The sequence below is a fragment of the Silene latifolia genome, chromosome 11, assembly GCF_048544455.1.
Source record: "Silene latifolia isolate original U9 population chromosome 11, ASM4854445v1, whole genome shotgun sequence".
In the NCBI taxonomy this organism is placed as follows: Eukaryota; Viridiplantae; Streptophyta; class Magnoliopsida; order Caryophyllales; family Caryophyllaceae; genus Silene; species Silene latifolia.
The window spans coordinates 101,988,055-102,060,143 of NC_133536.1; the positions used below are offsets into that span (position 1 = coordinate 101,988,055).

General features: G+C 35.7%; 1 protein-coding gene and 1 pseudogene across 1 annotated transcript; one reads left to right on the forward strand and one right to left on the reverse strand.

The window, feature by feature from the left end:
- Window positions 1-5,540: 5,540 nt before the first annotated feature.
- On the forward strand, window positions 5,541-6,807 carry LOC141613733 (calcium sensing receptor, chloroplastic-like; annotated as a pseudogene).
- Window positions 6,808-28,113: 21,306 nt separating this feature from the next.
- Window positions 28,114-30,649, reverse strand: LOC141611833 (transcription factor MYB30-like). Its single transcript, XM_074430471.1, has 3 exons — window positions 30,298-30,649; window positions 29,722-29,851; window positions 28,114-29,175 (listed from the first exon to the last, which is right to left on the reverse strand). Exons 1-3 carry the CDS (start codon window positions 30,428-30,430, stop codon window positions 28,386-28,388), a joined length of 1,053 nt encoding a protein of 350 aa, XP_074286572.1. The 5' UTR covers window positions 30,431-30,649; the 3' UTR covers window positions 28,114-28,385.
- Window positions 30,650-72,089: the final 41,440 nt, after the last annotated feature.

Sequence of the window (72,089 nt, forward strand, 5' to 3'; positions counted from 1 at the left end):
GAAATGTGCGGCTTGCTCCGGCGAGGTTTCCGTCGGCAACGGGTTGGGAATTATGGGATGGGTGTAGGTTGCGAGAGGTTAAGAAGACATTAGGGATATATGGGTGGGAGGATTGAGAGTGATTGGGGGTTTTAATAGGGACCATTGATCATTTTAATTTGAAGGTTATTACTGAGTTCATAAGTTCGCACGAGATCCTATATATATATATATATATATATATATATATATATATATATATATATATATATATATATATATATATATATATATTCTCACCACACATTTTTTGAGTGTAACTCTACTGCATTATGAGTGTAACTTTATTCATTTAATGACTTTTGAGTGTAACTTCAACCTTTTCAAGCCATTTTATTCACAAAAAATTTAATTTATGTTTTAAAAATGTAATTTTAAATAAATAAATTTTAATTTATGTAATTTTAGGAGTGTAACTCTACTGCCCTACAGGTGTAACTTTAGTCATTTTAGGTGTAACTTTAGTCATATGATGGTTTAATACTTTTAATAGTGTAACTTTACCCTTTTCAAGTGTAACTTTAGTCGTTGGAGTCGTAACTTTAGTTGTATAGTGGTTTGTATGTAAAAATTTGAATTAATATACTTTACTATTGTAACTTTAGTCCTTTAAGTGTAACTTTTGTCCTTCAAGAGTGTAACTTTAGTCTGGAGGTGGTAAGTTTGGTCAATAGAGATGTAACTTTATTGTATTACGAGTGTAATTCTAGTCCTTGAATATGTAACTTTAATACTCGAAAGTGTAACTTTATACTAATAAAGTTTCTTTCATCAACCGCCACCACCATCCTACCACCTCCTACCCCAATCACCACAACAACACCACCCCAGTCCCACCACCACCTCCAAACCGCAACAACCAACAACCAACAACAACACCAACCAATTTAATCTCAGATCTGAAAAAAAAAAAAGAGGAAGAGAGGGAGGCGGCAAAACACCACCACGCATCATGCACCACAAACACCACCAACACCATCCCCCATACCCATTCTCCACCGCGGCACCACCGTACAAAAAAAATAAAAAACAGAAAAAAAAACAAACAAAAAGACACACCAATTCACCCATCAACAACCAACAACCACCACCACTTTTTTTTCAGATCTGAAAAAAAAAAGATAGGAGATGAGGAGGAGGCGGCGTCTGCGTGGTGGAGGGGAGGGGTTGGTGAGTGGCGTCGGCGTTGGCGTGGTGGAGGCGAGCGATTGGTGAGGCGGCATGTGGTGTGTGATAGACGGAGAAGGAGAAAGACGGAGAAGGAGAGAAAAGGGTGGTGGTGGTGTGTGGTTGGTGAGGCGGCAACAGCGAGTGAAGGGCAGAGGCGTTAGGGAAGGGGTGTCGTGGCACGGGGCGGTGGGGTCGTGGCAGGCAGGAGGCGGTGGGGGTCATGGCAAGCAAGAGGAGGCTGTGGAGGTTGTTGGGGGAGGAGATATTTAGGGTTTGTAGAGAGGTGAGGGTTTAGAGGGAGATCATGGGTGAGAAAGAGGGAGGCAGAAAATGAGAAAAAAAAATAGGGTTTTTTCTTTTTATAGGGTGATTCAAGTCCACATATTTTATTATAATCTGAGCCATTTATTCACTTTCTTAGATCTAATCTCAGTCCTTCATCTTTCTCATCCAAAGGCTTAGATTAGGACTTATGGACTCAACCAAAAAAGGTGGACTTACATGATCCTTTCTCTCTCTCTCTCTCTCTCTCTCTCTCTCTCTCTCTCTCTCTCTCTCTTTATATATATATATATATATATATATATATATATATATATATATATATATATATATATAGAAAAAGGATCCTATAAGTCCACCTTATTTTGGTGAGTCCTTGAGTCCTTATCTAAGCCCTTAGATCTATATGATGAATGGCTAGGATTAGAGCAAAATAGAGAGCTAGGGTATAAATACAACAAAACCCTAATCTCTCACATTCCTCCCATTTCACTGCCTCCCTTCTCACTTCTCTCTCTTCCTCTCATCTTCACTCTCCCTCTCATCTCTCTAAACATCACCACCGACACACATGTCGTCACTGCCCTCCACCACGCCAACGCCGCCTCTCCAACCACGCACAACCTCCCCTTTCCGCCACACCATACCGCCGTCTTTTTTATCTTTTTTTTCAGATCTAAAGTTGTTGTTGGCCGCACCACCATGCACCTCCATTTATCACAACCGCCATCTCTTTTTCTCCGTTCTGTCGCGATCTGTTCCCGTCTCTTTTCTCTTTTTTTTTTTTTCAGATCTAATAAGTCGGTGTTGTTGTTGGTGGTTTTTTAGGTTTGGAGGCGGTGGAGGGTGGCGGTCATGGTTGTTTTTTTGTTTTGTTTCGTTTTTTTTTAATTTTCTGTTTTTTTAGTGGCGGCGAGGGTGGTGGACTGGTGGTCGTGGTTGTGTTTTCCAACCTATAATAAAAATTACATTTTTTTTTCGTTTCATTTTTTTTATTTTATGTTTTTTTTCTGGTGGCGGCCAGGGTGGTGGACTGGTGGTCTTGTTTGTTTTTTTCGATTCATTTTTTTTTTTAATTCTCTGTTTTAATTTAATTTAATTTGTTGTGGTTGGTGGTCAGAATGCGGCGAGGGTTGTGGCGGTGGTGGTAATGTTTGTGCACAAGGTGGTTATACTAAAATTACACTCATTTCAGACTAAAGTTACACTCCTTACGGACTAAAGTTACACTCATTTCGGACTGAAGTGACACCTATATTGGACTAAAGTTACACACGTATAGTACTAGAGCTACACCTTTATTGAACTAAAGTTACACTCATAAATGACTGCAATTACAGAAATGTTAAAATATTATAAATTCAACCTATAATAAAAATTACATAAATTTAAATTTTAACATAAAAAATGACTCTTAAAATAGTAAAGTTACACTCTTAAAATACTAAAGTTACACTTGTAAAACAATGAAGTTACACTCATAAAGTGTTGAAATTACATAAATCGTTAAAATTACATAATTTCAAATTTATATATTCAAAATAATAAAAAAATAGTCATGAATTCAAATTTTTGTAAAAAAAAATAGCCATAAATTCAATTTTTATATAAAAAAATAGAACTAAATGATTAAAGTTACACTCGTAAAGTAATAAAGTTACACTCTTAGACTGAAGTTACACTCATAAAGTACTGAAGTTACATTCAAAAAATGAATGGCTAAGATTAGGACTTAGGGACTCAACCAAAATTGTGGACTTATAAGAACTCCTCTCTCTCTCTCTCTCTCTCTCTCTCTCTCTCTCTCTCTCTCTCTCTCTCTCTCTCTATATATATATATATATATATATATATATATATATATATATATATATATATATATATATATATATATATATATATATTTGGGATCCAGTGAGAACCACCTACATAATGAGAACCGTGAGAACTCCACCTTACGAATATTTTTTCGAAAAAATAATGACATATTTGGATTCGGCATAGAATTTTATGGCTAGATAACATATTTCTTGGTCCAAAAAGTATAAATTATTGACGGAAATCGAGACGAGAAACATTTTATTAATTTTCAGGCACCTACTACTCATTTTCATTTATCTAACAATTTTCATGCACCTAGAACTCGTTTTCGTGCACCTAGAGCCTGATATTTTTATGCACCTAGTAATCATTTTTATGCATGTAACAATTTTCATGCACCTAGTATTCGTTTTCGGGCATCTATAGCTATTTTAGTATACGTAGTTGTACTTTCGTACACTAAGTTTATATTTTGTTAATAAAATAAAAAAAATTTGTTTACCTATGCTAAAAATGTGTTTGAATAAACTGAACAAAAGGTAAATGATCCATCAAAACTTTCAGAACAAGATTTGACGATGATTTAGTAAGGGTTCTCACGGTTCTCATTATGTTAGTGGTTCTCACCGGATCCTGATATATATATATATATATATATATATATATATATATATATATATATATATATATATATATATATATATATATAAAAATAAATTGAATCATATATGTGAGGCACCCTTCTTAGGGTGAGGCAGCTGTACCAATCTTAAACCGTCAGATTAAAAAATTACAGATGCACTAGATGATGCCACGTGTCCCCATACAAAACTCCATTAAACACACATTTCCTCCTTTCAATTTCACTCATTTACTCGACACACAATCACTCGCACAGTCGCATTCTCTCTCTTTACTCTCCTTCTTCAACTCGTGTTCTTCAACTCGGTTCTTCAGCTCGTCTTCGTCGTTCACTCGCATTTCGATCTCCATTTTACCAGTTAGATTTTGATCGTCATTATCATCCTAATTTCTTTTTTAGGATCTTGGTAATTTTGATCCCCTAATTTTCATTCGATTTCATTCCGCTTCCATCACACTTCGATCAACTTATTTAATTTTTTCAATCCTCTATCAACTCATTTAATTACTGATTCTCGCTACTGTTTATGCAGGTTTTGATCGATGATTCTCGCTATTGTTTATGCAGGTTTATGTTCCTTTCCCTTTCTTTACTAGATTTCGATTTTTGTTGCTTAATCTGTTAAATTTTGGTTAGAATCTGATTTAATTAGTTTAATTAGTGAGTTTTGCTCTTGTTTTACTATTTTCGTTCACTTGACTTCATCGATTTCTTTGCGTTTCTACTCTGCTCGATTATGCTCGCAGTTTAAGTTTCATTGTTATTGTTCACGGTTAGTTATGATCGGTTTTATGTAACCTAGGTTTTTGACGAAACACTCATTATGAAATGTTGATCATAATACCTACGTTTGTGAGCATATACCTCTTACTCTGACTTTTGTTGTTGCCGTTTCATAGTTAATTTTCGTTGTTTCGGCCCTATTTTGTGAGTTTTTGGACGCTTGAGTGTGATTACCTTGTCGTTCAAAGAACGTATTTCATATTCAGAGGTTTGATGAAATTTCAGTAGCTATTTCGTCTTTTTAAACGTGTTGTTGCTTGAGTGGTCAATCGACTGTTGCCGAAAAGAGTTTATTAGTTTGTGTTGAATCAATTTGTTGTCTTCTAGGTTAATCTACTTGGTTTGTTAGTCATTTTAGAGGTTACTTCCGTGATTGTAGCTTTGTTTCTGATGTTTATTACATTAATATGTGAATGTTGGAACTAATATTGTGAATGTTGGAGCGAATATTGTGAACCTTGGAGCTAGTTTTATGAACTTTGTATTGATTATGTGAAACCGTCCGTAACATTGCTCATTTATCTTTGATTTAGTATAAAATTGTTTTCATATCAATCCAAAATGCAAAATCTGCATACGAGATGGCATTAGAACAATCAATGGCTATTGTCAAGTTCCACTTTTTATATTTTTTGGCAGGGACCTGTATCAAAACTAGAGCCATTCAATTCCCATCAAAATAATAAGCTTTTTTTGAAACCATAATCAAACTTATCACTGAAACATTCTACAACAGTCAGTCAGTCCACTACATCTCTTGCCATTCTCTTCTGATTTCAAAATCAGAGATGGCAATAGAGATATGACTGTTAGAGCTGCTTCCACCATTAAACATTCACTTCCTCCATCTCCTCCTAATAAAGCTCTTCTCTCTTGCTCCAACTCCAAAATTCAGCTAAAACCTGCCAAACTTCTCTTTTTTTCGACATCAACATCACTGTTTCTATTAACCGTTTTCTCTAATCCGCTTAATGCGAAAGCTGTAACTCTCCCTAACTATCAGATAGTCTCCTCACTCCTTCAAGTATATTACGCTGTCAAAACTTATGATAATTAAGGTTTCAGCTAACATGCAATTGAGAAGATTGTGATGTTTTGTTGGAATGTGCAGGTGGAGCAGACAATTGATCAAGTGCAGCAAGTTGGTTCGGATGTTCTGGAGAAATCACAACGGGTTTTCCAGGTTGTAACAAAAGCTTTAAACCTTGGCATTGATCCTGCTACACCTTTTGTGCAGCAGGCTGGACATAAGACATTGAATGCTGCTTCTCCTATCATTTTTGAAGCCGCTAAGAAAGCTCAGGGAGCTATATATGCAGGACTCTGGTATTACTACTGAATCTGTCACTAATGCTGCTAAGGTATTCAAAGTTCTTCATTCCACGCTATACGCCTTACTGTGGCCTAGGTGACAAATCCAAAATAAAGAATATGTATTTGTGGTAACAGACTGTAACAAGAGATCAGTGGGGTAATAGAAGATGTCAGACCTATAGCATCATCAATAGTCGAAACCATTATAAATTCAGACTCTGCTCTTATTTTTGAAATTGCATCCGGATTGTTCCTTGCATACCTCCTGCTTCCGTCACTATGGTCTTTCACCACATTCAACTTTCGTTGATATAAAGGCAAGTAGCATAACTACAATTATTCAATTTACTGCTGAACCATTTGTAATTTGGTACATTCATAGGCATACTAGCTTATACAGAACTTTCTGATCCCTCTTGCATGATTTCGGATGACTGATGACTATAAATTTCGTCAATATTCTAGTTTTGCTTATTTTGGGTTGCTGAGAAAGTTGCACTGTCTTCGTCATAGACTTCCAATTTTCCTTCTATTGTTTATGTCTATCTATTTTCTGATGAAGGTAATACTATGATATGTAAATACTAATGCATACTTTGCACTATTCAGGTGAACTTACACCTGCACAAACCTTGCACATGTTGTGCACACATAACTATTATTTGATTGATATTTGGTCAGAGAAAGACAAGAACAAGGCGGACATCCCTTAGCTTCCCCCAAGTGTCAAAAGCCGAATAATTGCAATACCGTAAGGAAAATTTTACCTATTTTTTTGTGTGTGTTTTTTTTAAAGATTAAAACATACAGAAGTATGAAACAGTCATTTATAGTCCACTAACAAACCTGCAAAAGTGTCAAGTATAGGGAATAAAAGCGCTCTCATATCGGCTTATGCTGAAGTTTGAAGTGATCTCATCTTGCAAAGAACTGGTCTGATACTCTGATCACAGTTTATCTTTGCTGATTATTTACGGGCTTAAAGAATTACCAAGTAAGTTAAAAAACCAAGTGAAAGGTACAGTTTATCTTGAACATGCGCAGAACGTGATTAATAGATTTTACTTCATTTCATCATTTGTTTTTGAAAATTCATTTTTATGTATTTCAGCATTTGGTTTTTATGTGTTTACTTTCGTTTGTTGAGTGAATTTTCGTTATTGACTGATCTCTTGCTTTGTATTTTCATATTAGTCGACACAACATTGTGATTCACAAAATCATGTCCTAAATACACAACATAAAGACCCAGTTTCACAAAATTGGGTCCTAGATTCACAAAATTAAGTCCAGAATTCACAAGATAATCCCCAAGTCACAAAATCAAGTCCAAGATTCGCAAGATTAGGTCCAGGGTTCACAAAATTAGGTTCAGGATTCACAAGATTAGCTCCAAGATTCACAAGATTAGGTCAAAGATTCACAAAATTGGGTTCAGAGTTCACAAGATCAGGCCTGAGATTCACAAGATTAGGTCCAAGGTTCACAAAATAAGGTTCAAACATAGACCTGATTTTGTGAAACTTGGACTTGATTTTGTGAAGCTTGGAGTATATTATGTGAACCCTATACCTGATTCTATGAAACCTGATTTTGGCAAACATAGACCTGATTTTGTGAAACCTGGACTTGATTTTGTGAAGCTTGGACTAGACTATGTGAACCCTAGACCTGATTTTGTGAAACTTGATTTTGTCAAACTTAGGCTTGATTTTGTGAAATCTAGACTTGATTTCGTGAAGCTTGGACCCGGTTATGTGAACTTAGGACTTAAATTAGTTAATTTCCTAGTAAAAAATAAATATATGAGGTTGATGTATCATGTTTCATGTGTTTGTTATTTATTGATGCACAATTTACTGTTTGTACTTATCATCTATTAGCTTAAAAGGTAGAGCATTGTGCTATTACACAAGGTGTGGGTTCGAGTCCCACATAGATGAACATATATAAATATACGATTATATTATATTTATCAATGCTAATATATGTCTAATGTCACTTCTTTATGTATTAGATTCACAAAATCGGGTCTAGGATCCACGAAATTAAGTCCAGGGTTCACAAAACCATGAAGTAATTTGGTGAGGCCGGCCGCCTCGCCATAATTAACGGCCTCACCGGATCCGGCCTCTTTCTCTCTCTCTCTCTCTCTCTCTCTCTCTATATATATATATATATATATATATATATATATATATATATATATATATATATATATAATTAGGATCACATGAGTCCACCCTATCTTTTTGAGTCCGTGAGTCCAGCGAAACAATATCACAAGTTATACTAAACAATATCACGCGTCATATTAAACAATATCACTCTTACTGAACCAGATTCGCCCTCTGTTATTAACTTCTTTTCTCATACTTTTTCTTACACCCATCAGTCCTACGGTCAGAGCTCCGACAAATACCATCATCCTCGCGCACTTTCCCGCCGGTGAGTCGATTTTGGCGGCGTGTTCGTCAGAGTTATTGCATATTACTTCTTTTATATTTTTTTCCTCTCTTGTTCTCTTCTTTATATTCGCCTATTTCCTTCATCGCCGGCGATGAGACCCTTAATTTAACAGCGGCGGCGTTGTTCTTAGATGGAGGTTAATGGAAGAAGGATCGCTGATTGTATGTTAGTGAGGGGTGGTCGCGATGGTCGTTAGACGGACTTGTGCGCCGTGGTGGTGGTTGTTGTGGAGCTGAACGTGTGGTTGTGGGCCATGGGTGGTGGTTGTTGTGGAGGTGAAGGGGTGGTGGTGGGCCGTGGGTGGTTGCCGTCGATGATTAGTGTCACTGACTATAGGTTTAAGCCTTCTTTTTACTGTTTTCGTTGTATATTTTGCGTGATATTGTTCAGTATAAGCAGTGATATTGTTTCGTGTAGTGTTTGATATTCTTGTGTATAGGCCGTGATACATAAGTGGACTCACGGGACTCAAATATTTAGGTGGACTCACCGGATCTTGCCTCATATATATATATATATATAATTAGGATTACATGAGTCCACCCTATCTTTTTGAGTCCCGTGAGTCCACTTATGTATCACATGTTGTACACAAAAATATCACGTTTTTAAAAAAAAAAAAAAAATTGGTAAAAAAATCTAAGCTGTGATATTGTTTAGTATAACCTGTGATATTGTATCTGAGTCTGTGAGTCCAGTTAAAGAGTATCACAAGTTATACAAAATAATATCACACCTTACGATAAATAATATCACTGGTTGTACTAAACAATATCACGAGTTATATTATACAATATCACACAACTGAACCTAATTCCGCCTTTCACTCCACCTTTCACCATCTTTATTGTCAGTCACAATACCTTCTTTATGACGTCCCCAATGGTGACAAGATCGCTGGCGTTCGCTATTCCGCCTCGGTATCCTTCAATAAACTCATTGGATCTTGTTACCTTGAACAAACTCACATTTCACAAAATAAATAAATAAATAAATTGGAGGAAAGGATAACCTTCGTTGTAGTACTTTCATCGAGAAGATTTAGGTAAATGGCTTGACCGAAAGTAATCATGTAATTAAACCATTGGTCTTCAAGTTTATCAACTAATCTCTCCTTAATCTTTTTCTTAATTGTAACAATTGCCCTCACTTGCAATGAAGAACCCAACAAAGACACATCATTTTTAGTGTCATTATTCTTAACCTCATTTTTATTGTACACATTTGAAGGAGATATTTCCCTAGTAATTATCCATAGTAGTTTATATGTTTGTGGGTTTACTTAAAGGATGTCTTTTTTTTTTTTACTAATTGTCCAAAGTGAAAACAACATCTTCGGACACGCTTTTGTGTACTTGTAGACATTTGAAGTACATATAACCTTTTGATGCATTTTATATTTGTAAAATATTAACCTTTTTGCTATTACACTATGTTCTGTTTTCACTGGTGGTATTTAAATATTGGGTAGATGTCGTGAGTATCCCAGGGTTTCTATTTTTTTTTTACTTGGCTAAACCCGAAGCATAGTCTATCGTCCTTTACTGCATTGCCTTTACTATGCTGTCTGAAATCAGTACCTATCTTCTCAGTGTTATTGTCCATAATGCAGCTTCTTCCAGTATGTTAGTTGTGTTTCTTCTCCGAGGACATATTTTTCTCCTCTCAATTTTAAGTGATATCGTGGAAGACGAGCAGACAAATGCATGCACTCACTAGTTTAAAGCAGGACATTCTGAGATATAGAACATGCAAGATTTCGAAAAAAGTGATATTTTTGTTCAGACCGTGTGATACATAAGTGGACTCATGAGACTCAAAAATATAGGTGGACTCACCGGATCTTGCCTATATATATATATATATATATATATATATATATATATATAGGAATGAGATCATGTGAGGATACACTATCTTTTTGAGGATTGAGGATTGCGTTACAATATCAGAGGTTCTTCAATACAATATCACAGGTTATTCGATAAAATATCACACAAAAAAACACCTGTGCAAAAAAAAAAAAAAAAAATTCAAAATTTTTTTTTTTTTTTTGACAAAGGTCTGATTTTTCGTGATATTTTATTGAAGAACCTGTGATATTGTATTCACTAATCCTCAATCCTCAAATATTTAGGAGTTCTCACCGGATCTTGACTCTATATATATATATATATATATATATATATATATATATATATATATATATATATATATAGTGATAAGTTCTTCTAAGTCCCTTTTTTTTTTGAGTCCATAAGTCCCTCCCACAACCCTTGGATCATGCATGGTGGAAGGTTGAGATTGAAAGCAAAAAACACACTTAACACTAATTAATTCACTTCTCTCTCTAGTTTTAATAATACATTCACGAATTCATTATCATACACAATTAACACCATATTTTGTCTTATACTTCAAAGTTTATGAAAGTTTTGTCAACATTTTTCCTGTTTCGGTTTTTTTTTTCGTTTTTTTTTTTTTTCGAGACAAGTTTTATTTGTTTTGTTTTTTTTTCGTTTTTTTTTTTTCGAGACAAGTTTTCGACATTTTAGGATTTTACAAGTGTAATTCCAACAGCAAAAAGTGTAATTTTAAGAAATATTTTCGAGAATTTAGCGTTTTACAAGTTTAACTTCAATTTTTTTCGAGTGATTTTAACGAATAATATTTTGAATTTTTGTCATTTTATCACAAGTTATTGAAATTTAGCATTTTACGAGTGTTATTTTAATGATAAAAAGTGTTATTTTAGTCCAGGTAAGTGTAATTTCAGTCCAATGAGATTGTTATTTTTAGTCAAGGAGAATGTAATTTTAGTCCAGAAAAGTGTAATTTTAGTCCAGAAAAGTATAATTTCAGTCCACTGAGAGAATGTAATTTTAGTCCATTGAGAGTGTAACATTAGTCCAATGAGAATATGAGAATATGACCAAGTCCATTGAGAGTGTAACATTAGTCCAATAGAGGTAAGTGTAATTCTAACAGAAAAAAGTGTAATTCTAACAACAAAAAGTGTAATTCTAACAACAAAAAGTTTAATTTTAGCCGAAAAAAGAGTTATTCTAGCAAAAAAAAGTATAATTTTAATAGAAAAAGGTGAAATTTTAATGAAGAAAAGTGTAATTTTAACAGAAAAAAGTGTAATTCTAACAACAAAAAGTGTAATTTTAGCCGAAAAAAGTGTTATTCTAGCAAAAAAAAGTATAATTTTAATAGAAAAAAGTGTAATTTTAATGAAGAAAAGTGTAATTTTAACAGAAAAAAAGTGTTATTCTAGCAAAAAAAAGTATAATTTTAACAGAAAAAAGTGTAATTTTAATGAAGAAAGTGTAAATTTAATGAAGAAAAGTGTAATTCTAACAGAAAAAAGTGTAATTCTAACAACAAAAAGTGTAATTTTAGCCAAAAAAAGTGTTATTCTAGCAAAAAAAGGTATAATTTTAACAGAAAAAAGTGTAATGCTAAAATGATATGTAACAAGACACCCAAAATCAAAACTAATGTCATACTAACACCCAAAATAAAAAAAATCCATGTAAAAAGACAAAAAAATAAACAAAAATTACAATTTGTTTTCAAAACATAGATCTAAAATTTTAAAAATATATTCAATGTCATAGTAACACACTAAAAAAAAATTCAAGTAACAAGACAAAGAAAATACAAATAAGATCTTATTAAAAAAAATGAAAAAGAAATAAAAACAAAATCTGGAAAAAGGAGATCTAGAACTCGAAATCTGAAAAAAAAAAAAAAAAAAAAAAAAAAAAAAAAAGAAAGCAATAATAAACGAAAATCCCGCAAATCTGGGATGCACTCATAACAAAATTTGTCAGATAAAGAAAAAGAAAATAATATAACAAAATTTGAAAAAAAGAAGAAAAAAGTGGATCTTAAAGATCCGAGACTACAGACCAACCAAGAGCGTGGTTGTTGTGTGGGTGGTTGCGGGAAGGGTGTTGTGGTGTGGGCAGATTTACTGGGCTGGTGGAGGCGGCATCGTAGGGGTGGCGTGCGGGAGATATGGTGGTGGTGTCGGGTTGTGGGAGGTCTGGTGGCGTTGTGGTCGGCGGTAGAGCGGCCGATGGAGGGAGTTGTAGTGGTCGGTGGTTTTTGCGATGGAGGGAGTTGTAGTGGTTGTCGGCAGGGGGAGGTGTGTGTGGTGGTTTCGGTGTGAGGGTGTCGTGCGTGGTGGGGTTGTGGTGATGGTGTGGGGGTGGGGGTGGGTGGTGGTCGTGTGGGTATGGGAAGGTGGGCTGTGGGCTGGTGGCGGGGTAGGAGGCGTTGTGGGGTTATGGAGGGAATTTTTTTTTTTTAGATTTTGAATTATTTGGGTTTGTTAGGATGAGAGGATTATTTGGGTTTGGAATTAATTTGGGTTTTAGAGAGAGAGTAGAGAAGTGAATTGTGTGAATGCGAGAGAAGTTGGTGGAAAAATAAAGGTTATATAGTGGATTAATATTTGATTAGTATGGATTAGTAAAGTAGAGAGGGGAAGTGTTTTATTAGGCATTAATCATCCTTTTTTTGCTTCCAATCTCAACCCTCCATCTTCCTCATCCAATGGCTATAAGGAGGACTTATGGACTCAAATGTAAGAGGTGGACTTAGATGATCTTATTACTATATATATATATATATATATATATATATATATATATATATATATATATATATATATATATATATATATATATATAGTGTAAAGATCAAGTGAGTCCATGTCTTACATTTGAGTCCATAAGTTCTCCTTAGAGCCCTTGGATGAGGGAAAAGGATGGCTGAGATTTACACAAGAAAAAAGGAGATTAAAGCTAATTAAACCACTCTCTCACTACCTATATTAATTAATTACTAACTCATCCTAATTAACTACTAATCTAATATATATACTTTTCCAAACATTCATTTCTCTCTCATCTCCCATAATTTTACTCATTTCATCTCTCAAAACTTCTCCTCTCTCAAAAACCAAAAAATTTCAAAACCTAAAAAAATAAAAATGCTCCCTCTTCCTCACCAAAACACCCCCACGGCCACCACCCACCCCCACCCTCACGGCCACCACCATCCACCCCCACCACTCCACTACCCCGACCACCCAACCACCACCACCACCCGATCTACTCTTCACTCCCGTTGTCACCGCCACTCGACCACCCAACCACCACTGCCCCTCGACCACCCAACCACCACTCCAGCCGCCACCTACAACAACCACCTACAAAAAAAAATGCTCCCTCTTCCTCTAACGCCCACCACTGCCAACCCCCACCATCCATGCCTACCACTGCCGCTCCTCCTCTTCTCTTCCTTTTTTTTTCTGTTTTCTTTCTCGTCAGATCTGTTTTTTTTTTTTTTTTTTTTTTTTTTTTTTTTTTTCGAGGTCTAGTTGGTTATGTATTTTTGTGTGTTTATATTTGATTTAAATCGTTTTTTGTTCATATTTGATTTAAATCGTTTTGTGTTCATATTTGGTTTATATTTTGAGATCTAGTTTTGTATTTGGTTTCGTTTTTTTTTTTTTTATTTATTTATTTCGTGTTTCCTGTTTTTTTTTTTTTTCCTTCTGATTTCCGATTTTTTTTGTTTTTATTTGTTTTTTTTTTTTTACAAATTTTAGATCTACATAAATATGTAGTAGATTTTTGATTTCTTAAGTATAATTTGTTGTTCTCGTTTTCTTTTAATGTTTAAGATCTCGTTTTTTTTTTTTGTTTATTTGTTCTCGTTTTTTTTTCTCGGATCTTATTTGTATTTTTTTGGGTGTTTAGTGGTGGGGGTGACCTCGGAATGAGGGATCTGTTTTTTTTTTTTTTTTTTTTTTCGAATCCGAAGGTTAATGGTTGTTGTGGGGGTGTTTTCGTATTTGATTGGTAATGGCTCGGGTTTTCGTATTTGATTGGTTGTGTTTTTTTCATGATTTTTTAAATTTTAGATTACACTTTTCTCCATTAAAATCACACTTTTTTCTGTTAAAATTACACTTTTCTCCATTAAAATTACACTTTTTTCTGTTAAAATTATACTTTTTCCTGCTAGAATAACACTCTTTTCGACTAAAATTACACTTTTTCTGCTAAAATTACACTTTTTGTTTTTGTTAGAATTACACCTTTTTCTGTTAAAATCACACTTTCCTCCATTAAAATTACACTTTTTTCTGTTAAAATTATACTTTTTTTTGCTAGAATAACACTTTTTTCGGCTAAAATTACACTTTTAGTTGTTAGAATTACACTTTTTTCTGTTAAAATTACACTTTTTTTTGCTAGAATAACATTGTTTTCGGCTAAAATTACACTTTTTGTTGTTAGAATTACACTTTTTTCTGTTAAAATTGTACTTTTTTTTTGCTAGAATAACACTTTTTTCGGCTAAAATTACACTTTTTGTTGTTAGAATTACACTTTTTGTTGTTAGAATTACATTATTTTCTGTTAGAATTACACTTAGCTCTATTGGACTAATGTTACACTCTCATTGGACTTGGTCATATTCTCATATTCTCATTGGACTAATGTTACATTCTCAATGGACTAAAATTACATTCTCGGGGTGAAATTATACTTTTCTCGGACTAAAATTACACTTTTCTGGACTAAAATTACATTCTCCTGGACTAAAAATAACAATCTCATTGGACTGAAATTACACTTACCTGGACTAAAATAACACTTTTTGTCATTAGAATAACACTCGTAAAATGCTAAATTACAATAACTTGTGATAAAATGACAAAATTCAAAATATTATTCGTTAAAATCACTCGAAAAAAATTGAAGTTAAACTTGTAAAACGCTAAATTCTCGAAAATATTTCTTAAAATTACACTTTTTGCTGTTAGAATTACACTCGTAAAATCCTAAAATGTCGAAAACTTATCTCGAAAAAAAAAAAAAAAACGAAACAAATAAAAACTTGTCTCGAAAAAAAAAAAAAAAAAAAAATACCGAAACAGGAAAAATGTTAACAAAATTTTCATAAACTTTGAAGTATAAGACAAAATATGGTGTTAATTGTGTATGATAATGAATTCGTGAATGTATTATTAAAACTAGAGAGATAAGTGAATTAATTAATGTTAAGTGTGTTTTTTGCTTTCAATCTCAACCTTCCACCATGCATGATCCAAGGGTTGTGGGAGGGACTTATGGACTCAAAAAAAAAGGGACTTAGGAGAACTTTGCTATATATATATATATATATATATATATATAGAGAGAGAGAGAGAGAGAGGCCGGATCCGGTGAGGCACCTCATTATGGCGAGGCGGCCGGTCTCATCTCACCAAATTCATTCATTAAACTTGGGGCGGACTGAATGTGGACTGATCTTAAACGGGCTAATTCAATGTGGGCTGTCAATTCATCTTTTCCTAATTTGTCAGTTCATCTTTTCTAAACATCTAAACAAATTTTCTTCATCAACGATTAATATGTGATTGTAGCGATTGTTCATAGATTCCAAACCCAAACTCCATAAACTAATCAACGATTCATCAATTGCAGCGATTGTTCATTCCAATTGATGAATTCCGTGAGGGTTGTGAACCGATTAATATCGTGATTCCAATTGCAGCGATTTGCCGATCAACAAGCTACAAAGAATAATATCGTGATTTCAGCAATTTTAAGACTTTATTCGATTAATTTGAAGGTAATTTCATCAAAATAACATACAACAACGTGATTTCAGCAATTTCAGAAGAAGATTTCGAATAATTTCGAGGTAATTTCATAATTTTGATCAAAATTGAGCTCGATTAATTTGTGTTTCAGTTTTAGTTTGTAAAATATTGTGATTGTAGTGGAATCGAAGGCTCGATTTTGTGTAATATGAGGAAAGTGTGGTGGGAATAGGTGATTAATTATCATGTGAGTATTTGGTTGATTACTTGATTGTGCGAATTTTAGTGGGTAATCGAACAAACAACAACAGCTTTACAAACGTCAACTTATTATATAAAATTTGGCGCAAAAATGTAATCTGTTTGATCTGGTCCTTTATATGTAAGCATTGGTTTATCTCTGATTCTCTTAAACGGAAACAGTTTAGCTGAATTTGGTACTTTAAGCTTGTATTATGCAGTTTAGGTGACATGGTTTTAATGCAATTTTGCTGGTGTCTGAGCAAGTGAGCAGCGATTAATCTTTGGTGTAGAGGAAGTAAGGGAGGTGCTCCATGACCATGATGGTGTTATTGGAGTGCGGAATTTACGAATACAATTGTCCCGGCTATGGGGATTGAGGCTTTGAAATACATTAGTTATCCTGCTCAGGTATTGGTTTCGGTCTCTTTTAAGTCTGTTGCCATTTCTGTGTCAGCTTGCTTACAATTTTGCAAAATGATTTAATGGAGAATAAGTTATGCTTTGCGTATAGCTCAACAGATGTTTAGTTTTGCCTTTTAAGGAGCTGGTTCATGGTTGTGTTTATGATGTATGGTCTAGAGGGTCATTAGTGTGATCACAGTGCGAAGGCTGCTATGTCTTAGCTGGTATGCTCTCAAATGTTAATTAGGATTGTAGCCTTGCTCATGTTAGCTACGTACTTCGTCAGTGAGGTTGTGTATTATATTTAATCAGTTGCCAAATTATTGGTCTTTCTAAGACACTGGTTTTCTGCAGGTCCGTCTGGTGAGTGGAATCAAATGGGCTCTGTTGTTTCTCCTGCCTTCTTATTGTGTTTAGAGGGTTTAATGTTTTTAATTGATTTATTTCCGATTTTCGGCATAATTTCAGTTGTGCAATCATTTCTTTTTCTCATAATAGGAGAAATATATCATTAAATAAAGAAATTGGTCGTTAGTTTGAATAAGATCGTTAATCGACAGGCTTCGAGATAATATCAAGAGCTGCGTCATTCTTTGGAACCCAAAGAACATGCTCTTGAGACACTGCAACAATCGCTCTTGGAGAAGGACCAGGTATTTGGTTGACCTCTTTTATAAGTGCTAATCTTTGAGTCACCGTATTTGTTATCGATAACTTGTCGCTTTGGACTTCTAGTTCTGATTCGTAGTATGATGTTTGCTCGTGTTAAATGTCCCCGTTTACTTGCTTGAAAATTGTGGCGTATGAGTTCGAGGATAAGTAGGCTGATATTGCCATAAGCTTAAGATTCCAAATGCATCTTACAGGTTAGTTGTTGAACTTCTGGTAGTCTTTTCCACATCCAAAGATATTTAACTGATACTATCGTTTCAATTCAATCTGCACTTCCACATTGTTTTCATTGTTAGATCACTGTGGTAGAGGACTGGTGCAATTTCTTGATCCCTAATGGATGTTGTACTTGATAAGCAAATCGCCTTGCTTTGTCCATTTCCAAAACAAAGCAGACTAAAAACACACACAATAATTGAGAGCTGCAGTGCTTACACCGATCATCCCTTTTTAATCTCTGCAAATATATCATTCGAGAGTACCTCTTTGTTTCAAGTATACAAAATTGCTTAGTACAAAGTCATTGATCAAGTGAAATTTCTGAAATTAGTGCATTCCTTTCTTCATTCGCTCCCTATCTAACTTGTACCGAATCCTTTATATGCTCCCTATCACTTTTATATTTTTCCCATTTGACTCTGGTGGTCAAACAATGCTGAGTTTGACCGTTTTCACTATATAGTACTTGCAAACCTATTTTGTTCTTTGCCTTATTTTGTGAATCTCAGTCCTTATGTTGTGAATCCTAGAACTTGTTTTGTGAACTTGTAAGATAATTTTCTAGAACTTGGTCAACATAAGTGTTAGGAATCACCTATTTTGCTCTTTGCCTCATTTTTGTGAATCTCAGTCCTTGTGTTGTGAATCCTAGAGCTTGTTTTGTGAACTTGTAAGATAATTTTCTAGAACTTGGTCACCATAAGTGTTGGGAATCTTAGTCCTTGTGTTGTGAATCACATAGAATGAGGGCATTCTATGTTTGATGTTTTACAGCTTAGTTTCTATTTCAGGAACTTTATAGTAGAATTTTTTGCTGTTACTTTTTAGCTTTTTTCCTTATTTGGTGAATCTCAGACCTTATTTTGTGAATCCCAGACCTTGTTCAGTGAATCTGAGAGCTTGTTTTGTGAAACTTGGTCATCATAAGTGGTTAAAATCACCTTTTTTTGTAGTTTTCCTTATTTGGTGAATCTCAGACCTTATTTTGTGAATCTCATGCTTTATTCAGTGAATCTTAGGGCTTGTTTTGTGAAACTTGATCATCATAAGTGGTTAAAATCACCTATTTTGCTCTTTTCTTTATTCGGTGAATCTCAGATTTTGTTTTGTGAATCTCAGACCTTGTTCAGTGAATCTTAGAGCTTGTTTTGTGAAACTTGGTCATAAAATCACCTTTTATGCTCTTTTCCTTATTTGGTGAATCTCATACCTTATTTTGTGAATCTCATACCTTATTCAGATTTTAAATGCATATAATGTGCCTTATACGGTCATCGACGGAACTAGTTTGTCTTCAGATCAATAGAATTGGTTTTTCGCGCTTTATAGTCCGTAACTATAACTATGTTATCATAATAGGATATTGTGTTATAATACCTGGCTTTTGTGTCACAGAATATTATTTGGCTCTATGGAATAACGTAACAAGTTAATAGAATAACACGGTTACTCTATGTGATAACATGACAAGTTCTTTGGAATAACACTACACGCTCTTTGGAATAACATGAGAAACATATGACTCGAATACTCGGGTGAAGTGGTGACTTATAAACTTATATTGTGGCCATTACATCAATCGTAGTGTGTTGGTGGAATATTCGGTTTCTACTAAACTAGCTCATTAGCTCAATTGGTAGAGCATTTGTGCAATTGCACAAAGGATGTAGGTTCAATTCCTACATGAGCTTCTATTATCAATATATGTAACATAAGTGTTACTTTATCAAATAAAAAGTGTTATTATTATATATACGAAACAATGTTACATTATCAAATAACTAGTGTTATTCTTAGCTAGCATCACTTTGTTCGATAATTATTGTTACCACATAGAACAACTAATGTTACTACAAAGTGTAACTAGTGCTTTATATATGTTCGTCTATGTGGGGCTCGAACCCACACCATGTGCAATAACACATTGCTCTACCTTTTGAGCTAATAGACGACAATGGCCAAATCCGATATGAAAGTAGACAAATAACAACTTATACTCGTAGATAAGAATTTTTCAACCCAAACTAGCACTAACAAGGCTCAGTGAGTCAGTGCATGTGTAACCCTTTTCAGGTATAGTAGAAAACCTCTACTGCATTCGGGTTAGTCCAATGTTAAATTACATATGTAAATGCCTTAAAAACCATTGTAGACAACTAGCTTTTGACGAACTCTCATTGTTAGTAAAAACTCACTAGCTCAGATGGGTTTTCTTTATTTTCCTCAAAACCATATTCTACGCTCATTTTACACTCTACTGCGCAGTTATTCACTGGACAGATCAAGTAATTCTCATACATGGAGTGCATAATAAGAAACCCTCTTATTTTAGGAGTAAAAAAATATATCAGAACACCTTTCCAACAGCTTAGTCCACTTACAGGTGTACCCTTGACTCCTGTAAATAAAAACTGAGACGTATCACCTTCATCATCTAAAACAGGAGCAAGACTGATAGTTTATGCTACCTGAGAAGGGATACCGAATTCCAGATCAGATTCATTTGGCATACGTTGAATTCGTAAGCCTATTAAGCCAAGCTCTTGCATAACCTGCAGCATTAGAGGTTGATCAATACCTCGATAAAAGCTGAAAGAGAGAAGATTTCAACTGAGCAGGTTTAAATAAAAACAACTCACAGGGTGAACACAAGAAGGAATTAGTCCAAGATCTTCACCACATGCAAGCATATCTGATGAATCAAGGAGGACTGGCAAAGTCTTCAGAGCATTCTGGCGCCAAAGGTTTTCTTGGCGATGGAAATAGTAATCATAATATAATCTTCTTAATACATTTTTCTTTGTAAGAAAAAGAAAAAGAAAAAAGTTATGAATGGTCATCACTCATCATCATGGTGTTGAACATCACGATTAAAACTATCCAACCACGCTCAAGAAATGCAACATTGATTTCTTCTCTAATTCACGACAGTGCAACACTACATACTACGATAATTTTTAAGACTTATCAATCCAGATAACACAATTGTTTATGTCTCTTCCTATCTCTCACTCAAAAAAGTCTTCCTGATTTTTGTCATCCCTTTTTTTTACGCTTCTCAGTTTTTCAGCTACCGTGCTTCAATTTTTCAGCTACCGTGCTTCAATTGAATCGAAAGTGATAGTTTGGTGTGGTGACTGATAGTTTATGCTACCTGTGTGGAAGTTTAGATGAGACTCGCTAACTGTTCTTTGATTGTCACTTTAGTAGACAGTGTATGAGACAGTAGGTCTGATTGGAGCAATGGCAGCAGAATGTGATTGATTGTATACTGAACTGGAGGTGTCGAGAAAGCAAGTAGTGTATCATACCAAATCTGCTCCATAAACTCATGTAAGGGCACATTCTCGTTCGGAGTACACAAATTATCTTCAAAAGACATTGGCATTAAGGCACAATGTATATGACAAAGCTAACACATTTAGGCTTCAGAAATTTATGTGAATTCTACTTTTGCAGCTAAAGCACAGTCACAAACTTGGTAGTTAGAAGCGAAGGGAGGTCAAAGTAAGATCTATTATATCAAACATGAAGTACAAAAAAAACATCCTTGCAAGTACAGATGAATTGAAATGATAACTAACAGTAGCAACATATACAATCTCTCTCTCTCTCTCTCTATATATATATATATATAGAGAGAGAGATAATTCTAAAGAATCCTTGTCTTGTTTTCCATATCCTTATTTTTTTACCATAAAATTACACGATTTATCTTGCCAGTCCATGTCTTGTTTTTTGCCATTTTTTTTTTAACTTAGTGCATTTCGTTTAAAAACCCAAGTGATCCTTGACTATCTATATATACATCTGCTCATAGATTAGATCTGTATTATCTTTAAAAAATTTAAATTTAAGATTAAGAAGGAGGGTTTTCAATGCGAGATCTAAAAACATATCTTTCCGTCTCTATATATATATATATATATATAGAGAGAGAGAGAGAGAGAGAGAGAGAGAGATTGAATCATGTGAGGCACCCTTCTTAGGGTGAGGTGGCTGGACACCTTCTAAACCATTGGATTAAACAACTACAAGTGCCTCAGATGTTGACACGTGTCCCTTTATATAACCCAACAAACTGTTGATTTCCCCTTATTCATTTACTCGATCGCGTTTACTCCGTTCAATTTCCCTCTCTTCAGCCCAGATTTCGCCGCCATTTCTCACCGAGTTTCCGTCCACCATGACCACTGAGCTTTTCGATCTCCATTATCATCCGAAAGTTAGGTAATTTCGATCCACTAATGTTCAGATGTAAGCATTCTTTGTCCGGCGTTGTATTTTCTTACACCTGTCTAATGCGATCATGATGCGATCATGATTCTGGTATTAGATTGATATTAGGTATTTTATGGGAGATATCAATAATGGTGAATGAAGTGAAAGGAATAGGTGCAAACTGGGGTACACAAGCAAGCCATCCTTTAGATGCAAACATAGTTGTTAAAATGTTAGCTGATAATGGTATTCAAAAAGTAAAGCTTTTTGATGCTGATTATGATACTTTAAGGGCTATTGGTAAGACTCGTATTGAGGTTATGGTTGGTATTCCTAATGACATGCTTTATACTCTTGCTACTAGCACCAAGGCTGCTAAACAATGGGTTTCCGATAACGTTACCGAACATCTTAACAACAACCATGTCAATATCAGGTTATCCCTCCCTCCCTTCCTTCCTTCTTTCCTTCCTTCCTTGTATCTATGAAATATCAATACCGATGTACAACTTGTAGACTGTATAGCCAAATTACTACCTTGTAGCAGTTGATCCACTTGACCCTCTTGTTGTCATACTAATCTGTAGCTTGATTTTTAAGCGTACAACCACGTAGCAACCAACCAAGTTTGAGCAATAAGTCTCGCCAGGAGTCTTTTCAAAAACACCTCTCACAACCCCTTCCCCACTTGCTCTCTCACTTGCAGCTTGTGAGAGGTCTTTTTGAAGTGACGAAAAGTATCCGTCAAAATGAGAATTTGTGCCAAGTCTATGCTTAATGTTTCAAAACTGCTATTCTCATATCATCATTGTAAAATAGCTGTAGATAGTTTAAATTGTGAGCAAATATCGGTTAAAGTCGACATCATTAAGTGGGGAAACTATAGATGGGATGGATTATGTTTTTTCTGATAAACTATAGTCAAGTCTTAAATTCAAACACTTAGATACTTGTAGATGCGTCCGATCAACATAGGTCACATTATACACGCCTCTTGGAACTTTCTAACCAAAATTTTGACTTACAATTAAACCATTCTGCTTGATTTTGCTCTTGAATTGTTGATTGATTTTTCTTTCTTTTGTCTTGGTGTGTACTTCTTTGCTTTCCCCTCCTTGAGAACTCGCAAAAAATAGTCGCTTGAAAAATTACTTTGTTTCTTTAACCATCGTCTTGCCATATAGTCACAGATTATTCTTTGATTGTTTGATGTGGAATCTCAAACAAATTTGAATCCATATTTCTTTACACTTAGAAGATGTATTTAAGTCTTTGGTTTAGGCTTGTTTATTTACCTTATTTTTAGTGAATGGTGGCACAAGGGTAGGGGTTTTCGTACTACGGACTTACCATCACAAACCCCACGTCTCTATCATCGGGCTAAAACCAGTTAACCAAAGATTGGTGGTGTACGTTTGTTTCTTAAAAAGGATCTTGCATCTATGTGTCCGATTCTTGCTATGCTATATACGAGATATGTTGCGATTGGTAATGAGCCTTACTTGGCAACTTATAATGGAAGTTTCCTGAGAACTACTTTCCCTGCCCTTCGGAACATTCGAATGCTCGATAAAGCAGGCCACAAAGAACATCTTGTCACGATTCATGTTCAGCTCAAATCAATGCGATGTGTACTTGAGTGTTAGTGGCAAGCCTTCGGACGGTGATTTCCGAGCTGAAATCCATGTCTAGAGTTGGGGAACATGTACCTGAAATGATCCAAGAGCACCTCACTGTCCAAACCCAAATTGACTCGTACCTGAAATGATCCAAGAGCACCTCACTGGAAATGACTCGAACATGTGATAACCCGATTGGAATGTTTCGTTTGCCAGTTCTGGTCTTCTGGATATGCTGCGATTTCGTTATCTCTAAACAGTGATCATTTTGATTGAATCTTCTCCCTTGCCCTTGGTTGGTTCACTGTTGCAATTAATCATAGTGGTGCAAACCGATTGTGATGAAAGCTCCAGGGAATTTCTCAGTGTAGTTTGAGTTCCGTTAAACTGGAGTTTCTGGTGTATCAGTACCGTCTTAACAATCTTGTTTATTGAACGAGGCGATTAGGCACATATATGTCTCCCTTGATACTGCTGATGAGTTGGCCTGAGCTCATTTTGCTGACAATTTTGGGACACTCAACCTCACTATGGAGGCACAAGAGGTAATCCTTGGTTTGATCTTCACCTAGTCCTTACATTTCGATGATGGTGAAAAATGAGTGTGGTTGATGTGGCTATTCTTTAACACTGATTTGAATGAGATTCACAAAATCATATCCTAAATTCACAAAATAAAGACCCAGTTTCATAAAGTTAGGTCTTAGATTCACAAAATCAAGTCCAGCATTCACAAGATTAGCCCCAAGTCACAAAATCAAGTCCAAGATTCACAAGATTATGTCCACGGTTCACAAAATTAGGTCCAGGATTCACAAGATTAGCTCCAAGATTCACAATATTAGCTCCAAGATTCACAAAATAAGGTTCAAACATAAACCTAATTTTGTGAAACCTCGACTTGATTTTGTGAAGCTTGGAGTATATTTTGTGAACCCTAAACCTGGTTCCCCTTATTTAATCTTTGTTATGTACTCGTATATCTTAAAGGCTATTAGCTCAAATGGGAGAGCAATGTGCAAATCTTGCACAAAGGTATGAGTTCGAATCTCATATAGCCTAGTTAATTTAAGAATTTAGTGTATTAAACTTAAATACAATAACATTGAGGATGAGTTAGCCAAATCCGTACTTAGATGTGCAAAATTGAGGATGAGTAGAAGAAGCTCAAACTTAGATGCGCACATACGGCGTGCATAAGCCAAAACGTCGTCAGAGCCACTAAAGGAGCAAAGGATTACAATTTTGAGTCCTTTGTAAAGTCAATGTTAGAAATTATCTAAATTGGGTGCAATTGGACATGACAGAAAATGCCAAAACCCAAAAGTCCACTAGAGAAATACCAATTAGGCTTTGAAGTAACAAAAGAGTAGTCAATAACCAACATGGGAATTGAACCCACACCTTGTGCATTGCACAACGCTCTGCCATTTGAGCTAATTGGTTTTAAAATAATTAAATCATTCCACTAGTTTTCATCATGTGAGTTGTTCCGTTATCTCTACTCCCCCTGCCATTAGAGGAACGACTGAAGAAATTGATTCTCGAGGTGTGCTCTAGTCCTTACCACTTATGATGACCAAGTTTCACAAGACAAGCTCTAAGATTCACTAAACAAGGTCTGGGATTCACAAAACAAAGTCTGAGATTCACCTAATAAAGAAAAGAGCAAAATAGGTTATTTTAACCACTTATGATGATCAAGTTTCACAAAACAAGCCTTAAGATTCACTGAATAAGGTATGAGATTCACAAAATAAGGTCTGAGATTCACCAAATAAGGAAAAGAGCAAAAAACGTGATTTTAACCACTTATGATGACCAAGTTTCACAAAATAAGCTCTAAGATTCACTGAACAAGGTCTGAGATTCACAAAACAAAGTCTGAGATTCACCTAATAAAGAAAAGAGCAAAATAGGTTATTTTAACCACTTATGATGATCAAGTTTCACAAAATAAGCCTTAAGATTCACTGAATAAGGTATGAGATTCACAAAATAAGGTATGGGATTCACCAAATAAGGAAAAGAGCAAAAAACGTGATTTTAACCACTTATGATGACCAAGTTTCACAAAACAACCTCTAAGATTCACTGAACAAGGTCTGAGATTCACAAAACAAAGTCTGAGATTCACCTAATAAAGAAAAGAGCAAAATAGGTGATTTTAACCACTTATGATGATCAAGTTTCACAAAACAAGCCTTAAGATTCACTGAATAAGGTATGAGATTCACAAAATAAGAACTGAGATTCACAAAATAAGGCAAAGAACAAAATAAACAAAAAGAACTGCGCCAACCATGAACAACTCCCTTGTATTGAACTTCATGATTGGGATAAAACCCAATGACATAAATGTGTTTTGAAATCGAGTAAGAAGCTTAAATCCTCAGTACTTGATAGTTGATACTTATATCTCATCAAATTAGCAAACAAAAACAAGCTACCCAGACAAGCTTAACACTAAAATCTTCTCATTAACATATCCACAATCGCTAAATGATCCTCGTAATCATCACAGTCCATCTTAAATAGCAACAAAATGGTTCTCAAAAATTCAATTATTCACAAAAGAAGCTCTGTGATTCACAAAATAGACTTCGAGATTCACAGCATCAAAACAAAGACCTGAAGTTCGATTATCATCAAAATTTCACAAATTAAAACTGAAATAGAAAACAATAATTAGAGCTTCAATAAAAGAAATTCGAACCAAATCTTCTGAAATTATCACACAATATCATCATAACTGCAATTGTCGATCAATTTGCTCAAATACCTGTTTCCTTGTTGTAGCTTGTTGATCAAAACACGATATTGTTGTAGCTGTGTTGATCGGCAAATCGCTGCAATTGGAATTTACGAACAATCGCTGCTATTGATTAGGTTATGGAGGAGATTTGGGAAAGATGGCTGCAAGTATAAGAAGAACTGTAGCTTGATGATGAAGAAACTTTGAGTACCGTGTTTTTTAATATTTGGGATATAATAAAATCAGTGGGCTAAATTTTGAGCCCAAATTTGAAGCGCGCAACATTCACAGTCCGCCCCAACATGAATGAATTTGATGAGACCGGCCGCCTCGCCGTAATGAGGTGCCTCACCGGATCCGGCCTCTATATATATATATATATATATATATATATCTCACATTTCACCAAAAAACAAAAAAAAAAATCTTGAATAGTTTTCAATGTGGGTTTTGCACCAATAATATGACTCATTTGTGAACTCCCAAAGTTTTAATTCTTTCTCAAAACCAGGTTCTCCAATGTTAATTTCAGCTGCCTGAGCACATCTTGGCAATAAAAGAGACTCATTCATGCCTTAGTAGGGTTCTTAACTACATAGTTTTCCGAGCTTTTGATGGAGAGGCAACTTTTTCGACAGTATGTGTATCATGTGTATGATCAATTACAGTATCTACTTTATCAGTATCAGTATGCGTAACATGTACAGCTATGAGCTCCATAACAGGAGAACTATCCGGAATTGGGGGGAACAATCACATTAGAATTATTGACATCAGAATTATTAGGGCTTGAGACAGAAACAGAGTTAACCACTTTAGAAGCATAAATCGGACTATTAGCACGAAGAGAAGTAGAATTTATACCAGCATGAGAAGATCGAGCTGTAACAATGGCGGAATTAAGCAAATCATTCATTGTCGCCGAAGCTCGAGGCGGTTGATCATGCTCAAGAATTTCCTCACCATTACAACCATTAGAGGAGACCTGAGCTGCCACAGAGGCTGTAGTCAGGGGCGGACGCAGGAATTTATCGAAAGGGGGGCACAAAATTTTTTCCGATACATTATTTTTTATTTTAAACCTCATTTTTTTATTACTGATTTTTTTCCTCCCAAAAAATAGAAAAATAACTAATTTTAATAATTTTTCAGTTTAAAAATTAGTATTTTATTTTGAACTTTCTTCTGAAATATTTAAATTTGAAATAAATATAATTTGTAATTAATAATAAACAATATCTCCTATAATAAGATATATGATATTCTAATACTCCTATATATATGAACACTAAGCACAAGTGGTTCAATGGTAGAGAAGATGGTATCTAACCTCAAGGTCAAGGGTTCAAACCTTGGGAGAAACAGGAATCGAACTTGGAACCTTTCAAAGAACAACTAAAGAGCTTACCAACTGAACCTATTGATAATTTCTGTTACTTATAAAAAATTTATCCCTAAAAATTCATGGTGGGCACGTGTCCACCCGGGCTCCCCCTTAGATCCGCCCATGGCTGTAGTAGTCCTTGATTTCACAAGACGACTTCTAGTTTTTGCCATAGGAGTCAAAAATTGGAAAGAAATCACATATAAATTAACCCCCGGTTTCGAGGATAAAATGAGTAGATGACTTTAACCCACAAAAATATAAATCGATAGTAGGTAATTTTATTATCAAAACAACTAAGCAAGTAACAATAAAAAAAAGGTTTAGCCCTTTTTTTTCGTTTAGTATGAAAATGAAGAATATTGTGTAAAGAGTAGTAAATTCATTAAAAAAAAACTACAGTGAAAATACAAGCATACGAGTACAAAACAAAGCCTTAATGTATAGTTATAGGAACAATATGCGTAAAATAACAATGAAATAAGACTGTAGGAGTTTGTTTATTTTCCTTAGCTACATGAATGTCAATAGCAAAAACAACAAAATAAGAGCATCTGATCTTGCTAGTAACAATAATGGTTTGAAACACATAAGGCCTGGACTAACTTCTAATCAACATCAGAAAAAAGGTCCATTGAATATGAAAATGGGAATTTCTCTATATTTTCATATTCCTTAAACCCTTTCATAAAAATAAATACTGCTAAATAATCATATTACAGGAAATCTGCATGTTCTTGCAAAGGCATGTCAGTGAGATCTTCATCTCGTCCATTCGAGCCACACTGTTGAATTGAACAATCCTCAAACAACCATTTCTCGATAATTGACAATGTGGTGCCACGTCCTACGTTGCTCGGCTTGCTTTCTTGCTCAAACAAGCTTGCCTCAGGAGACATTGTGCCCTGTGAAAAATCAGAATATGGAGACTCCGTAGACTCAATTGTCCCAAACAGTGATCGAAAAACTCGATCATTGTTCTCAGTAAGGAGATCTGTATTGAAAATAGGCTTTTGTTCCCTCGAGTTTGCATGATCATTCTCCAATGTGCTCCCAAGAGAGTAATAATCTGTTGAAATCGAGCTAGATGACTCTTTTTTAGGGACCTTGCTAGTCCATCCTTGGAGTAATCGAGCGATATTCTCTGTACTAGAAGCATAGATTGATGATGCTTGTGTTTGATTGTTACATGGGTTTGATCCGGATAGTGATGAGTCATGGATGTTGGAGGAGGGTTTCTGGTTAATAGATGAGAGAGCATCGGTTAACGCTTGTTTAGCGGTATGGATATCCGTTTGGAGTCGTCTTTCCCATTGGCCTCTACTACTCGAGTTACGATTTTCAGGAGATGATGGTGAAGATAATGAGGATTGAGATCTCTGATTTTGTGGGTTAGGGTGACTATTTGACTCATTCTTTCTCAGCTTCTTCTTGAGATGAGTGTTCCAATAATTCTTAATGTCATTATCGGTCCTTTGTGGAAGATATGATGCAATTGCAGCCCATCTACACAATTAAAATCATTACGTCATTTTCAATCTAATTAAACAATACTTAATTAATCACCGAATAATTAAATTAAATCAAATTTATCACATAGGTGAAATAAATGAGCGATATAAACTTATTGGTACTCAAATTGACTACCACTCTCATCATATTAATTGTACAACCCTACAAATAAATTGAAGTTATTTATTTACAAATACATGTAAATCACTTCACTTGTATACAACTTGAGTCTCACTATCTTATCCACCTTTACCCTAAATCAAGATCTAGGCCGGAAAATTCTTGTGAGTTGTGAAATTTAAATGTTGCTCAACAATATATTTACGCTTAATTAATGAGTCAAAAGTTATATTTCAGGTATTCAATGAGTTTGAAACAAAAATGCTACCGACATGATACAATACAATTTTATTATTAATATAATATTACAAGTATATTTTTATATTCACAATTTCTCGTTTAAGACCCTATTATAATATGGCAAAAGAAGTCTGTACAATACGGAAAAACAAAAAATGAGAAGTTTGAAAAGTGACCTACCTATTCCCAAGAAGAGCTTGAAGATGAATTATCATCTTCTCTTCTTGCTCAGTAAAATTGCCTCTCTTTATTCCAGGCCTTAGATAATTTGTCCATCTTAGTCTACAACTTTTGCTACACCTAAGTAGCCCTGCAAATTCACAAATCAATAACAAGAGTATATTATTACCTTGTTGATTTTTTAGATCTACTGCCGAGTACCTTAAAATTAAAAATAAACGAAGAACACCGAATTTTTTAAATCGTTGCACCGTATCAAGAGATACCTAAAGACTATAAAGTAAACAAATTTAAATATGTTACAAAAAACAGTAACATTATAATGTCATTCCTAATGATCCTAACAGTTGGTGGTGAATTATACTCCGTATTGACAAATCTACGCATCGGCTACTATGTCGAATAACCGAGAGTACTCAAGGTAGGTACGACCATAATTGTTTTCGTTTTATATGTGCTTAGAGGGCATGTTTAAACATCAGCAATTTAGCATCTACTGTATATTATTGGTATAAATAAATAACAAAAAAAAAAAAAAAAAAAAGAAGCAGGAAAATGTGGATATAATATATATACCAGTATTAGTAGGAACAGCTCTCCAATTACCAGGACCATTTTCTTGAATATAAGAAACTAACAAAATGTCTTCTTCAGGAGTCCAAGGTCCTTTCTTTACTCCTTCTTTGTCACAGCATGGTGGTCTTCCCATCGAAATGAATATATGTTTTCTATATGCTTTTACTTGAAGATTTTATTTCTAGGTCGGAAATGTATTATTATTATTATTATTATTATTATTATTATTATTATTATTATTATTATTCCTTGAAGAAGTGAAACAAAACACAAAGACAGAAAGTTAAGGTGAAGCTACATAAATAGAAATAGAAAAGAGGGAGTTTGAAAGGTAAAGAGTATAGAAGAAGATGTATTATTGGAGAAAATGGTGACCTATTATGAGAAGCAAATAAAAGGTGGGGGCAAAAACGAGGATAAGAAACACTCCAAAGCCTTGCAATTTGCATTTACTCGACGGCTACACACTTAATATTTATAGCACCACAAGGGTCAAGTATTTATGGTGGCAACAAGCTTCAATAGTCAGCCTTTGCAATTACTCCTATTACCATCAAAAGCCGTATATTACTATCAACTTCTTGTCTTTTATATAAAGGGATACACCATTAAAAAAACATTAATAATAACCTTTTATACAAAAGTCAACAATCTTGCTCCATACGGAGTACTTTTTCTGGTCGAAAGGGAGCTTAAGTTAAGAAAACCAAGAGTGCGATCAATAGGCGGAATTCAAGAAGCGGGAGGTCAGGTGAGAGCTCGATACAGGTCATCGAATCCAAATTACGTACTCCCTCTACTTTTTTATATATGACGTTTTGCATTTACGAGGTAAACCTTTGACTTTAATATTTACAAAAATATATTTGTTCAAAAAATATAAAAATGGTACCATTAAATTCCTTACGAAAAACTCTTTCATATGAGTATACATATCATAATATTTAGTCTTATATTTTAAGAGATATTAAAGAGAGAAGAGAGTGTCTCGAAATGTGAGAAAGTCATATATAAAAAAATAGAGGGAGTATAAGTTATCGAATCTAAATTACAAAGGTTGTCAACGAATAAAGGAGCTTCATTCCAATTAGAGTTTCCATGGTTTGATCCTCCATCTTTAACGGAAAATTTTACAAAGGTTGACAACTACTTGACACAATACCCCCTCCTACCAAAAGGCGCACAAGGGTGCATTACCCTAATGGCCTTCTACCATCTTGGGCACAACCGGAGCTCTTGTTCCCTAACCAAGGGAACCAAGGAGGAGGATATGGTGGGCACAACAACCCCGATGATCATGATGTTTGTAATACTACGGTTTTATGTGTCTATGGGTACTCTATCGAGTGGGGCTTACTCTGTCGAGTAAGTAGTTTTCCGCGCAAAACAGCAGGCTGTCTGTAGGGTACTCGATCGAGTAAGTTGGGGACTCGATCGAGTAAGGGCCACTCGATCGAGTAAGTTGTGTTTTACGGGTTGATTAGCCGGGTTTTGTTAATGATGCGAGAATAATATAAAAGGGTGATCGTCTTGAGAAAAAGAGAAGTTACGTAGTTCGTGTTCTTCGCATTGTTAACAAATCCCAAGGCCGAGAGTGTCGGATTGCCTCGTTCTTTACGCCGTTGTGATCCTCGTATCGAGTGTAAGCTTTTTATACAATTTTCATAATGTTTTAATAAGTTTGGTTAAACCCTAATTGGGTAATGTTGGGGGTTTTTGGGTGATTTGTATGATTGTGGTAGTAATTGTATGTATACGTGTTATAGGAGGAGGATTCATTGAGGAAAGATTCTGATTAGCTGCTAGACCGTCTATGGTGTTTGCATTCCAGGTAGGGTTTCCCTACTCAGTATTGGTTACATAGCTTTGATGGTGACTATTGTTGTTGTTGTTGAATCTTTATCCTGTTGGCATTGGTTTTGGTAATTGTTGTTCGTATAAGTTGATTGTTGTGTAACTGTCTGTGATCTTCGAGGTGCGTCCCCGGCTGAGTAGAGTCCCTTGCGGGAGTGGCTTCACGCCATTGGTTCGCCTTCTGTGGAATCCGCCACAGAAGGGATGTGCACATTAATGAACATGGTTTTATCGCTCGAAGGAGATGAGCGGGGCTTAGATGGGAACGGATGCGGTCCCCCACTGGCGGCGATGAGTACTTGTTGCGATGGGTACTCTGGCAGGGCTACACACTTTAGTGTGTAGTCAGATGTGTGGAGATGGGATGGAGTTTGGAGATTGTTTGATTGCAGTATTGTTTTTGTGTTGCAGCTGTTGTTTTGTGTAATCAGTACTAACCCCGTTAATTGTTTTAAAAACTGTGGTGATCCATTCGGGGATGGTGAGCAGTTGTTGAGCAGGTATGATGGCTTACGCGAGGGATAGCTGGGATAGAGTCATCACGTGGTCTAGAGTCTTCCGCTGTGTCTCGAACTAGCTAGTTGCTTTTAGTTGTTTGGATTTTGAGAATATTTGTATTTCTTTTTTCAGTTTTGGATTTGGCTGTATCACTTAAACTTTATTACTATTTAAGTACGTTTTGTTATTGTCCATTTGATTATCATTGCCTCGGGTAACCGAGATGGTAGCATTCTCATACCTTAAGTGGTCCTGCTAAGGCACTTGGAGTATGGGGGTGTTACAAAGTGGTATCAGAGAAACGATCTTGAAACCTGTAACCAATGAACCTAATGAACATAAGGAGTCAAACTAAAAATAATCCGGGTAGGAGTTGTAGGAGCTAATGTAAAGACTTAGGAGACGTCCTAAAGTCGCGAACTCGCCCTACAATTTTGAACCGGTCACCATGGGGTGTGAGTCGGGATCGCTATGTGTTTACCTTGTGTGTTATGTATCTATATAGTAATGTGTGGTATGAATTGGTGGATGCATGCATGTGGAGGATAGGAGATGTGTGGTGAAGGATGATGATGATATGATTATATATGCCGTTGTTTGAATACATGAATCACATGATAGTTGATTTATAATATGGTATATTAGAAGCATGAAAGGGGAAGTTGTTGTTAGTGTATATAAAGAGATACCGTATATATATATATATATATATATATATATATATATATATATATATATATATATATATATATATATATATATATATATATGTTTGTTTGTCGTTTTGCATAAAAGTATAAATAGTTGGAAGTGTGAGATTGAACATGCGAGTAGTATACGAGTCAGCATGACTCGATCGAGTGGGGGGCACTCGATCGAGTAGGTGAGTGACTCGATCGAGTGGGTGTGACTCGATCGAGTGGGTTGTTTTACGTTTCTGGGCAGTAGTCTGTTTATAGGCACTCGATCGAGTAGGGTTGGGCACTCGATTGAGTGGGGTTAACTCGACCGAGTGGGTCGTTGGCTCGATCGAGTACGTGTTTGGGTGTTTTCTGGTCAGGTTCTGGAGTCGAGGCACTCGATCGAGTAAGTGGGCAACTCGATCGAGTGACCTCAACTCGATCGAGTAGGTGGTGGCACTCGATCGAGTAGGTGCTATACAGGCCGTTTTCGTGTTTTGAGATATGGGATGTATGTTCATGTTTACCTTTTCTTATATAGTTCCAAGATGTCGCCGAAAAGAAACGCTTTTTATGCTAGGGCCGAAAACATGAGTGTGGACGAGATTGTTAAGATGTTGGAGCATCAAGATGCTCTTATTGAGGCTTTGAAGAAAGTCGGAAAAGATAAAGAGGCAGGACCAGATCACTCCAAAATAAGTATACATATCGCGAGGTTTAATCCTAAGGAGTATATGGGAATTGATGCGCCAATTCTGCTGGATAATTGACATAGAGAGATGGAGAATATACTCAATTTGGTTCATTGCCCTGAGGAGCTGCGAGTGGAATAAGATGCATTCTACTTGAGGGAAGCAGCCGGTGAGTGGTGGGATAAGGTTAAGGTAAGCGCTTTGGACTTGTATATGAAACAGGGGTTACTTACTATACCTTGGGATGAGTTTAAGAAAGCTATGAGGCGAGAGTTTGTACCAGAGCATGTGCGTAGCAAGATGAGGGAGGAGTTTGATGATTTTAAGATGACTTCTGACATGACAGTTGCTGAGTACTACCATAAGTTCAACGAGAAATCTAGGTACGCAGAGGACATGGGGCTGAGCCAAGAGAACTTGGCATTGAGATTTGAGAAGGGGTTGACACCCAAAATCATGGAGAAGTTGCCCGTAGGGGTCCTTACAGATGTTAAGGAGGTATATGAGCGTGCCGGGAGAGCTGAGAGGTTGGTAGAGATGACCAAGGAGAACCGATAGAGAGTTTATGAGAAGAGGAAAGCTGAGAGTGAGGGTGGTGGCCAGTCTAGTTACAAGAGGGGCGGCCATAACCAGGTGAGAGCGTACTCTTCAGGTTCGGGATTTAGCGCCGGAGCTTCTTACGGGCGTGGCCGTGGTGGTAGTAGCGGCAGTTGGGGTTTGTCTTGTCTTAACTGTGGCGGTATGGGCCACAAGAGGCATGAGTGTACCAGTGTAGTGAGTGGGGGTTTTCAGAGACCGTCACAGGGGAGCTTCTCTCTGGGTCCGTCGTAGAGTTACGCTACTATCAGGCCGGCTGGGTCGTGGAATAACCGGGGTGGTCAGAGTAATACCAATAGCGGGGCTAACCGCAATGGCGGTAATTCATATCAGAGACCCACGACGAACAACAATAAACAGGGTCGGCTGCTAAGCCGTCTACATCAGCTAGTACTGTCCAGGGAGGTGGACAGAAGACCAGTGGTAAGCTGTTCATGATGGAGAAGAAAGCAGCAGAGGATGATGCTCACGTTATCACCGGTACTTTTCTTGTTAATGGAGTCTTTACCTTTTTTTTATTTGATTCGGGGGCGTCACATTCGTTTGTATCATCGAGTCATGCCAAGCTTTTGGGTTTGAGTGAGTATGAGTCTGTAAAAGAGGAAGTTTTTATACCGTCGGGTGAGTCTGTATCTTATGGGCGGTTGTATAGAGGTACCAGTGGACTTGTTAGAGTTTCCTTTAGAGGGTTTTGAGATGATAGTTGGTATGGACTGGTTGGGTAAGTACAAGGCTAAGATAGATTGTTATCAAAAGAGGGTTTCTTTGAGAGGTCCTAAGGGGATTAGTGTGTCTTATCGTGGGTTTGTTGTCAAACCCAAAGTTAAGTTGATTGCAGCAGTGACCTTGAAGTCTTATCTGAGGAAGGGGTGTCTGTTGATCTTATGTCATGTGAGAGACCATCGTATGGAGAGTCCGACAGTTGCGCAGATACCAGTGGTGGGAGAGTTTCCAGATGTTTTTCCAGATGAGATACCGGGTTTGCCACCAAAGAGGGAGATAGATTTCAGTGTTGAGTTGAAACCGGGGACGGGGCCAATATCTAAGGCACCGTATCGCATGGGTCCTAAAGAGTTGGAGGAGTTGAAGAAACAGCCGGATGATCTGATTGAGAAGGGATACATTAGACCTAGTGTATCACCGTGGGGAGCACCAGTCTTTTTTGTGAAAAAGAAAGATGGAAGTTTGAGGTTATGCATCGACTATAGAGAGTTTAACAGAGTTACAGTGAAGAACAAATATCCTTTGCCGAGGATAGATGATTTATTTGATCAGTTGAACGGTGCAACGGTCTTTTCTAAGATCGATTTGAGGCCGGGTTATCATCAGGTGAAGATTCGGGAGGAGGACATACCGAAGACAGCTTTTACATCGAGGTATGGACATTATTGTTGGAGTATGTGTCCTCGACAATAATGCGATCACATGTTTAAATCTCATATTAAGAATGCATGAGGGAAAGTAATATTTTATTGTCAACTGATCCACATTAATCGGTAATGATTGGCTGACTAGAGTTTGACATTACTGTCGTATGACGGTGGTGATCAGTTGATCCCTTAAGGTCATAACTCTAGGGTAACACTCTTAATTGATTAATTAATTAATTGTATGATGATACAAGTTAATTAATTCCTTAAAATTGAACTAATGATTTTGTGAGTGATAATACGTATCTTATTGTAATTCGATTAAAAAAAAGATTCGTACTAAGTAATTAAATTGTTTTATTACTTGGATTTATTTATTGTTTATGAAACAATTAAAATAAGAATGAATGGCTTATTATAAATACAAGTTGTTGGGATTTATAATACTATGACCTATTTTAAGTACTTGTAATTGTGAATTACTAGTTAATTTTGTATGTGATTTATTTTTTTTATATATAATGATTTTTAATAAGTTAAAAATGCATTATTTAATTACATGTCTAGTAACATGACCAAAATATCACACTATACAAATTGACAATTGACAAAATTAAAATAGACCATTTTAAGTCCATTGTGCCGTGTAAATGGAGGGTGTAGGGGTTGGTTGTGTTTTGTTCTATTAATTAGACGGAACATAATGATGCCCTACTAATCATAGGCTTGCATGCCTACATCTTGAGAAGAACAAACTTGAAAAAGCATTGGGCACTCTTTCCTCTACCCAACCGGCCACCCTATGCAAAAGATGAGAAGTTTTTCTCTTCTTATTCATCATTCATTCTTACACAATTATCATAATTGATAATTAGAACATCTCTCTAATAGTTTTAGAAGATATAAGAAGAAAAACTCACAAATCTCTAATATTATTCCACCATTACTAGAAGTAGTAAAATATAATAATAGTATCAATTTTATGGCACTTATACTAATTTCTAGTAACAAATTAGTAAAAGTATTAAGTGGGTTATCTTGGTACACATCCTTAAGGAGTAGATTCTAATATTGGGTCTAAATTCATCCTTGGAGCACTCGAATTTTTACGAAGACTAATTTGGTAGGAGACCAATTAGTATACCTATTTCGGCCCTCATTATAAGTAGATCGGTTTTCTTCTTACTTCGCATTATATTGTTATGCATGCATAAGATCTTATTAGTTTATGACTAAACTAAATTTATATAGTTATTAGAAGTGTTTAATAAGAGGTTAATGAATCTTACAATTGGCATCAGAGCAATGGTTGTTGCATGCATAATCGGTCATTGTTTTTCCGAGTTAATATGTTAACATATAAAACTAGAAATTTGTGATTTATGAGGATAAATGCCACGAAATTTTTGCATGAATAACATTCTGGTCCTAAATTGATTTTAGGTCATTTTGATGATTTAAGGTATTTTATGATTCTGACCTTGAAATTTTAACACGATCTCACATGCATATTTTACTTATTGTATGTAAAATTTCGTATAAAAATGTTTTATATTGCATGATTTATGATTTTTACATGATAAAAATGGATTAAATGGAGGTATTTTGGTTAAAATTAGTTTACCTTCGTCTCTGCCCATGAAATTTTAGTATGTTGTCACATGCAATATTTACACACTGTATGTAAATTTTAAGATAAAATGGTTTTATTTTGCATGATTTATGACTTTTAGATGTAAAAATCACATAAATAGTGACTGTTTTAGCAAAAATAGCTAAAATAAATTCTATGGCATGAAAAGTTTTCCCAATATTGTATATATGATATGAACATCAGATCTAAAGTTGCATGTCAAATTTCGTTTGATTTGGATGTTTATTGATTTTTATATTGTAAAATTGATAAATAGCAACTTTAAATAGTCATAATTGTAAATTCGATTTTTGGACCTAAATATTTGTCTTTTCAGGTTCTAGAAACTTATATAGAATATTTAAAATTTTAATTTTGATTTATTACATAATTTTATGTTTAATTTGGAATTAAAGGGTTAAAATTATGTATTATGCGATTTATTTGTTAAATAAATTTAATTACTCTAAGGGCAAATTTTATTAAAATTTTGGAATGTTGGAAATTTTCCAGAATATACAAAATTATGATTTTGAAATTTTCGAATTTTTATGACTTATTGGGAATTATTTCTTTGTTATTATGAATAAGAGATGTTTAAAGAGCAATAATAAAATATCAAGTTGAATTATTGTCAAATATTTAGTGCAGACTAAATTTTTGAGTCCTAATTAGGTTGGGGTAATTAACTTGGACATAGATTTGATTTATGTAATATTTTGTGATTTATAATAAGTTATTGATCGCAATTATCCATAAAACCGGACTAAATATACGATATTAGCTTAAATAGGGCGATTTGGCACATCACATGGCATGTTGTATACATATATTAATGCTGCATTTTAGTATGATTGTCATATTTTATTTTATGTAATTTTGAATTATGTAATTTGTATTTAGTATGGCCTTAGTTTTTAATTGATATTTCCCGAAATGAATGGGGATATTGATTTGGTTGTAATTAATGTGATCTCGTATCACTTTTATTTTATTTTTGTTTTTCTTTTTATAATGTATAAAGTAGAAAAGCTATGTAATTTATTTATCTTGGAGATCCTTGAACACGGTGCCATTCGAAAAGGCGTTCCGATAAAGACGGTGTTGCCTTGGAGTGCGTGCCAAATGAAGTTCAAGGGACCAAAGGAGTTGGTTTCCGAATTTGTAAATAGTTTATTAGATTTACTATTTTAGGAAGGCCATACTAGGATTTTATTGCTTTGCTTTGCATTTATTTTATATGTTTGCTTACATAGCCAAATCGCCATAACTACACATGCATATCATTTTATCGAGTCATCGACCGTGTCAATTATAATTAATGTAGTTCACCGTTTTAGTTCACTTAAAACGAGATAGATAATAAATTGACAAGACCTCTCACTAAATAATAATTGAGAATTAGCCTTACCAAATAGTAGAACCATGAATCCCAATTTCATAAGGAAGTAGGCTCGGCTCACCGGGGTGCTAAACTTGTTACGTTGGGTAAGTGGGTAATAAATTGTTATTACATCGAAATTTGGATTGAGCTCAACGGAAGTATTCGCGACCGTAGCCGCATGTGTTCCGGGCTTAAGATAAATATTAAAGTAATTTTATCGACTGAGAGTTCTAGAAGTAGAATCGATTAAAGAGTTAATCCACCGAATTATATTGATTAGGGATGAATCGGCTCACCGTGCCCGAGTTAATATGAATTTGGATCTCGGGATCATTTATAATAGTTGGGTAGAGGTCACTATATAAATGCTTAAAACTTGTTTACAATGTTTACAAGAATTATTAAAACGATAAATGTTTATTAATTCCTTCACTTCCTATTTTGTAGTCAAAAATTGTTTCTCAATCGCAATGACAACTCCGAATTCATCCGCAAACATTAGCTCAAACACTCTCACCAATGTTTCTTGGCTCCGATCCTTCATGGATCGATGTAAATTAGAAAAGAATGAGTCCAATTTCGCCGATTGGGACGCACAACTTCGCTTGGCCGCGGAGGGTGACGACAAGCTTCGTTACCTTACCGAGGCCTCTCCCGCTGCACCTACCGCAAGGTCTACCCCCGCCGCTAGGCAAGCCTACGAGACTTACCAAAAGGAGTCGGCCGCGATCAAAAATATGTTGATCTTCTCTATGGAGGCCGAACTCCAAAGGAGTGCTATAAAGATTAGCACCGCATATGAGATCTATACGAAGCTTGTGACCATGTTTTCACAAGCTCCGAGGATCATTCAATATGAAGCGGCATCCGCATTCTTCGATCTCAACATCAAGGAGGGCCAAAAAGTTAGCCCTCATGTGCTCAAGTTGATGGAGCATGTTGAGACTCGATGCAAAAAGTAGAAATTCCCGAAGAACTCATCATTGACCGAATTCTTCACTCCTTGAACAAGGTTAAGGCATATGTTCAATTCAAGGTGAGTTTTTATATGAAAACTTGAAAGTTTCTCTTGATGAATTGTACAAAATGCTTGTGCAAGCCGAGAGGGACATGGGGCTAAGTGTTAGCACCACCAAGGATGTGCTCAACATTAATCATATGAGCAAAGGGAATTTTAAGAAAGGTGGCAATAAGGGAAAGAAGCAAACTTCCTACAAGAACAAGGGAAAGGCTTTCGAAGCTACTCCTCTAAGCCCAAGAAGGGTGCCCTGTCCGGGGAAAAATGCCACTATTGTAATGGTGTTGGGCATTGGAAGAGGAACTGTCCAAAATATCTTGGCGATATCAAAGTTGGAATGATTGTTCCAGTAAGTAAATAACTATCCCTATCTTTTATGTTTCGATCTCAACTTTGGTATTTTGATACAAGTTGTGATGATTACCCTTTTTTATTGTAATTAGGGCATCCAAGCAAGGACAAAGGCAAAGAAAAGCAAGCCTAGAAGATCTTGAGGGAAGCTATATGTAGCCGCCCATGGTGCTAGATCTATGGAAGCTTGGCCTTATTTTGCTTTGTCTTTATTATTGTATTTTGAAATTTTAGAACTCCTTTTAATTTCCTCATTTGACTTGGAAATTTGTTTGTTTCCTTTAAACAATGGTTGTATTTTGGATATTGGTGACTTGGTTTTAAACCCAAGTCACTCACTTTATCGTATCGTTTGTTCTAAAATTTGTCATCATACACTACTTGCATCGAGAAACATAAGATTATCGACTTAAATTGATCAAATAGACAATTATAGTGATTGAATCATTATATGTCCATAAGCTATGAATTCGATTCTCCTTATGCCATTATTACTAAAAGTAACAACTTACTTATGTAAGATCAATTATAAAGTTATGTTGAGCTATTGAACTCACAAATTAGGGAACTAAAATGTATTTACAATATGTCTCAAATAGGTCACTAAAAGTTATCATATGTAATATTTTCCTCCTTTACTATCATAAGTACAAAGTTTTTTGTGGCTCATAAAGCTATCTTTAAAGAAAATACATGTATTTTTCTAAAGATAGAGTGGGAGTGAATTTTGCCACAAACCTTGACTGGATGGGATCTACGTACGGAGACCAAAAGAAGATGTTCTTAGGTATGGGATCTATGTGAGGAGACCAAAAGAAGATGTTCTTAGGTAAGACTCTTGACGTGAGGAGACCAAAAGAAAGCGTTCTTAAGATAACTTGAGACTTATGAAAAGACAAAAGAATATGTTCTTGGAAAATAAGATTTTGATCTATGAGGTGGATATCCAGATTTTAAAATTCGACATTTTACTTAAGAGCCTTATGAAACCAAAATGGTATCTATGCAAACAAATGGATTTATTTGAGATTGTTGAGACCAATCCAAAGTAAATAGAAATTTATGGTTAAGAGTTGCGTAGATAGGCATGTTGATGTCTACAAAAGCTATGTTAATTGGTAACTATGCTAAAATCATTGCTATACCTCATTGTGAAAATGAATAAGTTAGATATTAAAACCTCTTTCCAAATGGGTATTAAGAAAGGGATATGTGAATGACATATTTGTATGGTGTTAAATAATACTTTGAAAAGCAATGATTATTCCAATTCATGTAATGTTTCGAATGAGTTGTCAAAAACGAAACATGTGGAATTGAGTGGGAGTCAGTGACAGTCATGTTTGGACATGAAGTTTAGTGGGAGCAATCATCCTTCATGAATTACATAAACATATTACTCATTGGGAATGACGAGCAAATACTACTTTCATAAAGAAGTATTTAGGTTTTCAATTCTGGATGATATTGGACATTATGTGAATCTATTAAAACACGGGATGTTGGATTGGCACTTAGATGGGTATCTTATGTTGATAATGATCCTTCATCTTAAAGATATCAACAAGTTAAATAGGTTATTCATATCGATGAATATAGAATTACCATGATAGGGACATGGTTATTTGCTGAACCTAAGAACTGTTGTTTACATGAACTCGATTACTATTGTTTCCGCCATTAGTATAATCATGTATGCTATAATGCACATGTCCTAGACAAACTCAAGTTTCCGAACTCATTAGGATCTGTGAAAATCCTAGGCTGATTTTATTGACCTAAGGAGAGAATGACTAGAAAGGGTATTTTATTGTCAACCATTACAAGATTCTACAAAATAAACCTAAGTACGTTGTGATAAAGTGGTGTACTTTGAAGACTATACCCACATCACTGGTTATGTGATAACAATGGGAGCTTCTTTCAAGCTAAAGAACTTGAGTCTAGTATGGAGTCTAGACGTGTACTTAGAGAAAATCATGCTATAAGAAATAACATGAAATTGAAGAAAATCGCAATTTATTAAGTTTGAACACTTGGACACATGGTATGTTCACAAGCTAAACTTGTATTGCATTAGGCAAGTGTATAAATACACTTATGATTAAGAGACATAGAGTAGTAATATGGTATTGACTACTCGTATATGATAATCACATTTATCGTTTGAGTTATTGATAACTCATCTTGTACTTTGTTACATCCAAATGGGTTGTTGAGACAATATTGAACCCCATTAAAGTGAATTGGATTAACATAGTATTCGCCCCTAGTTACTTATATGAGGTGACATCTCGAAGTAACTAGAGTGTGATGCGATTGATGGCAAGTTCAAGTGACATAGAGTCATGAGAGATGACTAATTGATCACATAGGCAGACTGTGAGGGACACTCTGTCGGGCTTATGACCGCTTATAGAGTTCTGGAAATTTTTATAGCCTGGTCGTGGCGAGAGCTTCTATAGTATTCTTATGAGTCGATTCTTTGACTAAAGACTGTTCGCCCAAAAAGGCACAGTTTCAGAGTGACTTTGATTTATGTTCTACGATCTTTGTAATTGGGGTCATATGGGCATGTTTTGGGTCATGATGAGTTGTGGCTATTCAAAGGGAAGAGTGCGATAGGAATTGTCCATCCCCGTCAGGGTTATCTAATATCACAAGGCCACTCGAGGAGTAATGAACTGGAAATGCGTGGCCACGCTCGGAAGGTATCTACGGTAGATAATTCCAGTTAGACAGTTATTCTCCAGATCGAGGAAACCACTCATGATATGATCAAATGCAAGTACGACCTGCAAGACACCTTGCATTGAGTGGGAGATAGTAATAGGACAAGAGAATTGGTGACGCACACTTGTCGCGGACAAGTGGGAGATTGTTGGAGTATGTGTCCTCGACAATAATGCGATCACATGTTTAAATCTCATATTAAGAATGCATGAGGGAAAGTAATATTTTATTGTCAACTGATCCACATTAATCAGTAATGATTGGCTGACTAGAGTTTGACATTACTGTCGTATGACGGTGGTGATCAGTTGATTCCTTAAGGTCATACCTCTAGGGTAACACTCTTAATTGATTAATTAATTAATTGTATGATGATACAAGTTAATTAATTCCTTAAAATTGAACTAATAATTTTGTGAGTGATAATACGTATCTTATTGTAATTCGATTAAAAAAAGATTCGTACTAAGTAATTAAATTGTTTTATTACTTGGGTTTATTTATTGTTTATGAAACAATTAAAATAAGAATGAATGGCTTATTATAAATACAAGTTGTTGGGATTTATAATACTATGACCTATTTTAAGTACTTGTAATTGTGAATTACTAGTTAATTTTGTATGTGATTTATTTTTTTTATATATAATGATTTTTAATAAGTTAAAAATGCATTATTTAATTACATGTCTAGTAACATGACCAAAATATCACACTATACAAATTGACAATTGACAAAATTAAAATAGACCATTTTAAGTCCATTGTGCCGTGTAAATGGAGGGTGTAGGGGTTGGTTGTGTTTTGTTCTATTAATTAGACGGAACATAATGATGCCCTACTAATCATAGGCTTGCATGCCTACATCTTGAGAAGAACAAACTTGAAAAAGCATTGGGCACTCTTTCCTCTACCCAACCGGCCACCCTATGCAAAAGATGAGAAGTTTTTCTCTTCTTATTCATCATTCATTCTTACACAATTATCATAATTGATAATTAGAACATCTCTCTAATAGTTTTAGAATATATAAGAATAAAAACTCACAAATCTCTAATATTATTCCACCATTACTAGAAGTAGTAAAATATAATATTAGTATCAATTTTATGGCACTTATACTAATTTCTAGTAACAAATTAGTAAAAGTATTAAGTGGGTTATCTTGGTACAAATCCTTAAGTAGTAGATTCTAATATTGGGTCTAAATTCATCCTTGGAGCACTCGAATTTTTACGAAGACTAATTTGGTAGGAGACCAATTAGTATACCCATTTTGGCCCTCATTATAAGTAGATCGGTTTTCTTCTTACTTCGCATTATATTGTTATGCATGCATAAGATCTTATTAGTTTATGACTAAACTAAATTTATATAGTTATTAGAAGTGTCTAATAAGAGGTTAATGAATCTTACAACTATGAGTATGTTGTGATGCCGTTTGGGTTATCTAATGCACCTGCAGTGTTTATGGATTTGATGAACCAGGTCTTCAGCCAGTTCCTGGATCGGTTTGTGGTGGTCTTTATCGATGATATCTTAGTCTACTCTAAGACTAAGGAGGAGCATTAGGAGCATTTGAGGATAGTGTTGCAGACTTTGCGATACAATCAGCTGTATGCAAAGTTGTCTAAGTGTGAGCTCCGGTTAGAGGAAGTTGCTTTTCTCGGTCATGTGATTTCAAAGAAGGGTGTTGCTGTGGATCCTGCAAAGATAGAAGCAGTTACTCGGTGGGAAGCACCGAAGAATGTGGCTGAGATTAGTAGTTTCTTGGGTTTGGCAGGGTACTATCAACGGTTCGTGAAAGATTTTTCCAAGATAGCGAGACCGATGACAGTTTTGATGAGGAAAGAAAATAGGGTTCGTTGGGATGAAAGTTGTGAGACAGCGTTCCAGACATTAAAGGAGCGTTTGACCACAACTCTAATCTTAGCATTACCTGAAGGGAGTGAGAACTTTGAAGTATATATGGATGCTTCAAAGAATGGGTTGGGGTGTGTGTTGATGCAGAATGGGAAAGTGATTGCGTATGCTTCTAGGCAATTGAAGCCTTATAAGGAGAACTATCCGACAGATGATCTAGAGTTGGGTGCGGTTGTGTTTGCTCTCAAGATTTAGAGGCACTATCTTTATGGGGCGACCTTTAAGGTGTTTTCATATCACAAGAGTCTCAAGTACATCTTCACTCAAAAGGAGTTGAACATGAGACAGAGGAGGTGGATGGAGCTGATTGAGGATTATGGCATGGATATTATATACCATGAAGGGAAAGCTAATGTGGTTGCAGATGCCTTGAGCAGGAAGAGTGTGCATTCTCTATGCATCGCTATGTCTTTGATGAGGTTGAGAGATGAGGTGGGGAAGATGGGGATACATATGATACAGAAAAAGGATGCTATAGGGGATTTGACAGTGGAGCCAGACCTTTATGATGATATTCGAAAGAAACAGGCTTTGGATTCTAAGATTGAGGAGTGGAGAGCTGGAGTAGAGAAAGGGACAGTGTCTAGATTCTCTATTCATACGGATGGCAGTGTGAGATTTGATGGGAGATGGTGTGTTCCTAGTGATGAAGAGTTGAAAAAGATGATCATGACAGAGGCTCATTGTACACCATACTCGGTACATCCAGGCGGTGACAAGTTATTTAAAGATTTGAAGAAGACGTTCTGGTGGACTGGGATGAAGAAGGAAACAGCTGAGTTTGTGGCTCGTTGTTTGACATGTCAGAGAGTCAATGGGGAGCAGCGACGACCACAAGGTAAGATTCAGTCTCTTGAGGTACCTGAGTGGAAGTGGGAGTCCATTTCTATGGATTTTATCGTGGGTTTGCCGAGGAGCCAGCAGGGTAAAAACATGATATGGGTTATAGTGGATCGTCTGACCAAGTCAGCTCACTTTGTGCTGATGAAAGATAATTGGACCAAGATACAATTAGCTTTGGCCTATAGGAAGCATGTGGTTCGTTTGCATGGGGTGCCTAAGGATATAGTGTATGATAGAGATGCGAGGTTCATATCACAGTTTTGGAAAGAGTTGCAGGAGTTGATGGGAACTACCTTAAAGATGAGTACTGCATTTCATCCTGCGACAGATGGCCAGACAGAGAGGACCATCAAGACTTTAGAGGACATGTTACGAGCTTGTGTTATGGATTTTGGTGGTTGTTGAGAACAGAGATTGGACCTAATTGAGTTTTCTTATAACAACAGCTATCACACCAGTATGGGCATAGCACCGTTTGAGGCTTTATATGGGAGGAGATGTAGGAGTCCGATTTGCTGGGATGATAGAGCTGAGGCGGTGGTTTTAGGGCCAGAGATAGTACAGGAGATGGTTGAACAGGTTAAGCTGATCAGACAGAAGATGAAAGCGGCCCATGATCGACAAAAGAGTTATGCATATTTACATCGGCGTGATATAGAGTTTCAGGTTGGGGACAAGGTTCTTTTTAAAGTGTCTCCTATGCGTGGGGTCATGAGATTTGGTAAGAAAGGAAAGTTGAGTCAGAAGTTTATAGGACCTTATGAGATTTTGGATCGTGTGGGTGAGGTTGCGTACCAGTTAGCTTTACCAGCTGCTTTGGATAGAGTGCATAATGTGTTTCATGTGTCTCAGCTGTGGAAGTATGTGAGTGATCCTTCACATGTGTTAGATGTAGAGAACATCGAGTTGGATGAGTCCTTGTCTTATCTTGAGGTGTCGAAACAGATTCTTGATTACAAGGTTAGGAAAACTAGACATGGGGAAACGGTCTTTCTTAAGGTTCTTTGGTCTAACCATGAGGTTGAGAAGGCTACTTAGGAGGCGGAGGAGGCTATGAGGGAGTGGTATCCGTCTCTTTTTGTTCAGGTATGTGTGGTTACGGGGACGTAACCATGTGTCTTTTAGGGGGTAAGAGATGGTCGCATAGAGTTTTTGCATGTTTTATGTTGGTTTAGTACAATTAGTAGTTGTCTTGAGTCGGGTTGAGTGTTGTTTTGGGAGGTGTGTTTTAAGTTTTGTTTTGAGTTGTTTCGAGTTTTGGTTATGTTGTTGCGTCGGAATGGTGTTAGTGTGTTTTTTTTTGGGTTTATGGGTTGAACTTCGGGGACGAAGTTCTTTTTAAGGAGGGAGACTGTAATACTACGGTTTTATGTGTCTATGGGTACTCTATCGAGTGGGGCTTACTCTGTCGAGTAAGTAGTTTTCCGCGCAAAACAGTAGGCTGCCTGTAGGGTACTCGATCGAGTAAGTTGGGGACTCGATCGAGTAAGGGCCACTCGATCGAGTAAGTCACTTACTCGATCGAGTAAGTGTGTTTTACGGGTTAATTAGTCGGGTTTTGTTAATGATGCGAGATTAATATAAAAGGGTGATCGTCACTATTCTTAATCACTGTTAACCTTTCTAAAAACCTTTTGAGAAAAAGAGAAGTTACGTAGTTCGTGTTCTTCGCATTGTTAACAAATCCCAAGGCTAGCAGTGTCGGATTGCCTCGTTCTTTACGCCGTTGTGATCGTCGTGTCGAGAGTAAGCTTTTTATACAATTTTCATAATGTTTTAATAAGTTTGGTTAAACCCTAATTGGGTAATTTTGGGGGTTTTTGGGTGATTTGTATGATTGTGGTAGTAATTGTATGTATACGTGTTATAGGAGGAGGATTCGTTGAGGAAAGATTCTGATTAGCTGCTAGACCGTCTGTGGTGTTTGCATTCCAGGTAGGGTTTCCCTACTCAGTATTGGTTACATAGATTTGATGGTGATTGTTGTTGTTGTTGTTGTTGTTGTTGTTGAATCTTTATCGTGTTGGCATTGGTTTTGGTAATTGTTGTTCGTATAAGTTGATTATTGTGTAACTATCTGTGATCTTCGGGGTGCGTCCCCGATTGAGTGCAGTCACTTGCGGGAGTGGCTTCACGCCCTTGATTCGCCTTTTGTGGAACCCGCCACAGAAGGGATGTGCACATTAATGAACATGGGTTTATCGCTCGAAGGAGTTGAGCGGGGCTTAGGTGGGAACGGCTGCGGTCCCCCACTGGCGGCGAGGAGTACTTGTTGTGATGGGTACTCTGGCAGGGCTACACACTTTAGTGTGCAGTCAGATGTGTGGAGATGGGATGGAGATTGGAGATTGTTTGATTGCAGTATTGTTTTTGTGTTGCAGCTGTTGTTTTGTGTAATCAGTACTGACCCCGTTAATTGTTTTAAAAACTGTGGTGATCCATTCGGGGATGGTGAGCAGTTGTTGAGCAGGTATGATGGCTTACGCGAGGGATAGCTGGGGTGGAGTCATCACGTGGTCTAGAGTCTTCCGCTGTGTCTCGAACTAGCTAGTTGCTTTTAGTTGTTTGGATTTTGAGAACATTTGTATTTCTTTTATAAGTTTTGGATTTGGTTGTATCACTTAAACTTTATTACTCTTTAAGTACGTTTCGTTATTGTCCATTTGATTATCATTGCCTCGGGTAACCGAGATGGTAGCATTCTCATACCTAAGTGGTCCTGGTAAGGCACTCTAAGTATGGGGGTGTTACAATGTTGATGATGAGTTTGGCGGTTATAGACTCTTGGTAACCCACAATTGTATGATACCTCCTTCTCCCTCTCTCATGTATAGGTTGCATTGTATTATATTTTAGTTTAGCTTGCATTATAGTTTACATACCTTTTGCGTGCACTTGCATATAGTTATATACTCCCTTAGTCCCGGTCAATTGTTGTCCTTTGATTTTGGCACAAAGTGAAAGGATTCTATAACCCTCTAATTAAACTCTTTTAATTTTAGATCTAATTTACTCTTTAAACTTGATGTTGATCTTATGCTTGCACAACAAAATAAATAAAGATTTAAGAAGAATACTTCTTACATTACGGAAATCGGATTAGGGGCACAAGTAGGATCATCTTTCTTACTTGTTCTTAAGCTAAAAATAATGGATGATTCCTTTAGTCCCAATAGTATGAGAACCTCCTATTAGTTGCACCAAGACAATCCCCTTAAAACTACTAAATAATTGACTAGATTACTTTAGTAGCCATCCTTAGAATATAATCTAATATTATTTTCAATTACTACTTCTAGTAACTTGAATATTAGATATTAGAATAATAATTTTCTCAAACTTATTTTTAGAGAAAAAGGAGAAGAGTAAGAAGTGCAAAATCTAAGAATGAATAATAGGAAAAATAAGAACAATTCTTATTGTGGTTAAAAGGGGGGAAAACCGGTGGCAATGGAGAGCGTAAGAGAGAGCTAATGCATGCCATATGCTTTATCAATTGGTCTTCTCAAAATTACTAGGGTGTAGATTAGGTTACAAATTTTAATCATTATGTTTTCCACTTAATAAAACAATTTAATCAAATCACCCATTACCTCTCATAAAACCGGTTGCCTCATGTTATATTGAGTCCATTTTATTTTTGTCAATTTGTCATTTTGTCATATAATGTGTGACATGTGACATATAACATGTTATTAATAATATTAATGCATATTTAACAATTAAATATCATTACATATATTAATTTAATTATATACAACAATTGACTAGTAATTCACAATTACAAGTAAATAAAATGGTCCATGTTAATATAATCTACAACACATTGCAATTATAATTAACCATTCATTCTTTATTTAATTGTTTCATAAACAAAAATTTTAGTAATATAACATCTTAATTACTAAAACGAATCTCATTTAATCGAATTACAATAAGATTCATATTCTTACTCACATTCGGAAATTGTTTCATTTTAAAGGAATTAATTAATCTGTATCATTATACAATTAATTAATTTTTTCTATTAAGAAGATCGTCACTCAAGTGTGGCCTTTAGGGATCAACTGATCACCACCGTATAAACGACAGTAATGTCAAACTCTAGTCAGCCAATCATTACCGATTAATGTTGACCAGTTGACTTATAAAAAGAATCATCCCTTTACGTATTCTTATTATGAGTTTCAATAATGTTATCGCACTATTGTTGAGGACACATACTCCAACACAAGTGTGCGTCACCAATTCTCTTGTCCTATTACTATCTCCCACTCAATGCAAGGTTATTGGAACGAACTACCATAGTTCCTCCAATTCACAAAACCGAATCCTAATATCATCCCTTCCTTCTTGCATATCTCATTACTGCAAGTGCACTCAATTTCCGTTGTGTATATCTCATTGTTCAACTGCCTAGGATGTTCCTAGCAGATATCCTCCTTAAATAATATAACCAAGATGGTTCTCCAACTATCCTTATGTGTTTAGAATATGGTTTTTGTGTAACTCCTTGCACACAAATCCATTAATTATTTCTACACACTTATCCTCTCTTATCTATCACTATATATTCGGATACTAAAGATGTCTTGCACCTCTTCCTAGTCTCCCAATTACTTATTCACTGAAGAGAGTATTGGCCCATCATTTTCAATGAATAATATGTTATCAACATATGAGACATGGAAGACAAATCATTAGTGCTTCTTGAGTACTAATGAATAGACTATATGGCTATATAATGACTTTCACATAAATTCTATTTATAACCTTTCGTCATACTCTAAGTATACGAATTATAAGAATGGCGATACATCTTAGCTTAATGAATTAATCCCGCAGCGGAAGCAACCATGATTCAATTTCTACATGTTCAATACCTTTGAACATGTCTAAACTCTTATCAATATAAGAATATTCATTTAACGCTAATATTCTCTTAGAACTATCTTTATAGGTCTGGATACCTTAGAGATGTATTATTCCTCTCCTAAGTCTTTCATTATTCACAATGATCAATATGTCGTTCACATATAATACTATTATCACCACGTTACTCCCACTAAACTCCATGTATAAACAGAACTACTCGACAATTCGAGACATGCTTATCACATGATTAAAACATACAATTCAACTCTTTAGGATAGTTGCGATTTACAAAACTCATGTAAGATGATTTTAAAATCCAACTATATCAAATCACATCCGAATATAATGAAGCGTTGTTGTTGCGTGCAAAACCTTTGCCACCAATCAACCAAGCTAAATAAACATTCTCATGTTTATGCTTGCTTTGGACTTTTGCGGAGTTGAAACTAGATATAACATCTTAATAAGTTACAGGTTTGTTACCTTTAAAAATAACATGACTCCTGTCTCCTTAGATTTCGAAGAAATATTTACTGATTTTGACCAGGAAGGAACGTCTTCCTACGTCTTATTATTAGTTTGTGGCTATTGAACATTTTTTCCCACTCTGTCTATAAGAAATAATCCTCTTTTCTCTAATAGACAGCATCACGAGCCACAAACCCTTTGTTCTCGTGATCATGTAGGAAGAGAGACCACATGTTCACTATCAAAACATGCTACAATTTAGGTATCATGCCTAACCATATCTCATATGAAATGTAGATGATTGCTTTTAATTATGTTTTGTTTTAGTGGAAATTTAAATGCGAGACAAATTTTTATAACAGAAACTACCTCCAACTTTATTGTAAAGATTCAATCATATCATAATGAAAGTGAACTTGTGATACCATATCACACTCCTTTTGGTGCATATAAAAGTGTTCACTTTATTGTTCCCAATTTTAACAAAGTACTAATACATTGGTTTTATAGTCTCTAGGTCTTGATACTTTTAAACATTCATTTGAACTTATTCAAAGAATTTCTCTTCTTACCTCATGAAGTGGGTACCAAGTATCTACCTAGTTCGTTGGTAAAAGAGATGAAGAAGTAGTAACTCTTTTTGATTGAAATTGTATTCGACCATACACTTCAAAGTGTAAATAGGGCGAATATCTTGCTCTATTCATAATTATTTGCTAGAAGGAAGTCATAATTAATCTTGCTTTGAATACAAGATTCGCACACACCAAGAGATTCCCAATTAATTGGTTTGGGACACTAGTGAAAACTAGTTTCTAAATGCAATTTTTAATCAAGAATTGAGAAATGATTAGGGTCACCAACTTGAGTCTTATGTAATATATATATGACATTTATTTTTAGTTTGAATATAGTTACCTTGATTTGTATGGTTTCACCATAAACTTAATCGTGGTATATAAGGGCACAACGCTTGTTTTAATTGCACAATAGTGAAACCCTTTGCGTTTTTCTACAAAAACTTGAGTTATATTCTTATTTAGACTTAGTGTACATCATAACAATTATTGAGGTACAATTCTAAATACAAAACTAAAATGAGTACACTATAACACTTATATGTCCATGGATGAAATGGCAACTACCCTAGTTCTATTCATGTAAATTTCTGAATTTATTCTTGCTAGTCGTCGTACGATTATTCAATGTCAGGATTCTAAGGATTTACAAAACCCTCGGATTATGTTATGAACACATCCGCCTCTAAATACCCATTTAGAAAGGTGGTTTTGACATCCTTTTGCCATATTTCATAATCATGAAATGTGGTCATTTCTAACATTGTTCATAAATTTGTATCAAATACTCATGACGTGATAATTGGCAAGAATACAATGTTAATGTCATAGATATTCAGGAAGGAATATGTTTGAGTCACACGACCAACTTCCTAGATATTTACTTATTTGGGGTTTGTATCTATTTTAGTGTCTTAACACTTTCTCTTTCGTGCCTAGTTCTATCCTTAACAATTAATATAGGTACTTACTTCTTATTGCTCCCACTCATTTCAATAATTTATACTTGACGAAGACTTATCTTCATGTAAATTCCTAGTTAATCCTTCACAAGTATGAACTTTATTGTGGTATTTGGTCAATCAAAATTTCTAACAAATTAATTTACCAATTTTACATCGTCATGTGCTTAACAACTTAAGTGCTTGATGACAAGTGTTTAGGTTGAGTAATAAGACTTTTGAACCGTGGATGCATAGAAGACATTATCAAAACATATTTTGACTAATCATTATTTCTATTCACATTTCTTCACAAGAAAATCATAGGTATGTAAGGAATTTTAAGATGCTAATCTTATATTTGCATAGGACGATTCCTATCGAGTTCTATGGAATAGAACGATTCCTATGGAGCTAGTCTATTACTTATGATATGGTTTATTTGAGGATTTTGAAAGAGATTCTATTTGTCGTCAGTAATAGTGGTTTAGCGGAGACTCGTGTTACAATCGAATTGATATCATATATTAGTTGGAGCGATAATAAAGAACAATATTAAACAACAAAATAATGGGAAAAACAACATTCATCGTTAAAATATGAAAAACATTTTAACATGTTTTAGCATTTATATAATGACCTCCACCCAATTATATAAATGATTCCGAGATCCAAATCCATATTAACTCGGGCACGGGAAACCGATACATCCCTCACTAATATGACTCGGTAGGTTAACTCTTTAACCGATTCTACAACTAGAATTCTCGGTCAATGAAATTACGTTAAGTTCATCTCTAGCCTCGGAACATAAGACTAGTCTTCATGTCCCGTTGAGACCAACCAAATTTCGCGTGTAATAACTTGTTATTACCCCATTTACCCGATGAAAAATGAAAGTACCACGGGAAACCGAATCTACCCCAAATGTCAAAGGGATTCATGGGTCCTACTATTTGGAAAGGCGAATCTCAATTTTAAATATGTGAAAAGTCTTGTCGATTTATTATCTATCACCTTTTATGTGAACTATATAAGCGAACTACGATAATTATAATTGACACGGTCGAAAAACGATTAAATATGCATGTGTAGTTATGGCGATTTGGCAGTGCATGCAAACATATAAAGCAAGCAAATAAAGTAAAGTAAATTTCCTAGTATGGCCTTTCCTAGAATAGAAAATCTTATATTCTGTTACATATTCGGAAACTAGCAACTCCTTTGGTCCCTTGAATCTTCATTTGACACGCCTCCCAAGGACAAACACCGTCTTGATCGGAACTCCTTTCCGAATGGCACCGTCTTTAGGAAACTCCGGGATTACAAATAATTAAATAATAAAATGTACATTGTACTTCCTATTATACATTTGTAAAATAAAATCTAATGAAATAAAATATAAATGATACGAGATCACAATAAATTACAACCGAATCAATATTCCCTTACATTACGGGTAATATCAATTGAAACTAAGGCCATACTAAGATAAAATTACATAATTCAAAATTATATAGGTAAACTATGACATTCATCAAAGAAATATGCAGCATTATAATATGTATCTAACATGCGAAATTATGTGACAAATCGCCCTATTTAAACTTATATCGTAAGTATAATCCGGTTTTATGGATATTCGCGATTTCTAACTTATTAAAATCACAAAAACAATACTAAAACCTAATTTTAGTCGAAGTTAATTATCCTAACCTTGTAGGACTCAAAAATTAGTCATCACAATCTTTGACAATAATTCAACTTGATTTACAATTTATGCTCATATTGACCTTAAAATCATAACCTTTTATGACATAAATCCAAATTCAATTACAATAATTTCAAAATTTGAATTTTAAATTTTTGAACATTCTGGAATAATTCCATAACACTCATAATGTCAAAAATCAAGGTTAAAATTTTCGAATTTAAATCGAGAAAATATAGTTGCTATATATCGGTTTTATCAAATAAAACATCTAAAGCATATGAAAATTAATCCAATCAATGTTCCAACTTTAGATCTGATGTGAAGGATATAATGCAACCTAAACTAATTTTCTCATGCCATGTATTTCATTTTAGCCATTTTTTGCTAAACTAGTCACTATTTATGTCATTTTTACACTAAAAATTCATAAATCATGGAAGGTGAATCGTGTTCATCTCAAATTTTAGACACAATGAGTAAAAGGTGCATGTGACAACATATTAAAATTTCATGGCCTGTTTCGAAGTTTAACTAATTTTAACCTTTTTACCTCCATTTATTTCATTTTTATCTCATAAAAATTATAAATCATGCAAAATAAATCATATATATACGAAATTTTACATACAATAAGTAAAATATGCATGTGAGGTCATATAAAAATTTTAAGGTCAGAAACAAAGTGTAACTATTTTTAGCATTATAAATACCATTTTATACATTAAAATATAATAAAATCACTAAAAGTCATTAAAATGAGCCCAAAAATACCATAAATCATCAAAATGACCTAAATACATTTTAGGACCAGAATATATAACATGTAAAAATTTTCGTGACCATATAAAATAAATCACAAAATCTAGTTTTATAAGTTATACATTTAACTCGGAAAAACTATAAACCGATTATGCATGCAACAACCTAAGCTCTTGATACCACTTGAAAGGATTCTATAACCCTCTAATTAAACTCTTTTAATTTTAGATCTAATTTACTCTTTAAATTAGATGTTGATCTTATGCATGCACAACAAAATAAATAAAGATTTAAGAAGAATACTTCTTACATTACAGAAATCGGATTAGGGGCACAAGTAAGATCACCTTTATTACTTGTTCTTGAGCTAAAAATAATGGATAATTCCCTTAGTCCCAATAGTATGAGAACCTCCTATTAGTTGCATCAAGACAATCCCCTTAAAATTACTAAATAATTTACTAGATTACTTTAGTAGCCATCCTTAGAATATAATCTAATATTATTTTCTATTACTACTTCTAGTAACTTGAATATTAGATATTAGAACAATAATTTTCTCAAACTTATTTTTACAGAAAAAGGAGGAGAGTAAGAAGTACAAAATCTAAAAATGAATAATAGGAAAAATAAGAACAATTCTTATTGTGGTTAAAAGGGGGAAAACCGGTGGCAAGGGAGTGGGTAAGAGAGAGCCAATGCATGCCATATGTGTAATACTACGGTTTTATGAGTCTCTGGGTACTCTATCGAGTGGGACTTACTCTGTCGAGTAAAGGTATTTTGATTTACGAAACAGTATTCTGTCTGTAGGGTACTCGATCGAGTAGCCTTGGCACTCGATCGAGTAAGGGGCACTCGATCGAGTACATTACGTACTCGATCGAGTAAGTCGGTTAGCGGGTTATGTTTTGTCGGGTTTTGTTAATAATGCGGATTAGTATATATATTATGTCGTCATCTTTCCTAAACACTTTTATAAACCTAATACACTCAAAAAGGAGATTCAAACTACGTTGTTCTCTTCATCCGCATTATTGGCAAATCCCGGAGCTTGAGAGGTCGGATTTCGTAGTTCTTTGTGTCTTTGTCATCCTTGCGTCAAGGGTAAGTCCTACATACCAATTTTATAGCGTTTGGTTGACTTTGTTTAAACCCTAATTTTGGGATTGGGGATTTTTACGATTTGTGGTGTTAGTAGTGATTGTATGATTGTGTGAATTGGAGGAGGATTCGTAGAAGAACGATTTTGAGACAGCTGCTAGATCGTCTGCTGTTTGTGATTGCATTCCAGGTAGGGTTTTGCCTACTCAGTATTAGTTACATGATATGTGTGGTGAATTTTGCTGTAATTAGTGATTGTTAATTGATTCAGACGGTTGTGATTATATCTTGTTGATTGATTCAGACGGTTGTTGATTTTGGTGTTATGCTTACTGTTTGTCTGTCTGTGTTCTTCGGGGCGTGTCCCTGGCTGAGTGGAGTCACTTACGGGAGTGGCTTCACGCCCATGATTCGCTTTCTGTGGAACCCGCCACAGAAGGGATGTGCACATTAATGGACTTGGGTTTATCGCTCGATGGAGATGAGCAGGGATTTGGTGGGTACGACTGCGGTCCCCCACTGGCGGTGTGGAGTATCTATTGCGATGGGTACACTGGCAGGGCTACACACTTTAGTGTGTAGTCAGTTACGTGGAGATTGATTATGGAGACCGGGGTTTGATGTGACAATTGAGCTGTTTGGTATTTGTTGTGTTGTATCTTGTTTTGTGTAATTAGTACTGACCCCGTTTAATTGTTTTAAAAACTGTGGTGATCTATTCGGGGATGGTGAGCAGTTGTTGAGCAGGTTTGACCAGAGGCATTTGGGCTAGCTGGGATGTGTCACCACGAGCTGAGTAGAGTCTTCCGCTGTCATATTTTAGTTGTTTAGACATTTGGTTTTTGAGAACATGGATTGTACCTTTTGTCAGTTTGGATTTGGAATTGTAATCTGTAACACCCGCGAATTTTCCATTTTGGCAAATATAATTTAATTAACCGTTCTATTGTCTTATTTATATTTTAAATTATTTAATTTAATTGATTTCATTATTAAACATGATTTTTTATAAATATTATATTTTTAAAGCTTAAGTTATGTGAAATAAATATTTTGGTCGGATAATAATAATAATAATAATAATAATAATAATATTCCCCGTCTTGAGTTGTAGTGGGCTTGAGACGAAACTTCTAGTGTATACCGACTCAATTTGAGCTGTTGGGCTTTTTATAACTTATGGGCTTTTCCCTTCTCTTTTCCCTTCACAAAACCCCCAACTAAACCCTCACAACTCCATCTCCCTCACTCCTAAATTCTGAAATTTCCCAACAAACACACAACTACAACACCATTGTTACACAACCTCCACCTTCTTCACTAAATTGGCCATAAAACCTTCATTTCTCATCGGTTTTCAGTGATTTTCGCGTCTATCTCTTCCTCTCATCGCCCTCCTTCTTTCTAGGTAAGAAAAGAACTATCTTTCCTCCATTAATGGGGCTGTCGAGCCAATTTCTCATGGTACCCTTTTTTCTAGTTTCGATTTTTAGTCTTATTTGGTGTTTTCTTATGTTTAGGAGAAAGTTTAGTTGACCCGGAAGTGGATTCTTGCTTGTGAGACGATTACAATAGAGATTAAGAGCTAAAAGGTAACGGTGATGGGTTACTCGACTTACATGTCAAATTTGTGTGTTTTATGTGTGGTTGGATGCATACAAATGTTAAAGTTGGCAACTTTCATGTTTCATTCCATTGTTATGTTGAATGAAGTGGTTTTATGAGCATTTTCATATGTTTGGTTGACATGCTATCTTATTTTAAGGTTCATAATTGATGTCATATGTTTAAATTATCCTAACATGCTAAATTTACCGAGTATTCATCATATTAGAGAAGTATGAAATGATTGAATGAAAGATGGTTGAATTTGGAAGACTTTAGATGGATGTTTGATGAGTTTTTCGTGTTCGGTGATCCTCTCGGTGGGCGGCAGCCGGCCTACCCAACCGGCAGCTGCGTCTTTGCATTTCGACTCGTAAAAATAGAGAATTAAGCCTTTGTGATCCCCCGCCGGTGGGCAGCGCGGCCTACCCAACCGGCGGCGAGTACATGGAATTTTGGTGTCTTTTATAATAGGGTGTATCCCCCGCCGTGGGGTGGCAGTCAGCCGGTCAGCCGGCAGAGAATACACAATGTGAAATGTTGAACTTAATTGTTTATAGGGTGTACTCCTGCCGGTGGGGTGGGCCGGTCAACCGGGCAGAGAATACATAATGTGCAAGTTGAGCTTATTTGGCTATAGGGTGTATTCCCCCGGTGGGGGCGGCAGTGGTCCGGCAGAGAATACACATTGAGCATATGTTGACCTTGTTTACCTTGACCTGTATTCCCTGCCGGTGGGCCGGCAGCCGGTGGACCGGCAGAGAATACACTTTCAGCCTTTTTGGCTTTGTTTTACCTTGGCTTGTATCCCCTGCCGGTGGACCGGCAGCCGGTGGACCGGCAGAGAATACACCTACTTCTATTTTTGGCCTTGTTTCACCTAGCATGAATCCTCTGCCGGTGCCCACGCCGGCAGAGAGCACCTGGTAATCATTATACTCTTATGTTCATACATGCTTCACATGAATTGTTTACGTTATGTTTGTGCAATCATTGTTACTCGTATTTGTGACCGGAGTGTGACGGTTTACATTGTGTGACTACTCGACATTCCTTATTTATTTGCCCTCGGACATTGGGTCACGATTATGTGCCATTGTTTCCGAGTTGGGCTATCTTCCTTCCGCCTCTTCGGACCTTGGGGTACGGATAGGTACCATGGTTCCGATTTGGGGTTACTCGACCTTGGGGCACGGCTAGGTGTCATGGATCGAGTCTTGGATACGATTTGGGATTGTATGTCAAATCGGGTGTCGTCCATCCCGAGAGTCTGGCCAGATTTAGACTAGGACCGTATTATGATCGTCGTCCTACCAGGAGGTTGGAGTCTACGGGTTTGTCTTGTTTTGAGTCAATCCTTTGTAAATGTCTTGCTTGTTACGGTCATTGGTGTGTTCTTATATACGAGAGTGCACGTCTTCTATGCTTGTTTGTGAGAGTCTTGGTCCTATCGGATACTAGTGGTGAGATGCAAGCCCCTAGTTGCGATATGATCGCCGGGATTGATGTTCCTATCCGTTCTTATGGTGAGATGTAAGCCATAAGTATGAATGTGACATTAGTAGCCACGTCCCGTGCTATGGTTGTTAAGAGGTTTTCAAAGGAATGGCTATTGGTTTCCATCCATGTATTTTCTATTTAATTGATCCGTTATTTACTTTCTTCATATGATTCGATGCCTATCTCATTAAGAATGCAACATGCCTATATCGTTATGATTATCGTTATATTCCCTTGTTCATATTATTCAAGTATGATGCATGATCGATATGTTTAATTAAGTTCTTGCTTATGTGCATTTCGACATATGGTGGCCTGGGAGAACCCCGAGTTACTCCCCACCGACCGTATGGCGTTCATGTTTACATGAATGACGGGTTTGTGATGCAGATTATGGGGAAGACGTGTGAGCTAGCGAGAACGTTGACCCTTGGACCTTAGTTATAGGTTGCTTAGACTCACCTATCGTTAGACTTGTGTTTATTCGTGGGATATCTTTTCCCCAACGCACTTGTTTTAAATTGTAAAACTTAATTATCTTTCTTTTCATTTTTGTTCGATCACTTATGGTGGATTTCGCACTTTAAGCTTTTAAAGGTTTTAAAAATCTCGTATTTTCCGCTTTAATTTTGATGCCCTATCGAGGGGTGTCACAGTTGGTATCAGAGCATATGTTGCTCCCGACGCACACACGTGTACCCCGAACTTAACCTTGAACTTGACCTTGAATAATGAATGAGAGATGGGTAGGACTAAGGACCTAAGTTGGTAGTCTCTTTGTGCATGCTATTTGTTAGGTGCTAACATGGTTGACTCTTTTGGTGTCTTGAGAAGATGGTACGACCAATCAAGGTGGAGAATACTATCATGGAAGCCCTTACTCTAATTCTTCGGAATCAACGGAATGCTAATGCTCAAGTTAATCGTCGCTCTAACTGCCGTGGCAAGAGGCCATCTGTGCCCTCATCCTCGTCATATCCTAGCAAGAAGAGGTTGGTGCCGAGAGTCCAAGGACAAGGAGTACAAGACCATGGAGGACAAGAGCCAATAGTGCAAGAGCCGAAAGGACAAGTACCTACATCTACTAATAGGCTTAAGGAGAACCGCAAGTGCTTCAAGTGTGGGCAAACTTATCACCCTGGGATTGGATGCTATGCTATGCCCTTGAAGTGTTACCATTGCAAGAAGCCCGGACATCTCTTCAGGAATTGCCCCGAGAAGAAGACTATCCCTCCTCCTCTCCCTCATGCTCCGGAAGCCGAGCCAAGAAGCGTCACTCTTGTCGAGAATCAAGTCGGAACCGCCGTTCCTCCCGACACCGTTATGGGTGTGTTTTCTATCATTGATCCACCTTTCCTTACTTTTATCCTGTGATGCTCATCCTTTCCTTCATAAGCTCTCTTTTGCTTAACCTTGGGAACTAGTTTAGTACTCACTCGACTTATCCTTCATTTTTACTTCTCCTTCCATAACATCTTGCTTGTGGATCTCTTTATCTTGAAGGATTTCTTTACCGTCTTAAAGATACCTCCCTCTCTTCGAGCACCTTGTCACATTCCCTTATCTTTGTGTTTCTATACCTTTCGCAACTCTTATCCCATATCCTGGAAGATGTCTTTGTACCTTTTCCTCTTATAAGAGCCCTCTTGTACCCCTTCATCTTTGCCTTATGGAATGTTAACTTTGGTCGGATAATTTAACTTTGTGGAGTTTGTTTGTGTTCGACCCTTAACCCCGGTTTTGAGAGGTCGTGATGTTAGAAAGACTTAGGTAATGTGATGAGACATACTTAGTGATTCTTATACCTAGTCCCTTGGACAAGTGAGTGTAATTGATTGGTGGATTCTCTGTGTTAGGAATGAGTTGCCTATGTGATTAAAATTATAGAACTTGGCTTCGTTGGTTATGTTTGGGATTTGAAAGCTTAGTAGGTTGAGTGTCGTTACCTTAGGAGTAAAAATGAGATAAGTTTAGGATATGAATTTGGAAGAAAACCCATTTTTGATGTTAATGATCCCGTATAGAATGGTGATGTGATTTGATATTAGTTGTCCCTTGAGGATTTTGTTGAGAAGTCTTTGTTAATTCGTTCTTTGGTTTTTAAAACATCGAGGTTGTGTCGAGAACTTGAGATAAAGAGACGTTGTTATACTTGAGTGGTAGACTTACTTTAGGGATATCCTAATACGTGATAGGATAGGTGAACAATGAGTCTAACCAATGTATCAACCCTTAAGCAAGCGTTTATTTTTACCTTGATCAGTCATAGAGGTGTAACCCTTTAAGAGAGACTTGCATATAAGGAATGAGATGAATTGCCTTGACCCTCGTTTTGGAATTTGGTCGTTTTGTTATGAAGGCACAATATCCTAATAGGTGTGACCTTGTTAGAGAGAACCTTAAGTCTTAGAAAGTGTGTGGTTTAAGCCCTAAAATCCCCCTCGTACCTTTAATCATCTTCCTTCCCTTCGTTCATACTTGATTGGATTTATTTCTTAAGTATAAAAGTTTACTTGTCGTTTCCTTGCCTTGAATACCTCTCTAATTCTAATGTCTCTTACTGGTGTTAACTAGTTACCTTTACTATTGACTCCTTTAATCTCACACCTCGTCATGTTCATGTATCCCCTTGAAATTTCCTATCATTTCTTGACCTAGTTATTACTCTTTGTCTCTTTAGTGGAGTGATGGCATTGTTGGCTATGTTGTAGAGTGAGTGAGATGCTCTTTGAGGATTCTTTGTGAACCTTGATTTCGTCAAAATTGGATAAGTGGAACTTGAGTTGAGTTGGGTAGGAAAAATTGTATGACAAACCTATTTACTTTTGGTTGGTGGTCTTTATGATTTGGGGAATGCGATCATCTATGCTTGTGGACTCGGGTGTGAATAAGATTTTGGTTTGGAGTGTTAGAAAGTATGAAGACCTTAAGATTTTGACCGTTGATTGAGGATTTTACTATAGTGAGAACTCCTAGTGGTCGATAGTTGGTTAGGTGTGTAACTGTTTTAGTAGTTTTGATCTTTCGTGGAAATCGTTTATAGATGATTTATATTTGAGAGTTATGGAATCACAATTGTGGTGGAGTTACTTGACCCACGGGGTAGCATAAGAGTAAAGTGTGGGTATTTTGAGGAAATGCTTGGGAGTTATGTGGTTATGAGTTTTGTGGTTAGGAAGTTTTCGGAACCGTTCAGGATGACTTTGTTGTTCGAGATTTAAGTATCTAGTGTTTCCTTGTTGCCTAATTTCCCGTCCTCTTTGACCATAAGTGTTTCCGTTCATACCTCTCTTCCTCGTTTATGCTTGCTCCTCCTTTAGAATTTGATGTTAACCTATGAAATTCAATCTTTGATATCCTTGTAGATTCGATTTCAACTCTTCTCCTAGGAAGTTCATCATATCTCTTTTGTTGGTTAAGTTTGAACCCTCTTAGCGTATCTTGTTTTCATGATATCTAAGTTACTTTTCAATTCATAAAATTTCTAAACATTTCAAACTACCATTTTTGGTTCGTCGTTAAAAGTTTATGTTACTTTTACTAAACCCTACCTATTTTAAGAGTTCAAAAAATGAAAATTTGATTTAGTTATCCTTTTGTCCTACGAGTATAACTCCTTTTTATTGATTTTTAATTGCTAAACCCGAGTTACTTTTAACTTTGCTCAATTTCTAACTAGCTTTGATCTACTTATGATTTCGTTGTCAAAAGTTTAATATTATATTTTCAGGAATTTGACTTCCTTTTGAATTTAGAAATGAAACCTCTACTTCTATTTTGATCTTTGCAAAAGAAAATTTGAGTGAATTGCCTTCTCTTTTGATTTTGACGTTGATCGGATGTTAGAACTCGTTATTTGAAACGTTTAATAACTTGTTCTGCGCTTGTCGGCGAATGATTTTTGTTTTAAATTTGTCTTAGACTTGGAAAGTTAGCGTTCTTGTGTGCACGACAAGAGCAATTTCGTTCCATGAATGAGACTTATACTTTTGAAAATTCTTTATTAATGTTTTTGAAAGTATTTTGATTTTCGATTTATACAAATGATTTGCTTTTGACCATATCTTCGATTTGGAATGTGATGTTCTTGAATGCGCAACGAGAGCATTTTCGTTCCTTTGATGAGAATTTGGTTATGTCGGAAAATTTTATTTGGAATTTTTGAAAGGATTTCGATTCTTACGATAAGTAACCTTTTAATGTTTTGTTTACCGATTTCCAAAATTTCGGTTTTATTTTTATATTACTTTTCCTTTCTACTTTCAAGTTTCGAGGACGAAACTTTTTAAAAGTTGGGGTGATTGTAACACCCGCGAATTTTCCATTTTGGCAAATATAATTTAATTAACCGTTCTATTGTCTTATTTATATTTTAAATTATTTAATTTAATTGATTTCATTATTAAACATGATTTTTTATAAATATTATATTTTTAAAGCTTAAGTTATGTGAAATAAATATTTTGGTCGGATAATAATAATAATAATAATAATAATAATATTCCCCGTCTTGAGTTGTAGTGGGCTTGAGACGAAACTTCTAGTGTATACCGACTCAATTTGAGTCATTGGGCTTTTTATAACTTATGGGCTTTTCCCTTCTCTTTTCCCTTCACAAAACCCCCAACTAAACCCTCACAACTCCATCTCCCTCACTCCTAAATTCTGAAATTTCCCAACAAACACACAACTACAACACCATTGTTACACAACCTCCACCTTCTTCACTAAATTGGCCATAAAACCTTCATTTCTCATCGGTTGCCAAAGTGATTTTCGCGTCTATCTCTTCCTCTCATCGCCCTCCTTCTTTCTAGGTAAGAAAAGAACTATCTTTCCTCCATTAATGGGGCTGTCGAGCCAATTTCTCATGGTACCCTTTTTTCTAGTTTCGATTTTTAGTCTTATTTGGTGTTTTCTTATGTTTAGGAGAAAGTTTAGTTGACCCGGAAGTGGATTCTTGCTTGTGAGACGATTACAATAGAGATTAAGAGCTAAAAGGTAACGGTGATGGGTTACTCGACTTACATGTCAAATTTGTGTGTTTTATGTGTGGTTGGATGCATACAAATGTTAAAGTTGGTAACTTTCATGTTTCATTCCATTGTTATGTTGAATGAAGTGGTTTTATGAGCATTTTCATATGTTTGGTTGACATGCTATCTTATTTTAAGGTTCATAATTGATGTCATATGTTTAAATTATCCTAACATGCTAAATTTACCGAGTATTCATCATATTAGAGAAGTATGAAATGATTGAATGAAAGATGGTTGAATTTGGAAGACTTTAGATGGATGTTTGATGAGTTTTTCGTGTTCGGTGATCCTCGCGGTGGGGGCGGCAGCCGGCCTACCCAACCGGCAGCGCGTCTTTGCATTTCTGACTCGTAAAAATAGAGAATTAAGCCTTTGTGATCCCCTGCCAGGTGGGCAGCCGGCCTACCCAACCGGGCAGCGAGTACATGGAATTTTGGTGTCTTTTATAATAGGGTGTATCCCCGGCGGCGGGCAAGAATGGTCACCAGCAGAGAATACACAATGTGAAATGTTGAACTTAATTGTTTATAGGGTGTACTCCCCCGGTGGGGTGGGCGGTCGGTCAACCTAAGCAGAGAATACATAATGTGCAAGTTGAGCTTATTTGGCTATAGGGTGTATTCCCGGTGGGGCGGAATGGTCGGCCGGCACAGAGAATACACATTGAGCATATGTTGACCTTGTTTACCTTGACCTGTATTCCCTGCCGGTGGGCCGGCAGCCGGTGGACCGGCAGAGAATACACTTTCAGCCTTTTTGGCTTTGTTTTACCTTGGCTTGTATCCCCCCGGTGGGCCAAGAGCCGGTGGACCGCAGAGAATACACCTACTTCTATTTTTGGCCTTGTTTCACCTAGCATGAATCCTCCGCCGGTGGGCGGCAGCCGGTGCCCACGCCGGCAGAGAGCACCTGGTAATCATTATACTCTTATGTTCATACATGCTTCACATGAATTGTTTACGTTATGTTTGTGCAATCATTGTTACTCGTATTTGTGACCGGAGTGTGACGGTTTACATTGTGTGACTACTCGACATTCCTTATTTATTTGCCCTCGGACATTGGGTCACGATTATGTGCCATTGTTTCCGAGTTGGGCTATCTTCCTTCCGCCTCTTCGGACCTTGGGGTACGGATAGGTACCATGGTTCCGATTTGGGGTTACTCGACCTTGGGGCACGGCTAGGTGTCATGGATCGAGTCTTGGATACGATTTGGGATTGTATGTCAAATCGGGTGTCGTCCATCCCGAGAGTCCGGCCGATTTAGACTAGGACCGTATTATGATCGTCGTCCTACCAGGAGGTTGGAGTCTACGGGTTTGTCTTGTTTTGAGTCAATCCTTTGTAAATGTCTTGCTTGTTACGGTCATTGGTGTGTTCTTATATACGAGAGTGCACGTCTTCTATGCTTGTTTGTGAGAGTCTTGGTCCTATCGGATACTAGTGGTGAGATGCAAGCCCCTAGTTGCGATATGATCGCCGGGATTGATGTTCCTATCCGTTCTTATGGTGAGATGTAAGCCATAAGTATGAATGTGACATTAGTAGCCACGTCCCGTGCTATGGTTGTTAAGAGGTTTTCAAAGGAATGGCTATTGGTTTCCATCCATGTATTTTCTATTTAATTGATCCGTTATTTACTTTCTTCATATGATTCGATGCCTATCTCATTAAGAATGCAACATGCCTATATCGTTATGATTATCGTTATATTCCCTTGTTCATATTATTCAAGTATGATGCATGATCGATATGTTTAATTAAGTTCTTGCTTATGTGCATTTCGACATATGGTGGCCGGGAGAACCCGAGTTACTCCCCACCGACCGTGGCGTTCATGTTTACATGAATGACAGGTTTGTGATGCAGATTATGGGGAAGACGTGTGAGCTAGCGAGAACGTTGACCCTTGGACCTTAGTTATAGGTTGCTTAGACTCACCTATCGTTAGACTTGTGTTTATTCGTGGGATATCTTTTCCCCAACGCACTTGTTTTAAATTGTAAAACTTAATTATCTTTCTTTTCATTTTTGTTCGATCACTTATGGTGGATTTCGCACTTTAAGCTTTTAAAGGTTTTAAAAATCTTGTATTTTCCGCTTTAATTTTGATGCCCTATCGAGGGGTGTCACATAATCACTTTAAACAGTTTGGCTATTTAAATTATGTTTCTTTATTGTCATTTGATTATCATTGCCTCGGGAAACCGAGATGGTGACGTTCTTATACCTGAGTGGTTCTGGTAAGGCACTTTAAGTATGGGGGTGTCACAATATGCTTTATCAATTGTTCTTCTCAAAACTATTAGGGTGTAGATTAGGTTGCCAATTGTAATCATTATGTTTTCCACTTAATAAAACAATTTAACCAAATCACCCATTACCTCTCATAAAACCGGTTGCCTCATGTAATATTGAGTCCATTTTATTTTTGTCAATTTGTCATTTTGTCATATAATATGTGACATGTGACATATAACATGTTATTAATAATATTAATGCATATTTAACAATTAAATATCATTACATATATTAATTTAATTATATACAACAATTGACTAGTAATTCACAATTACAAGTAAATAAAATGGTCCATGTTAATATAATCTACAACACATTGCAATTATAATTAACCATTCGTTCTTTATTTAATTGTTTCATAAACAAAAATTTTAGTAATATAACATCTTAATTACTAAAACGAATCTCATTTAATCGAATTACAATAAGATTCATATTCTTACTCACATTCGGAAATTGTTCCATTTTAAGGAATTAATTAATCTGTATCATTATACAATTAATTAATTTTATCTATTAAGAAGATCGTCACTCAAGTGTGACCTTTAGGAATCAACTGATCACCACCGTATAAACGACAGTAATGTCAAACTCTAGTCAGCCAATCATTACCGATTAATATTGACCAGTTGACTTATAAAAAAAATCATCCCTTTACGTATTCTTATTATGAGTTTGAATAATGTGATCGCACTATTGTTGAGGACACATACTCCAACACAAAGACCAACGAAAGAGGAGAGAACCAATAACTAAATGACAAGTGGAACAAATTGAATGAGAATGATCAAATTACTCATCAAGTTCATTCTTAAAATAGAAAGGACAACAAATGACTGAGACACCCAAAAATGAAAAAGGACAACAAATGACCGGGACAGAGCGAGTACATAATTGCATCCATATAGATACCTCATATAGCATAGTTTGTAATATAGTTTTGACTTGCATTTGTAAAATATTTCATTACGCATTCATTATAGATAGTTCATATAACATGTAGTATAATTTGCATTATAAAATATTTCATATAGTTAGTTTCATGCATCTTGCATTCATGCATGGTCACTCATGACCAAACCTCATTCTTCCCGTACTTGCAATAGTGCTTAATTCAGTTTGGGGAGGTTTGATCATAAGTGTCGTAAACTAATCCAAATTAACTTTCAAATTGATCGAAAACATGCATCACTTAAGATTAGTCTAGACTAATTGCATCAATTGTATTATATGACATATAGTTGTATTTACATGCATTCATTTCATACTTTGTATTGCATTTGCATTTGCATTTGCATTTGCATTTGTTTCTCCTTTTCCAAAAATTAAAAATCCCAAAAACATGTCTCTACTTTTCATATATTCAAAAAGAAAAATATGTTTTTAATTTTAGAATATTTAAAAATACAAAAACATGTTCGTTATTTTCAACTACAACTTATTCCAAAAATACAAAAATATATTTTTCATTTTCATTTCTTATTCCTACATTGTACATTGAGGACAATGTCCAAAATAAAAGGGGGGATGGAAATTATATTGCAAAATCCATAAAATTCGAAAAACTTTGAAAACTCCAAAAATATGTCCTTTATTTTATTGCATTTACAAAATTAAAAATCCCTAAAAATTGAAAATTTTCAAAAATCAAAAACATGTTCTTTTACTTAGTAGTGTAGAATTATATATACTTGTGTGTATTGTTCTCTTCTCATATAGGTACAACACTCAATTAGAAACATATAGAGAAGACTGCATGATCTAATCCCTTTCTCCCTTCCATTTCTTTTTATTTATAAGGAGGATGGGCTATATGTTTATGAGAATGTTGTGGAGTTTTGTGTTGCAGTTTTTGAGCCTATGCTTTGTTAGGAGCTCGCATATAGTTTATTTGGCATATAATTGGCAGAAGCAGATGCATTGGATTATCTTTAAATAGGTTACATCACGACATGTATGTGCATTTAGGAATAAACTTTGGAAAATGTCTAATTGAGAAACTTGACAAGTGTGCATAGGCCCTTGTAAATACTTTTCTCCTTAACACTTTGTCTACTAGAATAGTTTTAAAACACCCTTTCTAGTTTCATTCTAGTATCGTTTGACCCATGCGCTAAGGCCTAGTCAAGAGTACCTTGTACTGTGACAATTTCTTGGTTACCGCTTATTCCAAGGTGGCATTTGAAGTCATGCAATCGTTCTTCTAACTTATACTTTCTATCATTTTGTTAACCAAAGGGAATGGGCACTATAATCGTCAATTGAGTTCTAATACCAATGAAAGCCAAACGGTTTGCAATGTTAACATAGTGCCGTTGTCAAAGCTATTCTTGTCTTAGGCGTAGGAGTGCAAATGACACTTCTATACTCTTCTAGAGTACCCTTTTACAAATAGGGTCGTTGTAATAGTACTAAACTTAATGATGTATGTATAGTTCAGTAATATATGTAAGTATACTTATTGTCATATATAATGTGAGTTAGTAAAGATATCATTTTGATTGGCGTGCAAGTGTAATTGGAGCAGGTTTTGAGTGTTAGGGAGTATGCGCGAACTTCGAGACGAAGTTTATTTTATGGAAAGAAGACTGTAATACCCCTCATATTATGTGGTTATAGGACCATTTGCGTGTGTCTAAAGTACAAGGTAGACTATGAAAGGTTAATAAGAAGCTTGCACAAATGTGTCATAGTTGGAAACACTGGTTTTAGGGGCATTTTCAAACAAGCATATCTAGAGTTGTCGAGCTCCGTTGAGGGTGAATAAACTTGGAGGTGAAATATTATTCACTTAGCGTTTCAACGTACGGTTACAAGCTTGATTCCGATAAGTAACGAAAAATGACAGTTTTTTGAAAATTAGTGCGCAAACCTGAATTCGCTAAGTGGTGTTATGCGTTAATACTCTTTCCTAATTCCGCACTTTCCTAGAGTATTCCTAATATCATATTACTAGTATTGGTGTCCGGCTTCGCTCGGGATACCTCTACTTACCATTAATTTTTTTTTCATTAAATAAAATTACTTAAAGTTACATAACCCATAAATTTATCATTAATATATTTTTATAACATATCATAAAATTACGATGAAATAAATTTTGAGACAACTTCACTACTCCCGCTATTAATATTTTACTCTTATTAATGAAATAATAGTAATAACATTTCACTACTTGCCCGTAATCATTGTTACTTTCACTACTCCCGCCGTAATTATTGTTACTGTCACTACTGCTGCATTAATATTGATAATTTCACTACTCCCGCCGTAATTATGGTTACTTTCACTATTGTCGCATTAATATTGATTACTTCACTACTCCCGTTGTTGTTTCTACCACTCTCGCTAATCTCGTTGATAATACTGTTACTTTTACTATTTAAATGAGTGATTACTATCGTATAACTATATCCAATGTTACTAATTTCTTTACTGACGAAATTACTTTTACTACTTACGCATGCCATTTTAAGAGGATTATATATTTATATATAAATATATTACTGATGTGACTCATATTTGAGCACCTTTAGTCTCCGAATTAACCTCGTTCCCATGCTTTCTAGCATCTATTAGGGTCATTTCTTATCTTTAGTTTCCCATTTTGCATATTCTTTGAGGTTTTGTGTCCTTGGTAGGAGAGGATTGCTAGCCTTGCATTTATGGAGCAAAATGGAGCTAAATGGATCGCATCTAATGACCAAGCATCGAAGAGGAGACCAACACTAGAGGCCTAAGCAAATAAATCAAGTGAAATGGGCAATGATGAAAGATCCGTGCATCCCTAAGACAGTCCCCACGGATTGTTAGGAAGGCAAGAACAAGAGAAGGACCCTGACCTAGGATCCGAGTGTCCCGAGCTCAAGCCGCGCAACCCAGACCCAGGATCCGAGCGTCCTGATGCCAGCCCGAGCGGTCGCCTTACTGGACCAAATGTGCTTTAGGCTAAGACACGCGGATTTCCTTGGGAGTTGCTACATGATCCGCGCATGTCCCTCGGGAGTTGCAAATTATCAAGCTTCCATTCGGGTCTTAATCGTCATTTAAGCCCTTAGTAACCCTAATCCTTGTACTTAATTTTAGTACAAATACCCTATTGTACTACCTAGATTAATATCTTATCATAATCAATCTCTTAATTTAGTCTTAATCAAAGTTGTAATACACATTTCAATATTAATCATATCTTAATGTTTCATTAATCTCTCAATTGTTCTTAGCTTTAGTTGGGTAATTAGAAGATTATTTGGGGTTTATTGGAGGATTGACAACCTTCCATCAATCATCAAGTTTACTTCTATTATTTTTTGCTTTATTATTTGGATCATCTCAAGTAGGTATAATCCCTTTTACCTTTGCTTAATTATTGTTAATCACATCATTTGTTCATCATGTTTTGCTTTGTTAGTATGATTGACAACCTTATTATCATGCTAAACTTGATCATGAGGGAGTAGTCCTTTAGTTAGGGTTAATGGGGAATTAGAGGAATAAGGCCCTATTCTTTCTGGCTTATTTTCGGCCCATTTCAGTTCAGCTCACTCTCTCGATTCGATTCGATTGATTTCAGCTTCATTCGATTGACTCCATTGATTGATTCGGCTCAGCTCACTCCATTGATTGATTGATTTTCAGCTCCATTAAGTTCAGCTCATTTCAGCTTTACTCATCTTAAATTTAATAGTTATTATTAATTTTGTTATCAATAATACTATTTTTTAATATTATTATTCTTTATTATTATTATTATTATTATATTTAATAATATTGTTAATAATAATGTTATTAATAATTTATTTATTATAATTACTATTATTATTATTATTAAAATGAATAATAATGTTATTAATGTTGTTGTTGTTGTTGTTGTTGTTGTTGTTGTGAATAATAATGTTATTAATGTTAATATTATTATTATTATTATTATTATTATTATTATTGTTGTTGTTGTTGTTGTTGTTGTTGTTGTTGTTGTTGTTGTTGTTGTTGTTGTTGTTGTTGTTGTTGTTGTTGTTGTTGTTGTTGTTGTTGTTGTTGTTGTTGTTGTTGTTGTTGTTGTTGTTGTTGTTGTTGTTGTTGTTGTTGTTGTTGTTGTTGTTGTTGTTGTTGTTGTTGTTGTTGTTGTTGTTGTTATAATTATTATTGGTATTATTATTAAAATTAATAACATTTATTATTAATATTATTGATAGGGCATGCTCAACCGACTTGACCCACTAGCCAATACGGGGTCATACAAGTCAACACGCTTGCAAACATGGTTACAGATTCGCTTGATACCCTACGAATCACGAATCGTTAAAAGCGAATTCTATCAAATTGATTACT

Bases quoted from the DNA above. Each gene is read 5' to 3' on its own strand.
- LOC141611833 (XM_074430471.1), bottom strand. From the start codon at position 30,430: ATGGGAAGACCACCATGCTGTGACAAAGAAGGAGTAAAGAAAGGACCT. The intron at 29,852-30,297 runs GTATATATATTA...GTGAATTTGCAG, and splicing joins AGCTGTTCCTACTAATACTG to GGCTACTTAGGTGTAGCAAA. The intron at 29,176-29,721 runs GTAGGTCACTTT...TTAATTGTGTAG, and splicing joins CAAGCTCTTCTTGGGAATAG to ATGGGCTGCAATTGCATCAT.